This window comes from Gadus chalcogrammus, chromosome 7 (assembly GCF_026213295.1).
Source record: "Gadus chalcogrammus isolate NIFS_2021 chromosome 7, NIFS_Gcha_1.0, whole genome shotgun sequence".
Lineage (NCBI taxonomy): Eukaryota > Metazoa > Chordata > Actinopteri > Gadiformes > Gadidae > Gadus > Gadus chalcogrammus.
Window position 1 is genome coordinate 19736633 of NC_079418.1, and position 60000 is coordinate 19796632.

General features: G+C 45.6%; 3 protein-coding genes and 1 long non-coding RNA gene across 4 annotated transcripts in view; 3 read left to right on the forward strand and 1 right to left on the reverse strand.

The window, feature by feature from the left end:
• Positions 1–1691, forward strand: part of LOC130385828 (vacuole membrane protein 1-like) — a 61643-nt gene extending 59952 nt beyond the window's left edge. Inside the window, exon 13 of the mRNA XM_056594544.1 lies at positions 1–1691. This exon is cut by the window's left edge and continues 142 nt beyond it. Within this exon, the coding sequence (XP_056450519.1) occupies positions 1–2 (2 nt within the window). The 3' untranslated portion in view covers positions 3–1691.
• An 8732-nt stretch (positions 1692–10423) lies between these two features.
• rps6kb1a (ribosomal protein S6 kinase b, polypeptide 1a) lies at positions 10424–22398 on the forward strand. The gene is made up of 15 exons (XM_056595021.1): positions 10424–10854; positions 11435–11475; positions 11613–11733; positions 12154–12222; positions 12890–13037; positions 13674–13731; positions 14303–14403; positions 14519–14609; positions 14738–14828; positions 15118–15225; positions 17066–17128; positions 17541–17618; positions 18050–18157; positions 18841–18953; positions 19375–22398. The coding sequence occupies exons 1-15, from the start codon at positions 10780–10782 to the stop codon at positions 19646–19648; spliced, it is 1539 nt and encodes a 512-aa protein (XP_056450996.1). The 5' UTR covers positions 10424–10779; the 3' UTR covers positions 19649–22398.
• Positions 22399–28975: 6577 nt separating this feature from the next.
• rnft1 (ring finger protein, transmembrane 1) lies at positions 28976–34692 on the reverse strand. Its single transcript, XM_056595365.1, has 9 exons — positions 34519–34692; positions 33614–34065; positions 33444–33520; positions 33248–33348; positions 32776–32929; positions 31990–32148; positions 31791–31856; positions 31558–31659; positions 28976–31155 (listed from the first exon to the last, which is right to left on the reverse strand). The coding sequence occupies exons 1-9, from the start codon at positions 34542–34544 to the stop codon at positions 31021–31023; spliced, it is 1272 nt and encodes a 423-aa protein (XP_056451340.1). The 5' UTR covers positions 34545–34692; the 3' UTR covers positions 28976–31020.
• LOC130386441 (uncharacterized) lies at positions 28987–33351 on the forward strand. Its single transcript, XR_008896124.1, has 2 exons — positions 28987–29462; positions 32722–33351. It is a non-coding gene; the product is annotated as an uncharacterized LOC130386441 (long non-coding RNA).
• Positions 34693–60000: the final 25308 nt, after the last annotated feature.

Below are 60000 nucleotides of genomic sequence, written 5' to 3' on the forward strand. Positions count from 1 at the left end.
GACGGGGGGGAGTCCGGGATGTAGCGGGGGGGCCCCAGACCCCGCCCCTCCTCTCCACCTTCCCCTTCACACGTCACGGAGGGCCTCTCGATCCTCCTCTTCCTCCTCCTCCTCCTCCTCCTCCTCTGCTCTTCCTCTCCGGGGCCTCTGCCACAGAGGGGACCCATCGTTACCCAGAAGCCCCGGTGGTGGTGTCAACGCTCCATGCGGTGGCCTTTGTCTCAATGGTAGCTCGTAGGCTTGTGTGTAACCTGGACTTCCTTTGCTTCTGCTGTCAGGGCTGGCTCTTTTCCTTTATTTTATTTGCTTTCCGCTGAGGTAGGTTGGCTACTTGTTTTGTTGCCTGTTCTCAAGTGTGTGTGTGTGTGTGTGTGTGTGTGTGTGTGTGTGTGTGTGTGTGTGTGTGTGTGTGTGTGTGTGTGTGTGTGTGTGTGTGTGTGTGTGTGTGTGTGTGTGTGAGGGAGTAGGTGTAGGGTGATCTCTGGAGAGAGTACCACATGGTGCTTGGGGCCAACACTGGAGAAGGAATGGGGCCTAATGCTCCTCAGAGAGGCCTTGAGCTTAACACATTAGCAGAGCACCTTTCACTAGCACCCTGCGCCTGATCCCCTTACACGCTGCTTCATTTAGACCTGTTGTCGGCCTAAGCTACGCCGCTCAGGGCCTCTCTCTTTACTCTGTTGTGAACTCGTGAATGTGTTGTTACCGTGACAATGGGGTTGATCATAAGCTTTCTATTTCTGTTTATCTTATCGATTAACGTTTTTTGCTCTATTCCCAGTGTACTTATACAATGTTTAGTTTTAAACGACCCGGCCATTGCTTGTGTGATTGTGCAATGCACCCATTAGAGCCGTCATCATGTGCACGGTAGTGCACGGCACAGTGCACTTGCGCTACTGCTGCCGGTAACCCAAGTATTGGGGTTGGTAAGAGTGTCGTGGTAGGAGTGTAACGTCAGCATGCCTGGCCGTGCGTAGTGATTAGGATATTAAGTGGTGTGGTGAGAAGTAGAGTAGCAGATTTGATAAAGGGGGGGAAATGTGTGACTGACGCACCTCCACCCCTGCTGGTTCCTTTGTCTGCCCCTTATTGTCCTACTTCCAGGAAGAGAGTACATGAGTCAGCCTTAGGGTACTCCACCACCAGATGCAAGCACTGAATCACGTCTTTGACGATGTGTGTGTGTGTGCGTGGTTGTGTGTGTGCGTGTGTGTGTGTGCGTGTGTGTGTGTGTGTGTTCCCGATTGCGTGAGGCAGGGCTGAGAGACAGTCTGGGGGGGAGAGAGAGAGAGAGAGAAGGAAGAGGGAGGTGGGTGAGTGATAGAGATAGTGGGCTGTTAGTGTGGCTGCCACATTTGTTGCTTTCCCTCCCTCTCCGTTTCATCTCTCCGCACGGAGAGATGGTTGTGGCTGGGGCTAATAGTGTAAGATGCTAGTGTGCTAGTCTTTTGTTTGGCAGATAAGAGGTTTTCTCCTTAAAGTAGATACAGTACCGGGGCTTGGCTGTCGGCAGTTTCTTTTTTTTCTTTTTTTTATTGGATGGGATTTTTTTTTTTTCCTTTGTCTTTCTCCCTCCTTTGGGCCTCAACCCGACCGAGTTTGAAGGACCGTACGAAGCCCCTGTTCATCGGCTGATGCCACCACGAGACCCCCGGACGCAGTCCCTTGCTTTTTAATCACATCTTTGTCTTTCCTCTTTTTCGGGGGGTGGTGGTGGTGGTTGGATGGGTGGGTGGGGGTGGCCTCAATTTTTGTTTCTTTTTTATTAATAGCAGCTGGCTTTCGGTGGTCGGTCACTCGGTTCAGCTTTGTCCTCTTTTTTTTATTAGGGATCTTTTTCCGTTTTTTATTTACCGGCTGGATAAAAAAAAGAGTGATGTTCTCCCTTCCCTCCCTCCCTCTCTCTCTCACTCTTTCTCTCCTCCCCGCCGCTGTGCACAGCGCAGCAGGCACGAGTGGTGCGGGCGGGGTGGGTGGGGGCGTGAGTAGAGGGGGGAGAAAGAAAGAAAAAACGAGAGAGAACGAGAGAGCGAGAGCGCAAACGAGTGAGGGAGCGATGAAAAAAAAAAAAAAGCAGCAGCAGCAGCCCAGCGCGCCTGTGCTGTTACCTCGGCTGAACCTGCGAATGAACCCGTTGCACTGCCTCGGCGCAGGAGCCAGGAGACGAATCGGTCGGCTAGATTCAAAACAGAGGGGCAGTGTTGAGCGGATAGCGAGCCTCGCTTGCGCTGCGCTCCCGCTCGCCACTGGTCACGCCATTCAGAATCCACCGCTCCCTTTCCATTCTGTCTGCGTGGTAAGTAAGGATTACTTTTTTTTTTGATGTAAAGATTTTTATTCCGTTTTGGGATTTTTTTTTTTTTTCCGAGAAGAGGAAGTGGGGAGTGGGGGTGGATGGGGGGGGGGGCATGGGCGTGTGTGTGTGCGTCTGTCTGAGTGTGTGTGTGTGTGTGTGTCTCCGTGCGGTGCATTACGTGTATCCATTCGCCCCGGGGGCGCTGTGTCTCTCACTCTCTCGGCCTGTCAGATAGCTTATCAGACTGGTGTTGGCTGTTAGATTGCAAGGCGACAACAGTCTGTAGGCTGTCTGACATTTTGAGCTCTTTCATCTCGAACCAGCATCCTGTTTTGTCCCCGCTCTCTTGCCGTCATGCTGTGATCATTGTGCCGGTGAAGCGTCAGTTCCCATTTGGCCGTGTTTCCGCTGTAATGTCACTTCTCTTCTCTTTTTTTTTCACAAACCGTTACGGTGGAATTAAAGACATCGTTCCCCATTCCTCCCCGCCCATCCCCTCTCCCTCCCTCCCTCCCTCCCTCCCTCCCTCCCTGCCGTTGTCCGTGATAGCGTTCGTTTCCTATTTAATGTGGGGGGGGGGGGGTGGGTGGGTGGACGGTTCTATTTTTCCTACCACTATAATCCGATTCGACGACGGAGGACTCACCATATGCGCTGTTTTGTATGCGATGCACAACGTGCCTCTGTGTGTCGACGGTTCATGCTTTCTCTGTCTGTTTTGTGGTGTGCGTTTGGGGCGTGCGCGCGTGTGTGTGTGTGCGGCCGCAGCAGCAAGACCACACACACACGCGCACACATGGATTTCCATAGAAGCCAGAAATGCACACCTTATTGCAACACATTCCATTGTGACAGAGAGCCCCAGCACTCACAACTCGCCGCTCCACAACTGGGGCCCCCTCCTCGCTTCCCTTTTCTCTTTTTTCATATATTCTTTTTTTTTTTACACACTTCCCTCTTTTTCGTGGTTCCAGAGAACGATGTGTTGTTGCTCAATACGGCGCGGCGCGTTTTTCCTTTTTTTTGCTCTCGGTCTCTTTCGTTTTTTAAAGCCTCGTTTTATTGGAACAAATTCCTCGGGGGAGTGTAGTTCTGTGGGCCACACTTTGCTTATTATGCAAAGCTGAAAGGAATTGTGCCCCGACAGGGAGGTGCTCCAGCTACATGTTTGGGGGGGGGGGGGGGGGGGTAGTGAAGGGGAAAGGGGGTGGTTAATATCGTGTTGTTGATTTTTCTGTATTAGTGGACAACATCGGAATGGCCCCTCTGGCCCGGGGAGTTGGTTTTTCTTGGCAGATTTCGAACGTCCTGTTCCATGAGGGGAGCCCCCTTTTGGCATGCCCAGTCTACGCACATCTGTGTGTGTGTGTGTGTGTGCGAGTGCAAGTCTGGAAACTTTGTTTATGTTTATACGTATAAGTGCCTGTTTGGCACTTTTGTCTTATTTTTTCCTGCTACATAGGTAAACGTTCCGTCTATTTCCCTGACTGATAAATAAAGGTTGTGTTGAAAACAAGTTTGGGTTCTGTTCATTGTGTGACGCGACTTGACCGCACAGAGCCGGCGTTGACCTTCAGGGGCCCCCAAAGAATCTCACATGTCGGCCCCGCTGAGAGACAAGGAGGATATTGAGTCCATCACGCTCCGATTTCCTCCCTAATGTTTCCATCGTAAATGGTTATCACATTACAGATTTATTTATTTAGCTCACCACTGATTTTCTCTCCCGACGTTGGGATCAGCTCCCAATTTTTTATTTCAAGCTAAATACATGCTTAATATTTATCGTAGTGATGTTTGTCATGTCAACACTGGATAATAACAATAAAAGACAGCCTTCTAAATGTTTTTCTTAATAAGTATAATACAATGGGTAATTAAAACATGTTATTATAGGTATGTACAATTAGCAATTGCGTTTGATTTAACAAACAAAAGAAAACCTCCCTTATATCCAAATCCTATTTATTTACTGTTCATTATTCAGGTATTTAGCTCTTCTGTCCCAAGCGACTGCATTTTATTAATATGCAGGTAGGGTAGTTTAGGCATCTTGGATCTGATTAGAATGTAGATACAGCATTGACAATAGTCAAGGTTGCAAACACACACACACACACACACACACACACACACACACACACACACACACACACACACACACACAGGCTATTCAATGAATTGTTTTGAATTTGTGGGCGCTGATTCTTGAAAGATTATCAGTATTGATATCGAATAATGGATCGTACCAACACAGCAGCACACATTAAGGACACTATATTATCCTGTTCAGGAAACATGCAGTGTTCTCCTACACTGATAGGAGTGAAACAACGGTGTCGGGTTCTCCAACAGAACCTTGAGGGGCCGTGTTCTGTAAAGGAGATGGAGGGAGACAGGTCTTTGATGTTTTATGGTCAGTATAGTACCGCTAGTCGCCTGGATACAGGCGCATGCAGCAGGTCCCCCGACAGAGATAGGGGGAGAGAGAGAGGCCGTCTGTTCCCAGAACTGCCACACCCAGACACACAGCCATGAAGAACCCACCGCCACCCTGAAACCCCCGGGGGCACCAGGTGAGAAAACCAACATGCAAATGCTGCCTGTCTAAACAGGCAGAGACGGATATTCAAATGATGAGACACTTTTCTCTCCCCCTCTCTTTCTCTTTAACCACCCCTCTTGCTTTTCCTCTATCTCCCCCTCTCGCACACACGTGCGACGACAGGCCTGCCTGTCTCCCTGATCCCGTGTCGCTAGCCTGTCTCTCTGTCTGCCACCTGCCTGTTTCCCTGTCGGTCTGTCACCCGCCTCTCTATCTGTCTCACTGTTTATCTGTCTGTCTGTCTGTCTGTCTGTCTGTCTGTCTGTCTGTCTGTCTGTCTGTCTGTCTGTCTGTCTGTCTGTCTGCCACCTGCCTGTCTCCCTGCCTGTTTTTCCGTCACCTGCCTTTCTGTCTCACTGTCAGTCTGTCACCTCCCTGTCTCCCTGTCTGTCGTCTGCCTGTCTCCCTGCCTGCCCGTCTTTCTGTTCATCTATATGGGTCTCCAGCAGTGTGTCTGGTTTAATTAGCAGAAGGAGGGGCACACACACACACACACACACACACACACACACACACACACACACACACACACACACTCACACACACACACACACACACACACACACACACACACACACACACACACACACACTTCCAACCCTGTCAGCAGACTAACCACTAGGGAACGCTGAAATATTACTGACTTCATCTCACCTCCCGTATAGCAACCCCCCCCCCCCAACACACACACACAGACACACGGACACACACACACCCACACACACACGCACACGCACACACACACACACAAGCCCACTCCACATTCGGTTTATTCACCAAATCCTTTCTTAAGCTCTGGCTCATTAAATGATGCTGACAATGTGGGCCCTTTATCTGGCCCCCATCCCCACCCTACCCCACAGCACCAACACAAATTCAATTGCTGTTGCTTTCTTTGTTATTATGAATCGTGTTAATTGTTCTTCGGGTTGTATTTAGAGGAAGGCCGGAGGTATTCGTTGAAATACGGTACAAATAGACTCCATTGTAGTACATTAGCACTGAATCCTTACCAACGAATGAAACATCATGACATTTGATCACGACGACCATTTTGTTTTGTTGATTTGTGCCAAGTCAACAAAACAAAAATAAAAAATAATAATGCTGCCCCAAAGGTTATTTCAGATGGTCATACGGAATTTAAAGGACCATATATCTACTGTTTACTGACGTCGTGAGAGGTTTCCATTCAGTTCTACCACTTCACCATCAACATCGTCAGGTGTATTTAAGGAAACCAAGGTATATCTCATTGGTTTATTCATTTTTTGAGTGAACCATGCAATACTGTTCAGTGATTACATATCACGCAAACACACACGCACACGCAAAAACACACAGACACACACTCCAACAAAAACACAGCAGCCTACCACAACACCACAAAACCATTTTTTAAGAATGCCATGGAGAATTCCAATTTGCACATCTATGCACCCTTTCCTCTGTGGTGGCTTTAGAAAGCCATGATCAAACAAGTTTATCAACTTGTGCAGACTCTATGCCCTCATCATACTTCACTCTGTTCCACAGTGTAAATATCACAGGGGCTCATTTACATGAGATCACTGGGATGCCTCTGAAATGTGTTTGGACAGGCGTGCTGCTTCACTCTGTTCCACCGTTTTTGTGTTGCCTAAGTAAATCTATTTAAGCCATGACCGACCGGTGGATTCAACACAGCCACTCCTGATGCTGTATTGACTAAAACGAATTCTGGGTGGGCATTATAACGGCACATGGTCAAGCTGGATCTCAATGAGGGAGGCCAACTTTGGCTCCGCTACGCGCACACAAACACAGGCTTAACGGCCAACGGCTCTTGAGCCATGGCATTGACACTACAACTTGCCCTTTAACGGACGGAATTGTAATTCAGAATGGGTCCCTTTCATTCTTCAGAAAAGCCTCTGAATAATGGAAATTAATCATTATAACTAAAGAGTAGACTTATACACCTATGTTCCGTGCGTGAGTCAAAAACACACTCACACACGCGCGCGCACGCACACACACACACACACACACACACACACACACACACACACACACACACACACACACACACACACACACACACACACACACACACACACACACACACACACACACACACACACACACACACACGCAAACACAAAAGCCTGAAAGTTTTTTTGTGGTTGCATGTCAAAGAAGATATGAGTCATTGTTGGCTTAACTTTTAAACTGGCGTATCACGATCATGCCGCGCTTTCTCTCCTTCTGTTCGTCGTGTTGGCAGCTGTTGGTGAGAATTCACGTCAGCAAGGGCGGGAAGTTTACATTGTTGGGTTTTTTCACCGTCAAATAAAAAACACCTGCGCGTGTACGCCAAATACTCGGCGCGCAAACAGAGATATACTCTGTTTACGCAGAGGCGTTCACATCGGTTTGGTCTGAAATACGTCACTGAGCTTACTTAGGAATGCCTGACGTCCGATTATTTTCAAAACTTAGTACATTCTGGCCCGAGGAGCACCGGTGTGTGTGTGTGTGTGTGTGTGTGTGTGTGTGTATGTGTAGAGTGTGTGTGTGTGTGTGGGGGGGGGGGGGGGGTCTGTGTGTGTGTGTGTGTGTGTGTGTGTGTGTGTGTGTGTGTGTGTGTGTGCATGTGTGTATGTGTGTGTGTGTGTGTGTGTGTGTGTGTCCATGGTGTAAGTGCACGTTGCAGTGTCATTGTTATGATGCTTATCTGTTAACTACCGCGTTTCTTTCTGGACTTCATTCTACCTCATTCTCCAGCATACCACGCGGCATACCTGTGATGGCAAAGAATGGTGAACTCTTCTCTGTAGTGGATGAAGAAATAACATCCCTCAATGGACTAACACTGATCATCGAGTTGATGAGAGCGCACATGCATTGGCATGTTCAACATTCCTTTTACAACTTTCAACCTCAGATAGTTAGTCAGTTTTTTGTAGTGCAATAGTATAGGCCAAAACAAAGACAATACAAATAATTGATGTATTGATTTTTGGTAGTGGCTATTCATACGGCGACCGTAAGAATAGCAATTAGGCTATTCGTACGGCGCGCCGTAAAAATACTGCATTAGTCTATTTTCACGGCAGGTTATGGTTAGGGTTAGGGTTACGGTTAGGGTTAGGGTTAGGGTTATTACTATAATTAATTACTATAATTACGGTCGGCCTGGTTAGGGTTAGGGTTAGGGTTAGCGCCGAGCAGACTGAGAGGTCAAGTGCGGTCACGTGACAAGCTCGGTCGCCGTACGAATAGCCACTGCCTTGATTTTTAGGATGATAGCAAAATTGAAGAAAAGGGAGAAAACTTTAGCGCAATGTTTCTGTGATAAATTTTTCAACCGATGGAACTGTACTACTGTGTTCCAGGAGACCTCAAGCCCATTTCCAAAAATATATAACTTTCCCCAATATTATCGTAGCACTCAACACCAGTGGGGTTATTAAGTGCTGCTAGCCGACTTAATAACAGAACTGGCTTCAGTATGTCTAACTATCTTCTGGACCCATTGTGTGGGGTCTGTTTTGCAGGCCCAGCAGCTCCACAGTACTCTGTGTATGACCGCAAAGAGTAAACAAAGTCAAATTACAACTGTGCCGGGCTTAGGGTTGCCATCCCTACCAGTTTTTTCCTGGATCACTCTGATTTTTGGGTTGTCTCTACGGAAAGTATATCTATGTATTACTTTCGGTAGTGCACTTCTTCTCATAAGTGGGTTTGATATCCAGTCATAGAGAATGTGTATCCATTATACTAGTTGTAGTAAAGGTGGGGAAATAGTCCTCATAGCAGACAACCGCTTTACAGGGCATTCAAACACTTCCTCATTGAATACAGGCTGTACAGTCATAAAGGTGCACCATTACACTCATTTCTTTCCCCCTCTCTTTGTCTGAACACACCTGTGTATTTTTGGCTTGCAATAATACCGTCACATTCTTCAGAAATCTCTTCAGAAACTGTCCCCATGTAGTAGTTTCTGCGTTATTGCACTCATTTAGGTTGTAGACCAGATAAAAAAATTTAAAACATTTCAGGGACTTATCATGAATGACTAGTTACTTGAAACTAATAACAGTTTTAAAAAGTATATTAGTCCATTCAGTTTCTTCCCTCTCCAACCACCATCACCGGGCCACTTCATTTTTGCCACACACACACACACACTGTAGTTACACATACAGTGAATAGCAGGAACTCCTCTTCTAAATATCTCCATTACAAAGCAGTGTTGTGAGACGTCATTCAATACATCTTGAGAAAGAAAAATTGACTCAAAAAATATAACATCCTTTGGAATGCATTGGATTCGGAACTGAAATAAGTACAACTAAAAATATCTGCTCTCTGAGAAATAAATACTACCCAACTGATATCATGTGGTTGACTTTAAATGGACCAGGGCCATCAGAAATCATACGTGTCAAGCCCATCAAGGAAGTTGAAACTTTGCCAACGGTACATTGCAGGGACATGTTTACTGGCCCTGAACATAAAAATTAATCTCCTTTTCTGTGTGTTTTTGTGTGTGTGTGTGTGTGTGTGTGTGTGTGTGTGTGTGTGTGTGTGTGTGTGTGTGTGTGTGTGTGTGTGTGTGTGTGTTTTCACCAGGTCTACACCAACAGGATCCTGATATCTGTGTCAATTGTACAATTTTCTAATCGATAGGCTAATCATTTCAAATAAAAAGGAAGAAAAAAAGTAACCAGACAGAAGTTATCTGCACTGAGAAGTGGGTTGGCAGTCAGCTTGATATGAAAAAACTTCATACTTTCAGCTGTAACTGTTACTTTCTTTAACCAATTGAAAATAAAGTGGGATTGAGTTTGACGGGTCAGACGGTTGGCTTAAATCTCCAGTCTTAAACAAAGCGCTACAGTGAAAAGGTGAACATAGAGTGCAGCTTTGAACCAACAGGCTACCAAACTCAAGCACACGCTGAAGCCACAAGCAGACCTCTGAGACTTTCTAGGAATGTCTGGTTTGTTCTATTGTAAACTTATACAAAGGAAATCTAAACAGGAAAGATACATGACAAAACAAATATTCATATTCTGTTTCCAGAATACATCTGGATGTGGTTGTTGGTCAATAATAAAACAAACTATCAGAAGTTGTTTGGACAGTTACCATAGCAACAGTATGGTCTTCCCCAAACCCTTTCAGACACAGCAATTTTATGCTGGGATGCAAGCCATGGTGCACATGTCAACCATTGCAAGGACATATAGATTGAGGTTTATTAAAACAGCCTCCTTGTGCATTTAATCAATACAGATATGCACTATACCATTGCAATGCAAGGACAAGTGTGATAATAGGCCTATGTTGTTCCATGATTAACCTCTTATGTGCATGTATTATGTATTATGTATTATGTATTATGAGGGAGAAACTTTTTCGAATGCTGAGAGATAAGCTGGTTTAGTAAAAGGTTTCACCCAAATGCCTATCTGCACTTGTTTAAAAGATTTTGGGGAAAAAATAAAAGGAGAAAAATAAAGGGAATTTAGGATGATTATATCAAGATACATTAAGAAATACAACCTCAATATTATTCCAAATGAGGTACACATGGACCATGAGTGTATTAAAAGAACACGTTTTGATGGACATGTCCACAGCATCCTGTCCAAATGCCCATCAAGAAGAGAGCCCTCTTGCACCGGATGCCTCCTTTGTTGATTTTCCGCTCCGGAGTTTTGTTTTGGTGGGATATTATTGGCGCTCTGAGAGCAGCGCATGGCTCCTTTAGCCGGCAGGAACAGCAGCAGCGGTAGTAGCAGCAATAGCAATGGTGATCCCATGAAGTGGTGGAATAGAGCTCTACCTTCTGATTAAAGACTTTGTGAGAGACACCGGTGCCATGGCAGGAGTCTTCGACATTGATTTGGATCAACCGGACGAGTATGCGTCTGACGACGAGCTCCTGGATGAGGAGGTGAGTCGGCTGAACGCTAGGATGCTGTTAGCATTTAGCAAGCGCGCCGTCCCTTAGAAAAGGGCCCGGGTGGCTACGTGCCGAAGCTAGCAGATGCTACACGTATTGTACACCTACTAAGCACTAGTTAAATGGCACCGGTGTGAGTATCCGCTCCCAGAATCCCATCTCCTTTCAATCTCCAGTGTACTGTACCTCTTCATTGTAGTTTGGAAAGCACATTGCATGCTTATCAACTACGTTATGAATAATACGCCATAAAAGTTATAGAGTTGGCCCAATAGTTAGCAGCTTAGGCTACAATTTTGTATATTGGTGTATTGGTTTATGTAGGAACTGCCTGTGATGATATATTGCTTCCTCCTTATCATGACTTTCTACGTGTATACTGTAGTTGACCCTACCCTGATAACCTGAGCTAAATAATGAGCGTATGGACGAGGTTATCTCAGTGTATGTGTGTGGTCATATTCCGCTCAGTCTCCATCCTTTCAATCCAAACGCCGCTCTTGCCTGGATGATGAGTGGCAGCTTTCCAATACAGCCAATGTAATCCGTTTCTTTTCTATTTTATTCTCAGGTTCAGCTCACGGAAGGCATGGAATGTAGTGCCTTTGAATTGTGAGTAGGCTACTTGGTTGCACTAGTTGCACTAGTGACAAATGTTACGGTCGTGTTTGCCCCCCATCGATGTAGCCATGTGTGTACGTTAAGATCAGGTATGGAGTTGATTGGTTTTCGTTTTGTCTTTCTTTCAGTAATATAGATGACTGTGAGAAGTTTGAAATCTCTGAGAACATCGTCAACAAGGGCCCAGAGCCCATCAAGCCAGAATGCTTTGAGTTACTTAGGGTTTTGGGGAAGGGTGGCTACGGAAAGGTAAAAAAATGTACTTTTTTGGTTTTAAATAAATAACTTAATGTTGTTTGTAATATTAATGCATGTGTTACATTTGTGGTTTCTCAATTTATAATTTTTAATAATTATTTTAACTAGCCATCTATGTCATTTCTACTCCATTGGATTGTATTCCATCAAGTGGATAACTTGCCAGCCGTTTAGTTGTTCCGAATTGTTCTTTATTTAACTAGCATAATACTTGTTGAAAGTATTCTTTACATAATGTTGAATCGAGTAAAGAGTGTTGAGTGTCAAGCCGACTGAAATGCTAACACATCACACAATTATAACTCAATGTAGCCTTCAATAATTGTCCAGGTTCAAATCATAGCAGATTATCGTGACTCCAGGGCTGTAGAAGTGGATTTGCTTGAGGAACTAAATGCTTTGTATTTACAGGTCTTCCAAGTTCGGAAGGTGGCAGGTGCTGATTCAGGGAAAATATTTGCCATGAAAGTCTTGAAAAAAGTAAGATGTCTATGGGTTAATAAAGGCCATTGGTCTAAAATGTATTTATTTGGTTGCATATTTAGTTCATTATTAAACAAAGACAACTAAAATGCATTGTCATTGTTACATTGAGAATAATCACAAGGCTCAAAACCATCGCACTTCCAGAGTTGACCTCCAGAGGGGGTGCTCCCTCATTTAACCTCCATTCTCATATTTACACAGCCTTGGTTTCTGTCTTGGTTCTTCAGAATAAAACTAGACGTTGTCGAGCAACAATGTGAAAGGGAATAATCTTTAAGGGTGATAAAAATCTGAACAAAAATGACCATTTGCATCAAATATGTTGGAGTAAACAAATATATTGTGACCATATGCAAATATATCTGTCAGCAGAATGTTTTCATTAGGGAGCCTGTTCATATTCCCAGAAAGGGTATGGTAAAGGTTTAGATAATAACCTTAACGGCCGGGGAATACCGCTTCCTATCCTGCATCTGTAACTGATGTTTGGAAGCACGCCGAAACGCCAGCCAACCGGTGTGACCGCAGAATAGGCTCTGACCTCGTCCCTAGATGTCTCGCAGTTCAATTAAGAATTCAAAAGAGCTTTGTTTGGCATGGAAAATTCCCATTTACATTGGGAAAGTAAAAATCACGAAGTACTTTTTCTTTATTCTGACAGGCCATGATCGTGCGCAATGCAAAGGACACGGCTCACACCAAAGCGGAGAGGAACATTCTGGAAGAGGTCAAGCATCCGTTCATCGTGGACCTCATCTATGCCTTCCAGACCGGCGGCAAGTTGTACCTGATCCTGGAGTACCTCAGCGGTGAGGCTTTGCACACGCTTCCACAGATACACCCACACACAAATGCACACTCAAACTGTTTCTTTCACGAAGGAATTCTATGTCAATGGCTTAAAGTTTCCAATGTTCTTCTTCTGACAAAAGTAAGGGAAGATGGGAGCTCGGGTTTCGCCGATACAGAATCAGGTCAAAGGGTTTACATCTAGTATTTTTAACAAGGCTAGTTTATTTTATACTATCTCTATTAAAATGTAGTCATTTAGCAGCCCATACAGGTCCAAAGCAACTTATGGGGAATACAGAAACAAGGAGGAGCATGAAGAGATTTGACATCTTGCTCAAGGACGCCTACCACCCTAAACCTATAATTTTGAATTAGCCTTATTTCTAATGGCAGCTATACGATACTTTAATACAGTGATTTTTAAAACCCCAAATGTTTCGCGATCCAGTTGGAGGCGCGTCACCGCCTGTCAACACCCGGGACCCTCTCAGAGGAACACCCATTCCAGTGTGCTCAAGAATTTCCTGAGTGTGCGGTCGTGTCTCCCAGACACACTTAAATTGTATTCAGGGTCCGTAGATTGTCTGTAAAGTGTAAGAACCCCTGCTTAATAAAACCTCTCTGACGGTCATTTTCCATGTGGTTTGTTGCAGGCGGGGAGTTGTTCATGCAGCTGGAGCGAGAGGGGATCTTCATGGAAGACACGGCATGGTAGGACACGCTGTGATGTCACGCCAGCGCTCTGCTGGACAGCTGTTGTTAGCGTTTCCACTTCATACCACAGTGTCGTCTTCTCCGCAGACGACCAGAAGATCCTGGAAAAATGTGTTTTGGCGTCCGCCGTTTCCACGCGTGACCCGCTTCGCTTTGGTTCCCTGTGTGTGTGTGTGCCCGCACAGTGTGTTCAGTCCACAGCAGTAACACTCATTGTAGATCTGGCCCTAGATTTGAACTGTCCTCCTCCAAAGTTCCCCTTTTTATAGTCCTGCAGTCTGTACAAAAAACACCTCCTTTGTTTTATCTCAAATAAATCAAAATAGTGGAGGACAGCCTCGTCATACAATCTGGCCTCGATCGTGTCCCAGGTAGACACCAAATGGGCCCTGAACACTGGAGTGTTTTCATCTCTTGAAGTGCTGACACAATGAAACGCATCCAACCAATTCTTCGGTCCACTTGAATCAATTTGTTCTGAGCAAACCCCATTTTGAGTCATGATTTTACAACTCTGCTGAAGACTTCCCTGACCCGAACGTCTATACTTTATCGATCGATCCAACAGCTTCTACTTGGCTGAGATCTCCATGGCTCTCGGCCATCTGCATCAGAAGGGAATCATCTACCGGGACCTCAAGCCGGAGAACATCATGCTCAACAATAAAGGTATCTTACGCCACTGCTCAAATAAATCACAACACTGAATCCTGGAGAAAAGGAGCTTAATTATGAACCCTTCTTATTCAATCCCCCTCGTCGTCTTCCTCTTCCGCCCCTCTAGGCCATGTGAAGTTGACCGACTTTGGCCTGTGCAAAGAGTCCATCCACGACGGCACGGTCACACACACTTTCTGTGGAACGATAGAGTACATGTACGTTTAATTTATTTGTTATTAACTTATTTATTTCCCTTTAATCCCTGCAATGTATCTCACTCGCACACTTGACATCTCATGACCATGGCTCTCTTCCTGGTCCCCTCCTGCTGCTCCCCCCCCAGGGCCCCAGAGATCCTGACTCGCAGCGGCCACAACAGGGCCGTCGACTGGTGGAGCTTGGGGGCCCTCATGTATGACATGCTCACCGGGGCTGTAAGTATACCAGCTGCCATTAGGAAGTTATTAATATTTATAAGATCTTTACATTTTTTCGTTTTTCTTCTTTTCATGTGTCTTTTTTAATTGTATTTATTAATTAACTTCAAATTTATTTGTGAAGTAGCTATTTTTGAAATAGCTATTTATTTATATTGCAGATATTCCACTCTATTCGTAATTTTTAGATTTGTCCGGTTTCAATTTAACTATTCTTTGCTGCTGTTACTTAGTTTATTTTTGAGTAATGTTTGTTGATTGTATACCTTGCATTCTCCCCACTTAGCCACCGTTCACTGGAGAGAACCGAAAGAAGACCATCGACAAGATCTTGAAGTGCAAGCTCAACCTACCCCCGTACCTCACTAAGGAGGCCAGGGAACTGCTGAAAAGGGTAATCAGACCTTTTTTGTTTAACACCAGAATCCATGGCTCAACAATAATAGTCTTATAAAAAAAAAGTAATGAACGCAAAAGTGTTACATCATGCTGTCGTGGCAATTCCTCTATGTCTAAGACAGATATTTAGATGCAAAAAGCACACAATACTCGCAGGCAATTGCTGGTCATATATATTTGTAATTAAAGTACGAACAAAGATACATCACAACGTGCATCAAAAAACAACATAACAGGCATACATTACAATAATCTGAGGCCTCAGATGGGAGTTCTCCCTGCGTCTTATTTCATGCACTTAAGGTACGCTCGGGGGAAGTCCACCGAGTGTTCCAAGTAATGAGTTCTTATTCACTTGGGTTGGGTTCTGGAGGGGGTGTGTCCCCCAATAAACCAAAAGCCTTCTTTTACCAGATCGTAATCTTTACAATTGAAGCTCCCCTGGATGCGATTCAAGGGGGTGGCGTCCGTGCCATGTAACCCTTTTGCTTCCTCGACGCTAGCCAGGGGGTCGAGGAACAGGCCCATACATCAAAGGATTGCATGGAAACAGATTACATCACACAAAAGGAGAGGAAGAGGCAGGAAATAAAAAGCATCACACGAAAGGTTCACACTTTAGATGACCCACAAGGAGAGTAGAAGGCAGGCTATATGCATCACACAAAATAGTAACAAAACTTAAGTTCATAGATTTCCATCACAATGGTCGTCACAGTAATGTGGTCATTCTGAACATTGGTACGGCGAGTCTCCTCCACAAAAATGAATAGCAGCATTAATAAAGGAAAATGCGTTTTTTAATCCATTAAGGTACGGCCACACTGAACGCGTTACGCGCGTTGAAAATCTGCATTTTTGCATAGCGAACCATTGGTTTGGGCGCGTAGATGCGTTACACGCGCTAAAGCAGCGCGTTAGGCGTGTTAGACACGTTTTTACGCACCTAAATAATGCGCCCAACGCACCAACGCGCAGAGTTCAAAAATGTAACCTTTGCCGCGCCTACGCGTGACACTTGGCCGCGATAGCCAATCAGCGTTGAGCTTCACCCGATGTCACTGGCAGAGAGACAGAGGACGTACAGAAGCAGAAAGAACATGGACGACCAAGTCATCGTTTCAGTGTGTCCTGAAACGATTCCTTTTGGCAAGTAGCCGTGTAATAAGCGGGATAATGTAGAGAACGTCGCCGGTCATTATCTAAAATAAGCCCCTTCAGGGCGAAGCAAGACACCACCGCTGGGCGGGCTCATCTAGCTGCGTAGGCGCGTAGGCGCGACCAAACAATGATTTTAAAAAGATGGCTGTAATTAGGAGCGCCAATATCTGTTGAATATCCAATATCTTTCTAACCTAACCAAATATATTATGTGTGGTTGTTTTGATTCCCCACCACAGCAGCAGTATGCTGCTATAAATGTCCCTTTTCAATTTTAAATGTTGGGACGTTCCGGTCGGTAAACTTGTCAAAAGCGGGGGAAATCGGCCTACCCGGGCCAGCCACTGATCGTTGGGGAACAAACCTATTTCAGTCAACAACTCTCATTCTCAAATATATTTCTCTTCTAAAATGGGAGCAAGTGTAAAGTGATCCAATGTCCTCCTCGGGATCAATAAAATATGAGCTGCATAAAGTGTGCAGGCAAAGAACATTTACAAGTTACAAGATACAGTACAATAATTCCCTTTTTAATAGTCCCTCCAGTACAATATAGTAACCAAAGTCTCATTCCTCTGGAACGTTCCGTGTGAAGTCCCATTCAGTCCCATAACGTCTCTCTCTCTCTCTCTCTCTTTCTCTTTTTTTTTTTTTTTTCTCCCCCCCCCCTACAGCTGCTAAAACGCAACGCCTCTGCGCGGCTGGGAGGAGGACCAGGGGACTCCTCGGAGGTCCAGGTGAGAGCCTGGTCTGGGGGGTAAAACCCCCTCTGGAGTCAAATGGATCGATGATATATAACACAAAAGCGCCTTCATCCCCCGCATGTAGTTGCTCCAAACGTCAGATGTATTTGTGTAGTACTTGTTGCACATTTTTTTTGTTTGTTTTTGTGCGGAATGTCATGTAGACATTTTTAAATACTTCCTTAAAAGTGTGCAAGTGCATTTATGTTTTAATATGTCATTGGCGTCAGTGTTACTTTTAAGAAACTGAGACGGCATAAAAAAAACAAAAACGCTGGACCTGCAGAACATGGCAGTTCTCCGACTTGTTTTACCTTGCCCTCGGTTCAAAGAGCATTCCTCAAAGGACGTAAAAAGCCTTCTCATGCCCGTTAAACCCCTCGCTCCTTTGGCTGTCCTCCCCCAGGCACACTCCTTCTTCCGCCACGTCAACTGGGACGAGCTCCTGGCCCGCAACGTAGAGCCCCCCTTCAGACCCTTTCTGGTGAGTCTGGCCCCGTCTGAATAGCTTCCCTGGGAGACATCGAAACATGCCAGGGGAGACGTTCCCCCATCTTATTTACGTTCGATCTTTGGGATAGGGAAAGGGGTGTTTGAGTCCCGGGTGGAAGGCACTTGCTGCGTTGGGTTCGATCTTCAGTTTCCAACGTCTACCGTCCTCCGGAAGAGAAGAAAGGTTGCCGCCACGCCTGCCTGCTCCATAATAACGTGTATCGGACTCCACGTAGATCCTGGTTAGAGAATCTGCTGAATGCCAGTTTCTTGATCTCTGATCTGTCCCTATTCTTCACCATATTCAATTGTTTTTGGTTTAAGCAACCCTTTCCCCAGGGATCATTCTAGAACTCAGTAAGTACTCGGATCAATACAGTTATTTACCAACCGCCCCCACTTCCTCCTCTTCCTCCCCGGCAGCAATCGGCCGATGATTTCAGCCAGTTTGACTCCAAGTTCACCAGCCAGCCCCCGGTGGACAGTCCGGACGACTCCACCCTCAGCGAGAGCGCCAACCAAGTCTTCCTGGTAGCTACCTCCTCCTCCTCCTCCTCCCCACTATTGTTGGCCAAGTTTGTATTTTTTTTTTATTGATTAATGTAATGATAAGAATATTAATTCATTTATCAAGTACAAATAATAAACATTTGCTGCTTAATGTAGCAGTCCAATTCAAATGTATGCATCATAGATCATTTTGAATAGGAATTGTTTATTTTTCATGGTTGCTTGTCAGAGGAAATAAGAACATTTAAGACATAACTTTGGTCTCTGGTAACTTTATTATCAATGACATTTGATAAGACTTGAGTATTAATCAATTAATATAATCATCAGATTAATCGAGTATGAGAATAATCATTAATTGCAGCCCTAGATGGTGTTGATGGACGATGAGGATTCACAAAAGTCCAACATGTGGCATCCTAAGTCAAGTGTCCCCTAGCAAAGCTGAAACGGCCTTGTTTTGATTAGACCTTCGGAAATAAAAAAAAAAATTGAGTGGACTTCTTGTTTCAGCCCACCCCCTTCTTCTTAAGGAGTAGGTTGTTCCGAGAATAGGTTGATGTCTGTTCTGGTCCCTTCCTGGAAGCTCTGCGTTGCATAAGAGGCCCCAGTCAGCATCCCATTGCTCATCATCAGCTGTGGGCTGTTTTTGGAAAGATGCGGGGTTCTAAAGCAGCCGGGTTTGTTTTTCTTTCCCCCCCCAGGGTTTCACGTACGTCGCTCCTTCCGTTCTGGAAAACCTAAAGGAGAAGTTCTCCTTCGAGCCCAAGGTCCGCTCGCCGCGCAAGTTCCTAGGGAGTCCCAGGACACCTGTGAGGTAACGGCCGTGGTCTGGTTTCTCCAGAAGTCTTCCTGACCACTAACGGATTGTTCCAAGGAGAATGCATTTATGAGTTGGTTTAGTTTCCAGGGATGACTTAAAATGATCCAGAAGCACTCAATTTGCCTTTTACCTCTATTTTGTAATTTTACACTTTTTAATTCAAATCCAAATCAACTTGAAGTGAAATCATATTTATGGCATGCATGCCATTAAGAAAGAGCATTTATTTCTGTTTCTGATAGCCCTCTCAAATTGTATTTTTTTTATTTTCAATATGGAAACACATTTGTTCAGTGCTTACTAAAACGTTTATCGTAAGTTTTATGGCTCTCCGCTTCAGTCGTATTTGTATAAACCAACCAAACCCCCTGACTTTGTCCACTCCTGGTCTCTCTCTCTCTCTCTTCCCCCCCAGCCCTGTCAAGTTTGCCAACGGGGACGTCTGGCCCCGGGCCCCTCTGCTGTCGGGCCCCCCGCCCCTGGTGTCGGCCTGCGGTCTGGCGGGGCACCGGCCCGCCGAGGTGTCGGCCGGCGTGGAGCACATGGACGTGGGCGGCCACGGCAGCTCGGAGGTGTCGGCGCCGCTGCCCATCCGCCGGCCCGCCAGCTTCGGCTGCACCACCCCCTTTAAGAAGCAGGCCTACCCCATGAACTCCAAACGGCCCGAGCACCTGCGCTTGAACTTATGACCTTAGCTGAGCCCCCTCGCCCACTGGACCGGAGCACTCTGCTAAAGGCCCCTTCTATAGTGGTTTATTTTGTTTTTTTGTGTTTAATCAAAACGGTCTTATGGGTTGATTGATGGCTTTGGATACGCACCAATCACCAGCTCCTCTTCAGGGAGTTCCCGCCTTCCCACCACACAACACTCCTCCTTATTAGCTGAGCCTGGTTTACTCGGTCTTTGCAGATAACCAATAGAATACTTATTTTATTTTATTTTTTTACGATTGGACCTGTCACAGGGACTTTTTCGCTCTTCTGACAAGCCAACTCATTGGCCGGGTTATCCGCTGTGAGAGCCAATGAGAGTGACTTATTGGTCTCTGGCGTGCTGTGCAGGCTTACTGCTGTCCTATACTGGTGCTATTACTTCAAAACTACAGTGTTGAACCGTGAGTGTATTCTAAGGTCGGTAGTTCATCCGTGGAGGTTGACAGTTCCTAGATGAACACACCATCCATTTTCAGGCCATGACGGGATGCGGCGTTAATCTAGGATGAACTCTCACCGATAGAAAACGTTGACAATTCCTCAACGAATGTAGTACTCCCATGTTTTTCAATCTTCCATCCCTTAATGCCTCAGTGTTGGGGAAATCACATTGCCTTTTTATAATGCCTGTACACTTGAACACACAGCAGGGGACTAGAGGGATGGCTTTGCTGGAAAGCGGCTCTGAATAGACTGAGTGGATATTTGAGCAGAAAGCATCACTCCCATCCCGAGTCAATATGGAAATGTTGCCTTTTTGCACCACTGGTCCAACTCAATGCTGTCCCCAGAAATTCTCAGTGGAAGTTGAACTTGTGGTGAATGTAAACCCACTTTAAAAAGCCTTTTTCTTTTCTTTCTTTTTTTGTGTGCGTGTGTGTGTGTGTCACTTATCTCACCCGCACCTCACTCAAGAGTATTCTTGCAGAAAGACAAAACTAAACAATTATGTTTCTATGTTTTGGATGCTTGCGTCGAGTGGGGAGACCCGTTCCGTTGTGTTTTGCGGTGTTGCCTGTTGGCTCTGCGGATGCCTACTGTGCATTACCTTTAACAGGTGTCTCAGTGGACTGAGGAACCAATCGTGGACTGCGCAGTCTAACCAAACCTGGTTGGAGTGCATGTGTTTATAAAACATACTTTAAAGCTGCTATTTGAGACTATGGGGTCGGGCCCAAACTGCAGATGGTCCAAGATGCAAATAAGGTTACTACAAGGTCACTTTAACTAAGTGAAGCTGTTCAAAACTTTTGTCAGGGTGGGTGGAAAGTAACCTGCTTACATTCTTATTTGTTGCATTCAAATGGCTATTTTGATTGACTGACCAAATGCACTGTAAGGAAAGGCCAATCATTTTTTTTCTTCTTTTTATCCTTAGTAATGTTTCAACTGATACTACTTGCCTCCGGTCAGCAGCCGTGGATGGCTGTGACCATTTGACGTGAATTGCTCACCAGTCTTGATTCTGTCAATCATTCCTTGAATGAAATAGTACATTTGATTGTTTTGGTTTGAGAGAGTCCATTTTTGAAGTGGAAATATGCCTTCAGTTGGAACCTCTAGATTGATCAAGAACCTTCTAAATTGACCTACAGGTTCCACCAACCTAGTTCTTTCCACATAATGATCTTAAAGGTTTGATTATTGTTTTTTGGGGGGTGGTACCTTTTCTCATTTGACACTTTAACTTGTCAAGTAAACTTTCCCATGTCAAGTGAATGAGAAACCACACTACGATTAATTACATCTCATTAACAAGAAATCCATATTAATCTGCTGTTTTCAAGCCATTACTTAGTTCCACTATGCAAACAATGTCGATAGTACGCTATGATAGTACACAGAATGTTTACAAATCTGCTAAAAGGCTCTATTTATGTTCCTTTATATTGTCATACAAATAATTGTATTATTTTTGTCAATGTAATGAAACTTCGAGTGCAGCTTTTTTATTTCCAAATTTTGGACACTGTCTTACTTGTGTTATTATTTAATGTACATTTGAATATCTTTTTAATAAAATCTTTGATTTCAAGTTTCGTTAACAAAATATTTAGTTAAGTTATGGCAGGTTCAAAGAGGTGAATGTGAAACCTCAAGATTATTGAATATAACTTAGAAAGCATAAAAAGTAAGTTATATAAAATGCTTTGAAGATGATATGCTTTTTCAATGTATCTGAATGGCTCAATATTTGAGTTTTTCTTGTATTCGGAGGGCTTTATTGTTTTACACATCGTGTATACACTCGTGTCCAGAAAATGAGTTTGCCAGCACCCTACAATGTATACAGAGAACATGACATTACAAATTGAAGATTGTTACATGGGGTAAATGTTAATTAGCATCATTTACATAGAAAATAATATAAAAGTTAAAACCCTAATCTTCAAACATGAATTGAGCGCTCCCTAGCTGTGGGAAATGTACATGGAAAATGTTGAGGCCTGATTATCATGTCATTGAGGTTAAACAGATTTGAAAACTATAACTTCTTCTGCTAAAATGAACAAAAACTTCTTGAAGTTTATACAGGAAAGTCCACCTGTTCACCAAAATTGCAATACTAATATGGAAAGACCGTCTTGCCTGTGCATTAATACACTGAGTCCTGTCTATAAAGGTAAAAAAAAAGCCCATATAATATACTAATAAAGAAATTCACTGATATAACTTTCTTTGCTTCTTATGTGTCTTAATAGATTGCTGACATCATAAAAGTATCAAACAAGATTTTCTGAAAAAGGCATGTAAAACAAATGCATGGTTAACATCTTTGTATAATGTTTAACTTTTGTCCTAATGTCCATAAACTTCGTGTTTTTTTTTGGTAAGTATCGATGGTTTGGACGAACATTGTTTTGAAACTTTGCTGCCCCCTATTGATCTCTCCACAAAGTCCACAAAGAAGCATGCTCTTTCGGTCTTACATCATTTTGATGGCTTTAGATCTATAATGTGTCCATGGTTTAGATGCTATACAGAGGAAGAGAGGAGAGAAGCATGTGAAAAGCAACTTGAAACTATATTAAAGGGACAATGTGTAGCATGTAAGCAGGTAATGTGTTCGCTAAAATCAATGTCTTCATTCATAAAAATGTCCTCATGACTGTAAAATCACCTCTGTCAATAATTGGACTCATCCTCCTACGAAGTATTTATAATATTTACATTGAACGGGTATGTCCTAAGCAGTCATAGGACTCTTTTCGACCAATGAGATTGCTCGAAATTAAAATTAAATTTCGAAAAATTAGATCTCTCGAAATAAATTAAAATTTTTGACCAACGAGATCGCCCGATATAAATGGACATTTTCGACAAATGAGATCGATCGAAAAAATGAAATAATTCGACCAATGAGATCGCTCGCAATAAATAAATAATTTCAAACAATGAGCGCTCAAAGAATATATATTTTTTTATATATATATTTTTTTCTTGCAAAGTATGCACTTGGAAGGAGCTACCAAACCAAGGCAGTTGGTAAGTGTCACGATCCTACTGTTGGGTAATGTCAAGCTGGTGGGTAACTGGTGGTAATGGTAACTGTGGGAGTGGCTCCCTTGATGGGCCTTGATTATGGTCACCTGAGGGATCCAAGATGGCGACACAGAAGCAAGAGGGTGTCTGGATAGACAGCATGGTGCCCAGTGGTTACACTCCGAAATCATAACGCCAGGATTCCACTGGACGCGTTAAGGCCGCGGAACGGCTGCGACTTCTGCCCTGCGTCCATTTCCACCGCTCGCTGCCTTGCGAGCCAGCCGTATTCACACGAGATCACGCGATAATCCTAAACCTAATATCCTCACCATCCACTCCCAAAACTACTGCAATTAAATGCCACGCTTTGTCCTTCCGGCCATTGTCCTTATAAAAAGGATGATTTGGTACATAAATGACTTCATGTTGCTGAACTTCGACAATGAGTCTCTCATCGTCCATGTTGCCGACCCTCTGAGACCCTTTGATTGATTGACTGCTGACCTGGTGCCACCGGTCATTACGTAATAATGTTGATGTGAAGTTGTGATAGGCTGCATGAGCTGAGTATTGTTTTTTATTTGGAAAATTGACCGGATGCTCTATGGCTTTTACTTTTTCACTTCCTGCCCGGCTCGATCTGCTCTGTTGAAATTGACGCGGTTCAGCAACAGCTCGCGTCAAAAATAGATGTGCTACGGAATGATAGCGCTGCGGCGCGGCGAGCTGCTCCTGGGACGCTGCTGAGATGTTCTGCTGAGATGTTATGAACTGAACGAGACAGCTACCGTTCACCCCAACGCTTGGGCTATCCCCCCTACAAGAGAGAGTAGGACCAGAGCTCGCCAGGAACCCAGGTGAGTCACTACTCACGTGGCCGGAAGCTAGTTGCCTGCCAGCTGTGGTTGGCTACCACTTATGTGTCTCGACTCCTGCCTAGACAGAGAGCCGTTTTCCATATATACCAGTGGGGTTGTGACATAATTGGGTTGCTCGTCCGGGATTTGAATTTGGCTAGCGGGTATTACAGCCAGGCAATCTGTTGGCGAGAGAAGCGATACCGGAGTTGTATTCAGCTCATTAAAAGTTATGTGCTGTTAGCATTTGAGGGGCACATGGCTAAGGGTGGATTAGCCACTCTGTATCAGGTTCTCACGCAAACAGATGCTTGAGTATGTAAAGAACAGTAGTTAGCCAGCTTGGATAGCCAGCTTGGAAAGCTAGGGCTGTGGGGATTTGCAAACTAACTTAAGGATTGTTGGCTACATGTAGTTAAGTTTAGCATTGTAGAGATCACGTGTTGGCATTGTTTGTAGAGTGTTGCTACATAGGAAACTATTGTTTGGTTTTGTCAGGGTAGTCAGTATGGCGTCCGCACAGGTGGATCTCTCTGAAGGGTGCGTGGGTCTGACACGTGACCAGTTCAGGAGGCTAACGATGGAGCAGCTCATCTCCTTGGCTGGAGTTGAGGATATTGAGTTGGCTAAAGATATCAGGAAACCAGCAATAGTGGCATACTTGACTAGAGAGTTAAACCTGTAAAAGATGTGGTTGGAACAACAAGAGCAAGCTACACTCCAGACTGTGAAAAAGGAGTGGTTAGCTACCCTTCAGAGTGAGAGAGCGGAAAGAGAAGCAGCTTATGCACACTCTGAGAGGTTGGTTAGGTTGGAGGTAGAAAATTAGCCTTCACTCCCGGTAGGCATGCTGAAAACAGGGGCTCAGGTTTTGAGTTAGGTAGGGCCCGTATATTCATGCCTGTCTTTAAGGAAGACGCAGTGGATATCTTTTTCGAAATGTTTGAGAAAGTGGCCAAAGAGAGTGAGTGGCCAGAGGAAAAGTTGCCTCTCCTTGTACAGAGTGTAATGACTGGTAAAGCGCAGAGGGCGGTAGCTGCTCTAGACTGTCGGTTGGGTCTGGAGTATGATTCACTCAGGAAGGCTGTGTTGGAGGCCTATGGAAGTGTGCCTGAAGCCTATAGGCTTAGGTTTAGGGAGCTAAGGCGGCAGCCTGGCGAAACCTATCTAGACTTCTGGCGGAACCTGGAAATAGCTATTGATCGCTGGCTTAACTCCTGGGAAGCCTTTGATTATTCAGAGCTAAGGGCCTTAGTCTTGTTGAAACAGTTTAAAGCTAGTGTTTCCAGGGAAGTATAAATTTATCTTAATGAACGGGCAGGGAAATCTCCACGAGAAGCGGCTGAGCTTGCGGATAACTATGAAGTGATTCATGGCAAGAAGTCCACAAGTGAAGTAGGCAGGAGAAGGCCAGTTGACTCATTTAGTGGTGAACAGCAGTCAAGAAGTGCCCAATCTCTTGGTCGAGGCCCTTTGGAAATTCCGTGTTTCCGGTGCAATAAGAAGGGGCATAAGAGGAATCAATGTCCTGGTCTGAGGTCCAGTTTTGAGGGCTCAGGTAGGCCGGTGGCGCTGGTGTCTTCTGGCAGCGGTATTACCAGTGACCTGGAGGGTTATGAAGGGTTCACTTCGGAAGGGACAGTGGCAGCGTCTCAGGAGGGTCTTCAGGTGCCAGTAACAATACTGCGTGACACGGGGGCAGTTCAAACCCTGTTGTGTAAAGGGGTGGTGGATCTTCCATCTGCCTCATTCACGGGCAGATATGTATTGGTGCAGGGTGTAGCTGGTGGCTACGTGCATGCACCTATCTACCCAATGTATCTCAAATCAGAGTTAGTTTCAGCATGTGTTGAGGTCGCTGAGGTGAACAGTCTCCCAGTGAGGGGTATTGATTTGCTGCTGGGAAACGACATAGCAGGGACTAGGGTCAATCCAGAGGTTAGACTGCCCAGTCTACCCGGTTGAAATGAAGGAGATGGAGGCAGAGTTTCCAGAGGTTTTTACCTCATGTTTGGTCACTCGAGCTCAGGCTAGGGAAAAGCTAGCTGTTGGTGCACCAGCTCCCGGTGCCCTGTCATCACCCTTGGTTGATGAGGAGCCCATGGTGGATCTGAGTGACACTGTCTTCCCTCAGTGGTTGACCTCTGGCGTTCTAGAGGGGGTCAGAGAGCCTATCAGTGATATAGCTGCCGAAATAGGGACGTCCCAGAGTTTATGGAGTGCTGAGGTGACAGAGGTGTTGTTGCCTTCGGAGGTCGGTGATGATGGTGTTGCAGAGTCAGATGCCAGAGGGGTTGTTAGCTGTTCTGAGATGTCTAGGGCTCCAGATGTAAGCCAACCCACGTTCGTTCAGGAGCAGAAGGAGGATCCTTCCCTTGAGTATGCAGTTAAAGTGGCAACGTCTGCTAAAGAGAGTGACGACGTGGCAACAGGTTACTTTGTGAGAAAGGGGATTCTGTTTAGGAAATGGAGGCCAGCCAGTAGACCTGCTAGTGAGGACTGGGCTAGTTATGAACAGATTGTGCTACCACAGTCTTACCATGGAGAAGTGCTCCCCCTGGCACATGGCCCTCTATTCGGGGGTCATTTCGGTTTTAAAAAGACCCTAGCCAAGATAAGCAGGCAGTTTTATTGGCTAGGGTTACGCAAGGACGTAAAGGAGTTTTGTCGTCGGTGCCATTCCTGTCAGGTGGTGGGGAAACAGGGCAGTAAGCCGCCAGTTTCTCCTTTACAACCTTTACCCGTGGTAGGGGAGCTCTTCGCTGAGATAATGATTGACTGGGTAGGGCCCTTACCGAAAACCAAGAAGGGAAACGAATACCTGTTGACTATATTGGATACCGCCACAAGGTATCCGGAAGCCATTCCACTACATAAATCGTGGAGCATTTGCTTAAGTTCTTTGCATGGGTTGGTTTGCCACGCTCTATTCAATCTGATAGGGGCTCCAACTTTACAGCCAAACTTTTCCATCAGGTTTTGTCTGAGTTGAATGTGGTGGTCAAGCATTCTTCCCCTTATCACCCACAGTCTCAGGGGGCCATTGAACGGTTTCATGGAACCTTAAAGAACATGATACGTGCCTTTGTTGAGAGTCAACCTAAAGAGTGGGATGAGGCCATCCCGTTTCTGTTGTTCGCAGTTAGGGACGCCCCCACTGAATTCTTGGGTTTTAGACACAAAGTTCGAGGGCCATTACAGCTCTTGCGGGAGAAAATTATTCGGCCAGCAGCCCCCGGTGATGTGCTAGAGTATGTTTCATTAATGCGGGGTAGACTACAGTTGGCGTATGAGGTTGCCTCCAAGAATTTAGGGGCTAAAGCTTGCATGAAGGCCATGTATGACCGCAAGGCAGTGTGCCGCGTTTTTGATCCAGGTGATTTGGTCTTAGTTTTTAGTTAGTGGACTCGTCCCCTGACATGGTTAATACTAGGTTGTACAATACCCAGGCTCGTGCTGAGTTGGAAGGGAAGTTGGGGTACCTTACTGATTCCCAGCGGGGGGATGTAGTGCGTCTGATTGACCATTTCCCTTCACTTGTCAGAGATACTCCTGGTAGCACACATAGGGAGGTACATGATGCGGATACAGGGAATGCTGACCCTGTGAAACAGCATCCATATAGGCTCCCTCCGTGTAAGAAGTTGGTGGTACAGGAGGAGGTAGACTATATGATGCACATCGGGGTAATTGAGCCCTCAGACAGTGCCTGGAGTTCCCCAGTCGTCTTAGTTGCTCAAGAGGGCAGAGCAGGTAGGTTCTGTGTTGACTTCAGACGGGTTAACGTTGTCACAAAAGGGGATGCGTTCCCTCTTCCTCGGTTAGAGGATTGCATTGATCAGGTGGGGCAGAAGAGGTTTGTGACCAAGATCGACCTCCTGAAAGGTTACTTTCAGGTACCATTAACAGAAAGGGCAAAAGGAAGTGTCAGCTTTTGTAACCCCAGATGGGCTGTATCAGTTCAGGGTGATGCCTTTTGGCATGAATAATGCTCCAGCCACCTTCCAAAGGTTGATGAACTCCCTCACCCATGGGCTAGGAAATACTGTCACCTATCTAGATGACGTGCTAGTGTTCAGTGACACCTGGGAAGAGCATGGGGAGCACGTCAAGGCTTTATTTCAGCAGTTGGCTGAGGCAGGGCTCGTAATCAACCTGTCAAAATGTGAGTTTGGTAAAGGTACGGTCACATACCTTGGTCATCAGGTGGGATGTGGGGTGGTGCAGCCTCGGTTGGCTAAGGTTCAGGCCATTGCACTCGGCTGAGAAGGATCTTGGGGATGGGTGGGTTTTATCGCCGTTTTGTCCCTAACTTTGCAGCAGTGACCGACCCTCTTACCAATTTATTGAGGAAGGATGTGAAATGGGACTGGACAGATGGGTTTCAGGCAGCATTGACTCAGGTTAAAACCATTGTGTCTAGTGCCCCTGTTCTCAGAGCACCAGAGTTTGAGAGGCCATTCGCTCTCAGTGTTGATGCCTGTGATGTCGGAGTAGGAGCTGTCCTCCTACAGGCAGGAGAGGATGGTTATGAACGGCCGGTGGCCTACTTCTCAAAGAAACTCAACTCAAATCAAAGAGTGTACTCTACCATAGAGAAGGAAGCTTTGGCCCTAGTCTTAGCAGTTAGGCATTTTGAGGTATATATTGCGGGAGATGAGCAGGCAGTGGTGGTTTATTCCGACCATAATCCCCTAGCTTTCTTAGCCAGGTTCCGTAGTGCTAACACCAGGGTATTTCGCTGGGGTCTCGTATTACAGCCTTACAACCTGGTGGTGAAGCATATTGCTGGCAAGGACAACGTCATTGCTGATGCTCTCTCTAGAGTGTGAGACCTTGTTTACGACTGTTGTCTACCGGATTTGGCAGAGGGTTCTCTTGTTATTTACAAGGTCCTCGTGTTTTCAATGTAATGGTTGAGTTCTAATTTAGGTTAGAAGTTATTTTAAGGAAAATGTGAAAATGAAATATAAGATTAGAAAAAAAAAACACAAAAGGACAGGTGAAAAATAAATAAATAATTGTTGTGTTTTTGTTTTGCTTATGGGGGGAGGAATGTCACGATCCTACTGTTTGGTAATGTTAAGCTGGTGGGTAACTGGTGGTCATGGTAAATGTGGGAGTGGCTCCCTTGATGGGCCTTGATTATGGTCACCTGAGGGATCCAAGATGGCGACACAGAAGCAAGAGGGTGTCTGGATAGACAGCATGGTGCCCAGTGGTTACACTCCGAAATCATAAGACTTTGTAAAGCCCATTCACCCACATAGCAGGACCACATCAGAATTAAGGATTCCTACGGGGAACGTGACCGCCCCTTTGCCGTCTTTGTTTGTCTATGTTATATGTCAAAGCAATAACTGAACGAGATAGCTACCGTTCACCCCAATGCTTTGGCTATCTCCCCTACAAGAGAGAGAAGGACCAGAGCTCGCCAGGAACCCAGGTGAGTCACTACTCACGTGGCCGGAGCTAATTGCCTGCCAGCTGTGGTTGGCTACCACTTATGTGTCTCTATATACCAGTGGGGTCGTGGCAGTAAGCGCGTAACCAGCTTAGAGAAGGAGGAGCTGGTTTCTCCCGAGTCCATGTCGGACTCTGCAGGTTCACGCTACACAGCGAGAGCTGGGCAGAACATTAATCACACTGATTAACATCTCCAGACAGGCAATCTCAATAATTAACCTGTACTTTTAACAAACCGGTCAAATACGTTAAGATAAATGGAAGCCTATTGTACTTGCCAATGTTAATATATATTAAGGGCAAAGATATGGGAAGTACAGGTTTTCTCTCTTGCAACAAGACAGCACTCTGAATCACAATTTGAATAAAATCTTGAATTGCAAGCTTTTTATCGTGTAGTTTGTGGTTGTAAGACAAAAAGTAGGAAAGAGACAGAGTTCGGTATTTTACTGTAATAAAATAGTAGGTGCTCACAATCTTTGGTTTAAGAAATGAAAGGAGGCTATAAATCACATCTATAGAAAAATAGTTTCATGTTTGGATCAAACTAATTTCAATGTCTTGTATTATTTTTTGACATGAGAAAATCAAAGCAAAATTGAAAATATTCAAAACAATAACCAAAGTTATACATAATCTTTCTTGTATTTGGGTGGGTGATCTTAACCGTGCTCATGGTAATCGTATTCCAATCTTATAGTGTGTATATACTATATACAGTGTATATATAATCGATATATTTATAAATTCTACTACATTCTGAATTCCTGCTGCACACATCTGATGTGCCAACAGGTGTGGATGCTCTCCTGCCATGAAGCAAAACAAACAGTAACATGGTTAATTCTGTCATTCGAAAAAAAGATAGATCAATCTCCCCAAATGAAAAAAAAAAAAGATTAAGTAAAAGATTACTTAATCAAAAAAAAATGGTGGGTGGGAGTAAATATAACAAATAATTAAATCAACACACTTTAGAAGATGTCCAACATTATTGACCCTTTACCAAAAAATAATAATAATGGTGAAATGGTAGACATTTCTAAATGGACGTAAGGAAAATCAAAACACAATGTTTGAGAAAACCACATTGACACAGGGGGGGGATTATAAAACTCAAAACCTTATTATTCCTGGCTACAAGTCCCCTCCCCCCCAAGATACACAGTTAAGACGTCAGTTACAGTCGGTGGGTATAGACTCTTGTCAGGGGCGCCGTGACCGATTAACACGGGTGTCGCTCATAACACTGAGCATGGGCCTGCACCATTTTATGTAGCAAGGCACAGGTCATAGACTGAACTAGTAAAGATAAGTCTACCACCACCCTCCATACCCTGAGATATAAAAGTAGCTCACCCTAAATCAGTGTACGGGTGACACCCGTGTTTATCCTACAATGGCGTCTCCGGGGAAAAAGGTCTATTGTCAGCCATAAAAGCTCACGCACCAAACACACATTCAAAACACGCAAACACACATATCGATAACTATGTGGGAGGGGTTAAAAAGCGAGCGTCTCCGCCCTGGGGGAGGAGTCAATAGATTTGCAGGTGAGGGGAGGTCGCGCCGTCCCTCCACTTGTACACCTTCTCTGTGATCACAGTGCGGCACAGCGGGCAGCTCTTCTCCCGGTTGAACCACAGCGCGATGCACTCGTCACAGAACACATGCTGCAACACACGCACACACACAGACAGACACAGACACGCACACACACAGCGTAAGAGAAAAAAAAGTGGTTTTTATTGTCCATAATTGCCTGATTAATTCTGCTAAATCATTTCTTAAATGTATTTTGAGTGTTACTCCAAGAGGGTTAAGCATGGAAATATTACTCATAATGTCATACTCGACTAGTAATGAACATGGTAGTCTTTTTGTAGAGCCAATCTTTCTAACTTTTAAACTGCATTCGGCCGCACACCTAGAAACGTCTGTATGGTCATAATGCATGCTCTCAAAAATAAAAAGGATATATTTAGCTTTAAATTATTAGTGCCAAATTTTTGGCACTATCTTTTGCCAAAATAAAATCAGTTTGGCCATGAACAGGTAATAGTTACACCCCTTACCTGGCAGACCAGTGAGCGAGGGTCCCGGTACTCTCCCTGGCAGATGGGACACACGTCTCCCGCCTCGCTACACTGACTCCTGCTGGCCGGCATCCCCGTATGCTGACGCAACAGAACGGCACAATAAAGAGCATCGTTACAATCCTGCTCGCCTCTGATTGGCTAACTCACATTAATCCCTAGTGAGCGAAGTATATCCATGTTAATAATTCACGGTCTGTTCTTAAATGTACCTCGCCCTTGGAGAATATCCTCACAGTCTTGGTGATGGCCGTCCGCTGGCTGTACAATCCTAAAAGCTGCAAAAACGACAAAACCAAACCACTGTAAATCCATACATGGGGAAACTATGTTCTCAAGCACCAATGAACAGGCAGAAAGCTTCAGGCGGGCTGGTAAAGATCCAACAGCAGTAGCGGCGGTGGGGGTCACCTTCATTATGAGGTAAACCAGGGCCAGCAGGACCCCCAGGGTGAGGCCTGTGTTGCCGTCCACCTCCTGGTAGGTGACCAGGTAGCGGAACCACGGGGGCACCGGGGCCAGGGCCTGGTAAATCTGGCCTAGCTCCTCTGTTAGCATCAGCCAACGGCCCTGGAGGAACACCACGGCAGATTAGCACAACACGGTTAACATGGCGCTAACAGAGAACACAGGGGCTACGTTCCAGAACGACGTCCGATACCCTGCTTTGGGTGGGCTCGTGGACTTGAGCCTGGAGGAGCAGCTAGTATGAGCAGCTAGTGGTTGAGCAGAGGAAAAGAAGCAGTTTGGAATGATCCCGCTGAGCTGCTTTGGTGTTGTTAAAGGCAAGCCTTCCGATGCGCTTTAAAATAATGCATTAATGAATAGCTTAGTCAACATGAACACCTTTAGTAAACATGACTACCTTTAGAAAATGACGACTGAAAGTTAACTGTTCATTTTATCTTAGTAAATACTTAATACTCATTTACTAAATTGAACACCTGTTTCATTAATAAAGCCTTAATGTAAAGTGCTTCAAATGTGTACAGAGTGGCCCCTTACAGGATCAACACCACCACCCTTGTCTTCTGCGTTATGTTTTTCGTAGTTCCATTGTTCATGTCCTTTTTTGTGTTTTAATCATCAGTGACTCATGAGCACTGATCAAATAATAGTCAACTCTTTACTTTGATCAACAAGGTGCCACGTGGATTGTTTGCCTTGATGGTGTGTGGGTTTTGAGCCTGACTCTACCTGGCTCCTGAAGGAAAGCAGCGAGGAGGGTGGCAGCAGAATAAGGCACTTGGTTCCCATCATAAGGAACTTGATGATGAAGTTGGTGACACCGACGGTCCATAGCACCTCCCAGAACCCCAAGGGCTCGATGCTGGGGCCCAGGAAGATGAGGCTGGATGCATGGAGAAATCAATTGGTGTCAATTTGGGATCAGGCTTTCAGAAAACAGGCTTTTCCTGTTTAAACCAACCAACGGCGTCTCATTGTTTTACAATCGAGAAATGCAAAACGACAATGATATATGACCATTCTACTGTACATATAATACGTTTTCCCTTCCTCTATTTTGCTGATTATATTAATCATAATTCAAAGATATGCTGCCAATAAAAGACAAATGGGAAATGAGGAGTTCGCATTCAGCCTAGCTGTGTAAATATAGTCATGTCCGTTTCTCGTCTGGTTGGAGATAAGAAGACAAGCGTCCTACCAGTAGTGAAGGCTCTCTGGGAGGAAGGTGTAGTACAGGAGGGAGGTGGACAAGGTCATGAACAACAGAAGCCATAAGCACTGCAGCTTGGAGTGACGATCCTGCAAAGGACACCAGAGCCACTACAGTGAATGATCCATACACAAGACACAGCTTTTAAAAGTCATGAGGTGTTCTTATGCTATTGGCTACTCACCTGAAGAAAGACCTGGGTTTGAAGGCTTTTATTCACATACAGAAAGGTCATGAAGAGGCCAACGCCTACTGCCAAACCTGTAACACGTAGAGAACCTTTGAGACAACCATCTTTGGTTTTTGAGCGCAGCTTAAGGGATGCAGCTTTTTTTGGGGGGGGTAAGATCTTACCCAGAGCATGTTGTATGATCAACTTGGAACCGAGGATGACGAGAAAAGGAAGACTCTTTTGGATCCAGTGGTAGAGGTAGCGGAGCTCCGAGAAGGAGGAGCTGGTTTCTCCCGAGTCCATGTCGGGCTCCGCAGACTCGGGCTCATGTGTATGCGGGGGGTGCTGGGCCCTGCTGTGTCCATGTGAATGGGAGTGACTGTGGGAGCTGGCTCTGGACCTCCGAGATGAGGCACTCCCTGCACTGGTCTCCCCGGAGTCGCCGGTCATGTGTACCCGCACCTCTCCGCTCTCGGCAAGGGCCGGAGCTCCGGTGGGGGTCTGTGTTTTGGTCAGATGTTCTTGTTGCAGATTTAGGGACAAACCGTTTCCTGCGTGGGCATCTCGCTCGTCGGAATTGGGCTGCATCACCGTCTGGGACTCCTTCAGTTTTGATGCTCTTCTACTTTCACATCTTTGTAGAAAAACATGACAAAGAAGAAAGTGAAACTTAAATCTATAGATGACTGTACATATCTCCTCTGGGTCAGCATTACTTTAGCAGTACGTAGCTTCAGCTAAACATCTGTATAATTTATGTCACCAATATTATTAGGTGAAGGAAATCCTTCACGTCCATTGTTTGTGGTCGGATATCTTTATCAATGCATGTTTTTTGTCAGTGCAACGTATTTAAGCTAAACAATAATATTGTGACACAGGTGACGATGGCGGGTTATTGTTTACAATGCAATATGATTAGCATTAAACACTGTAATAAAAGCCAGACATGCGATCAGTTTATCAGGTCATCAGTAAAAACAGTGAGATCGGCCAGATCTATGCGATTCTGTGCAGGCTTGTTTACTAGTTATGCTAGCTAACCTTACAGCTGTTCAGTATTTTCGTTATAAAATCTTAGCGTTACCCGTCATATTGAACCCGGAGTTTCATTGTAAGCCGGTGATCGCCATCTCATGAACAGTATACATCCAGAAATGAAATAAAAGGAAAATAAAGAAAAAGCAAACGATCTTGATGCTTTCTAAGCCATTGGCTAATCGGACAGTGGGACCGTAACGTAAATACAGGCAAGCAAGAGCCAAAGCGGATGTCGTAAATGTCTTGCTCTTGTGCAGTTCAGTGTTGAGTGTAGCAGCACTGCCCTCTAGTGCATTGTTTCGGAAATGCAAGAAAGCCACTGTCGGGGCAAAGTACAAATTATTGTACAAATGTACAAGACATATTCAGACAGCTCAAATACATTTTTTTTTATAAAATTCTAATGAATACAAATCAACTTCAAGCTCAGTCATGTCTTAAGGAACAGTGGACCCCATAAATAGGGCATGGGGTCTTCTCCACTGTCGCCTCCACTGTCTCCTCCACTGTCTCCTCCACTCTGTCCTCCACTCTGTCCTCCACTCTGTCCTCCACTCTCTCCTCCACTCTCTCCTCCACTCTCTTCTCCACTGTCTCCTCCACTGTCTCCTTCACTCTCTTCTCCACTGTGTCCTCCACTGTGTCCTTCACTGTCTCCTCCACTGTGTCCTCCACTGTGTCCTCCACTGTCTCCTCCACTGTCTCCTCCACTGTCTTCTCAACACTGTCTTATCCTCCTCAACTCTGTGGTTCTGTACGGTATAGGAATATTATGAATGTCTAACCTACTCTACTGGTAAAAATAAGGTTATAATCCGGAACTAATGGTGTCTGCCAGCAATTCGGCGAGAGCTTATCGTGACATTTTTATGGGAAATATGAAATGTTAAAATGTTGATTAGAAAGGCATTAAAAGAGCAGCTACTGCGACAGAAGATATAATTCCCCCTCACATCCTTAATCACATCCTTATTCCCAAAAGCTTGCATATTGCGTTACATTTGACAACTCGAGCCCATACAACCTAATCAACAGTAGCTTATCCGTTTCATTCATCAATAATTGGATCTATTCAAGAAATTCAAATTAAGAAAGTAATGGTAGTCGTGCAACGCAGCGACTTTTTGTGAAAGCATTGCACAGGGAAGGACAGCCGTCAACGGCTTCCCTCATAAGCTCACACCGGGATCCCTGCTACAGCCCTGTAATTAAGTGCTTCGAGAAAGCCTTGTTTTGCTTCACATTAGAAACCATTTTGACCTGAACGAACGCTGTGGCTGCAATCGTTTGACTACGCAATGCTTCTGTTCGGCAATTGCCATGTCTGTCAATGGCACTAGCTTATTTTCCATTAGGAGTAACATTTAACACTGGAATTTACATGTCAAAATCATTCAAAATATACCCATTATACTGTACATTGCAATTTTATTTTATTTTTTTCTTGTATGTAATAATGAAGAAGTCCAAATAGTCACAGCAATCTAATATCAGGTAGGGTTGAATTGTGTTCAATGCACTAGAGAGGTCTACTGGTGAATTATTTTTGGACCAGATGAAGAAGCAGCAGGACACCAACATAAACATAAATACATGCCAATAGGTGGACATGCATGCACACATTCTTAGCAGGGGCTGGATCCAATCCCTAACCTGTGGTTAATGTCATCATTCGAGCTAGCCAGCACCACTATGAGTGCCTCTATTTGGTTGGAACGGGAACGTGAGAGGAGAGGAGTTTCTCCACGCAATATTGATAGGCGAAACATAGCTGTTAGGTTAGATGATGATGATGATTATGAGGATGATGATGATGAGGATGATGATGATGATGATGATGATGATTTCCATAGGTTGTGGTGGGGTTGCAAGGTAGGATTGCTCATGTTGTGTTAGTTTAATGTCATCTTTTGTTGCACCCAATTAACACTCTCTAAAGTCTATCATTGCTCTCCAATAAACCCATTTTTTTTTTATAATGCAGAGTGGTCAAGACATGGTAATCACTCAGTTGAAATAAACTGTGATAGGATCATTATTTCTTTCCAGACTTTCTCATTCCCTAGTTGAAAGTGAGTTTTACAGCTTCTCATTTGTTTAATCTGAACTGACCTGCACTACTTATGACTCAACTCTCCTTTATTGCATTTAATCTCCATTTAATCTCCTTTTGATCTGCTGGGCGTTAAGAGCTTCTTGAAGCCTTGGTCCACTGATAGTATAAAATAGAGTTAATGCTACACACTGATAGTATAATAGTATAATGGATGTTTTGATTGGTTTATTGTGCAGCTATCATTTCACCAAAAACTAAAACATTTGGAAATCAGTAGATCCTAATTCGCAAATGGAACTATTACTCTGAAAAAATGTAACCTTTGGCTCTAAAAAGAATACTGTTACTGGCAATAGACATGTTCTTCCATGTTCTTTCATTAAGAAAGTTACTATAATTATGTCTGTGAAGGGGATTCATGTGGCCTCAATCCATCATATCAAATTAGAAATAATTGCAGCCTGAGTCACCAGCACACTTTTGAAATCCTATATAATTGTCTCCCATCAGATTGAGACCTTGATGATCAAACTACGTTCGCAGCTGGCAAAAACGCATTCCAATGAACACTGGGCATTCTTGTGTTTTCATATTTCATAACCACTCCAATCACAGCTTTTCCGAGCTTTCTTCTGAACCACATGGAGATGGGTGAAATAATGAGCCTACAAAAGAAGTTCTCCACTCCTGCCTGCGGCGACCCAGGTCACAGAGCAGTTCCTTTTTGTTCTCTTCAGTCAGTTCTCTTCAGTGGCTATCAAACACCTACATGATAGGAGTCTGGGAAGGATCCCAACACGAGTCAGGGAACTGTTACTGCATATAAGAAGAACACACAAACACACAAAACCCTCTATACAAACACACAAAACCCTCTATTAATCCTCTCCACCAAACTAAAACAGCCCAGGGCATATGGGCCGAATGGCTGTGGGGGGTTTGAGGCGTCCACGGAGGTCCCTACTTCCTAACAAGGTAAACGGAAGCTAATAGTGAATGTCATTACAAATAGAGGACCATTAAACCCAAATTGAAGAAACAACATTTGGGCCAATTTGAAAAACCTGTTACCATACTGTGCCTTTCTATTAGCATTTATCCGATTTCTGTGTTGGAAATACTAGCGAAAGGAATGAATAACGAGGGAGGTAGAGGCAACTAAATCAATCAGCGATGCACATAATTTGGTATGAATTCCAATTATGTGGCTCAAGAGAAAATAGTTATAATTCCTGCTCACTTGCTGTGAAATAACCATGAACTGATAGTCTACCCTTGGCTTTAAAGTAACGTGCAAAATGCTGAAGTTAATTTCAACATATAAATAACATTGGTACCGTGTTCGCATAGTTTACGTCCCCAGGCCTGTTCAAATAGGCCTAGGCCTATGTGATTCATCACTTTCAAATTGTATAAATATTCTCCCTCTTCATCCCACGAGCTATTGCTGCTGGAAATCTACTTCTGTTCTCCCCCCTTTTTTATATATATATACAATTGTATTCAATTACAGTCAACGTATCGAGCTTAAAGCGACTGTGATTGTAATCGCGTTGTGTTTATTTTCCTCCAGGAGGAAGGCCAACCTGATCACACATGTAGCACCTGCTCGTTCATTCCGCTGGTGTATGCTCCCGCTGTAACGCGGCTCACTGCCAGGCAGCGCAGCCGCTCTGCCTGCTCGCCAGCCTGCGCTCGCTGCTCCAGGTTACCGCAGATATCATACCTCCCGCTGTTTAATAAATAGAGACAACCACAGCGGACAAAGTTTAACTGCCACGTCCGATCTTCCTCTAGTTCTCCCCTCGTAATGGACGAGGCGTACGACTGTGTTTGCACTCTGCTGGGCCCCGTTCTTTTATCCTATTTGTGGAAGCGTTGGAATTATAGCCTGTTAAGGAAGCTCAAGAAGTAAAAATGGTGTGTGTGTGTGTGTGTGTGTGTGTGTGTGTGTGTGTGTGTGTGTGTGTGTGTGTGTGTGTGTGTGTGTGTGTGTGTGTGTGTGTGTGTGTGTGTGTGTGTGTGTGTGTGTGTGTGTGTGTGGCAAACTAATGTTGTTACTGGACTGCATTCAGAAGTCAGGACCATGGGTATAAGGCCAGGACCCAATAGCGTAACAAATGATGTTGTAAGACACCAAAAACAATGTCAATCCTGTCTTGGTCATTTCTGTTGCATTCAAACGCTTTACTTGTACATCCATTGAGCACAGGGAAACATTGACCTCATATTGTTACTCTTATGTTTAAACTCGCTTTCATATACATGTCATTAAGGAGCAGGGAGGGGGGGTATCTTGCTCGACAGAGGCCTGCAGGTACACAGGCTGCAGACATTGGGGGATCCAACCTAGTGCTATCCGAGCCAGCCACTTGATTACACTGCCCTCCTCCGACAGTGATGGTAGCATATAACCGCTGAAACAGCCTGATTCCCTCACCACCACCCTGAGCGCCCTTGGAAACGGTCAGAATAGGAATAGGAAGCCCTGTGACTTCTCCCTTCTCAAAGAGGTTCGGGCCTTCCCGGTGAAAGCAGGTTAATTTACTGTTGTAGCCGCCCGTTCCCGTCCGTTCCCTCCCGTTCCCTCCCGTTCCCTCCCGTTCCTGCCTGTTCCCGCCCGTTCCCGCCCCCCCCACTATGGCTGGTAATTATGTCATTACACTATAGAATTGTCAGTGGAGTCATTTTGGAGCCGCTTATGCTCCAGTCAAGGTATCCTGAGTGGCGTCCTGCAGGGTAGGGGAGGGGGCAGGAGGGACGGAGGTTAACTTGAAAGAAAAACTTGCAATCTGTCAGAGAAGAGTATTATATGAGGGCAGACAACGGGAGCTGTGACCTGACATGCTCCCTCTCATCGTTTCGCTCTCTCCCATCCCGGCAGCCTCACCTCACTCTTGGAAGCATGGCTGGCAGATCCTCTGGATGCTTTCTACAGTTCGCTGGACCTCTATGGGGGTTAGGGGGGGAGGGGGGGGAGGGGTCTGTGTTGTGGATTTTTTGTATGTGTGAGTGTAGCATTTTTTGGCCAATCCGTTACTTAAAACCATTTCCAAATGTTTACATTCAGTATATCATTGGTTCTGCTACTTCACTAGAAGTACGCTGTGCTATATTAACAATTGCATATATTTGCGTCTCTACATATATATATCTATTTAGAGTGAGTGTACGATTAGGGAGCCTGAACCCTGAGAATGGCCCACTCTGAATCGCATTACAGTTAATAGCATCTCAAAATATCCCAGCGAAACGCATGAATAAATCAAATCCAAAGAAATGGATAGAAAAAAAAAGTGTAAGCACATCATATGTTCATAAGTGTTCATTAGCTCAAGTAGAGACCAGCTCCTTCTTAATCATGCGTGGGGCTAATTGCACCCCACCTGCATCCAATTAGATCTTAATTGGATTAGAGCTTAATCCCTTGTTTGGGTTCTGCTGAGCAGCGCATTACATAGAAAACAGTACAACCTTGAGGAATATTCTCAAGAATAAACCAGCAGACCGAAACAGATCAAGTAAACGGATAAAGAAGATACATTATAACGCCTATACTTCAATGAAGGCGCAGGGTAGCAGCATCAATCCTTGCATTTTATGGGCAAAATACCAAGCAATAAAAAACTGAAAAGGGCCTAAATCAAAGGCCATATATTCATAATCATTTAGCTATTATGGTCTCGTCACTGCATAAACCGCTTACACTTTACAAATATGCTACATTAATGAACCATTCATGAGCATTTGCTAATGCTGTAATAAGCATTTTTACATCCTTATTATCTAACTCTAATGAGACCATTAGTTAACTTTTTATTATTTGTTAGTTATTTGTTAGTTCAATCCTATTACTGCCTTTACTAACGGTAATTAATTTGGCCTCATTGTCAAGGGTTACAGATTAAACTTTACCCCTTCCCACTAAGTTTTTCATCTCAGTTTCGGCTCTGTGTTTTTAAGTGTGGGGGAATTCCTTAACATGTTGGAGTTGTGTATGTTTCTCTCTCTCTCCTTTGCAGTATTTCTGTGTCTTGCTTCCCCAGAACGCCTTGTTCCTTCGGTTTGTGCTGACCTTGGTCTGGCTTAGAGATAAATCAAGGTGCTTTCCATTGTGGATTCATAAACATGGATACAGACTGTAGTTTGACGTATTTTGATCAGATAATAATCCAGAATAATTTCCTTATCCAGTTGTTTAAAACGCTTATTTTGTAATATAACTCTTCCAAAAATATTAACCTGTTACAGGGGTAGGCCTGGATGCACTCCATTAGTTCCCATTTCTTCCAGCAGGTGTCATGTAAGGACTTAAAATGAGAAGAAGCAATAAACATAGACGATGTTAATTGAAAGGACAATAGATGCGAGTTTTAACAACAATAAATTAACGATGAAATACGAACATTAAGGGGATAATCCCCCCGAAAAACACAGTTTAAATCCAACTGATCGATATAGGATTAGCAGCTTTAATCAGGCGATGCCAAGTCAAAACATCAGGCCTGAAAAGCACACCAGATTCACGGCTATTTGCAACAGCAGTTGTTCTGTGTCCTCTTGTCCTCACCACCAAGTTGATAAGGAAGTGGTAGACAGGGACCTCTAACGTCAGTGATTATTTGGCGCCCTACTCCCCGGCCAATTTGTCACAATGCCGACAGCGTGGCCCTTCTGATTTGTGTTCCTTTTTACTTAATGGATGAGCCTCCTCCTCTTCTTAGGGGCCTAGGGAAATAAACTGCCTCACTGGCGACCCCCCACTCGTCAGAGAGAGAGAGAGAGAGAGAGAGAGAGAGAGAGAGAGAGAGAGAGAGAGAGAGAGAGAGAGAGAGAGAGAGAGAGAGAGAGAGAGAGAGAGAGAGAGAGAGAGAGAGAGAGAGAGAGAGAGAGAGAGAGAGAGAGAGAGAGAGAGAGAGAGTGTGTCTCTCTCTCTCTACTGGTGACACTGATGCAAAGTAGGGGCCACATATGTGATATTATTCGATCAATTTTAATCTGTTCAAGTACATATGTATTTGTTTTGTTGTTTGCCTACCACAAGAATAGATCATCTTGGCTGTCATTACTTCTACTGAAACACCCCATTATGAAGCGATATCGGCACAGGCCCATGCGTCATTTCATGATGTATGGGACAAGATTATACCTTGAGGCTGTTATCGCCTGAATGTGAAGATACTTCAACAACCTCCTTTAGCAGCCAACACACTCTTTCCTCACTCTGATGGATGGCCTACATCATTCTGATCCTATCTTGTCACCGATATGATGTACTTGTTTTGTTTCGCCGCTCCGATCGGGGCCAGTAAAAACGTCCATTGTAGTGTTTAGCTGCTTGGCCTGAAGCCCGTTCTGCAGAGCAGCCCAGGCGGCAGAGTAAATGATTCAGAAGCAGGCCAGGAGATCCCACGCGTGGCTCAGTGAGTCAGGAAGCCCACCGCTGATGGAACTTATAACACAATCTGAAATCACATGACTGCCTTTACACCGAATCCCTATTGCCATGGTAGACCTGCCTGTCAAAGTCCTGCGGTGTTTTGTTAAAATAAAGGTGGATGATTGAAGGAATTATGGTAACAGTCTCTTGATTGATTTTTTTGATTTATTCACTGCTAGAATCATGTCAGAGAGGCAGGGGCCTGCACAGCCTCCCGGTGCCAATCCTAATAAATCCTCATCATAGAGCAGCGAATACAGCTCCGGCCACTGCTCCAGGCTACTGCCACAGCTAAAGCTACTGCAAAATCCCCTGCTCAGCCTGCACTGCATGATTCCTGAGCAGGCAGCGCTTTCCTGTGATGTGCCCTAGAGATGGAGTAACAGTCGGCCTGGCCTGCCGTTGGCCTGCTGCTACTGGGGGTGCTGATGGTGTGTGTGTGTGTGTGTGTGTGTGGGGTGTCCCTGGATACCCAAGGGCGATGTCTTTATAGAACTGGGAATGTTGGAATTCAAAACACTACTGAGTGATTCGCTGTGTGTGTGTGTGTGTGTGTGTGTGTGTGTGTGTGTGTGTGTGTGTGTGTGTGTGTGTGTGTGTGTGTGTGTGTGTGTGTGTGTGTGTGTGTGTGTGTGTGTGTGTGTTTCTGTCTTTGTGCCAGCGAGAGGGATTTATACAAAGTACCGCTGGAGAAAACAACGAAAAAAAAGAAGCACTGCTTCAATGTAAAGCACTTTCGGTTCCACATAAGCATAACTAGCTCTCCATGTCTCCATGAGTACAGCGTTTTGACCAGCGCTGCACAGAGTTACCGACTGACGGCCTGTTGTGTTGTGAGTGTTGCGGTGCGCGTCTCCACCACACCAGAGGTCATCTCCAACATGAGTGGACATGAGTCGACCTCCCTGGCCCCTCTCTGCGTCAAGCTGGGCGCCGGCTCGACATTGATTTCTGCACGAGGGCCTCTAACGAGCGAGACACCTTCCTGTGTGTGTGTGTGTGTGTGTGTGTGTGTGTGTGTGTGTGTGTGTGTGTGTGTGTGTGTGTGTGTGTGTGTGTGTGTGTGTGTGTGTGTGTGTGTGTTGGTACAGGCGGTTGTACAGGCGACCTTTGTCTAGTGTGTGGCGGTGTTCAGTTACAGCAGCGGATGAATGTTTTAGTGTGTGTGTGTGTGTGTGTGTAGAATACATGACGTCAGGCCAGGAACACTGTGGCGGTCCTATATTTCAGCGGCGGGTGGGGGGTTGACCGGATGGGAGGGGGGTCAGGTGTTGCGGGAGGCTGTGCAGAATCACAGTACTGGTGAACCAATTCAGCTGAGTCTATATGTGTGTGTTTCTACTAAGCGGAACAGACCCTGTGGAGGGAAAAACGCACACCGTGTCCAGTGATTTTCCTTTATATTCTGATGAATGGCATCATGTCATCCGGGGCCATGTGATTGTTATCCAGTCAGCCAAGCAGAGGGGACGACAAAAAATTGTGTGAATTAAAGCTGTGAAGTTATTGATTGTGTTTGTGTTGCGTTGGCCCATTTGCATCAGATGTCAAATTGCATTTTGCATTGCAAATGAAAGAAGGCACGCACGGAGGAAGATAATGGCTTTATCGTCTGTCTGTCTGTCTCCCCTCTCTGTGTTTGAGTGTGGCAGGGCTTGGCTCAGATGTCAATGCACCTTGCATAACTTGAGGAGGGGCAGAGTGGGTTTATCAAATATTTACACTTAGTCAATTAATTCCCACGAACATCATGAATAACACTCAGACGGTAGACATAGACACACACAATGAATGCTCGCTGTCTCTCGACCCTCCTTTTGTCTCTCTCGCCTTCCCTTCTGCTCCTTCACGTCAGTGAATACATCTCGCTGTATGCCCTGATAGTCCCTGTTCATACTGAGGAGCGCACTTTACTTATATCAAATACAAAGATGATGGAAACTCAACAAAGAACCCTAAAAGATCAGAAAATGGGAATGGACTTTAGGGATAATGTAGACCTGGGAATATTAGCGACGTCCCTTTAAGGGCTCCATGATTATTCATCAGTTGAGTAGGAAGCTATGTTGGACACCTCCTTGTTGGCACGGTGATGCGCTTGTTTGGGTGTACTGTCGGTCAGAGTTCAATGCAAATAAGGCATTATACACTCGCCTTCTCTCTTCCCTCTATCCCTATTCTTTTTTTGTATCTGCCTCTCAAAGTACACTATATCTGTTCCAAGCTTTCACTTTTTCTTCCTCAGTTTTATTTTTTCTACTATCAATCGTACATAATCTAATTCCTCTCTCTCTCTCTCTCTCTCTCTCTCTCTCTCTCTCTCTCTCTCTCTCTCTCTCTCTCTCTCTCTCTCTCTCTCTCTCTCTCTCTCTCTCTCTCTCTCTCTCTCTCTCTCTCTCTCTCTCTCTCTCTCTCTCTCTCTCTCTCCCCCCCCACCCACACCTGTTTTTCTTTATTCACCTGTCTCTCCTCAAGACACACCATCACTATCCACCACCGCTGTGTCGTCAACGGCGACATAACAAGGGAGCGGTTTGCGCCGCATTAATAGCGCACACAGCCAGAACGGGAGACCTTTTTTTTATTACACAGCTAGAACGCAGGGTGGAGCGATCATTCAGACGGATGTGTTCCAGGCATTCACTGCCGCTCTCTGGCTTTGATTATGCAGTTAATTTGCAGTCATATTTTTTTCATTTCTTTCTTCACACTGCACGCAGGGTCAGCTGTTGCTGAGCGCCTCAAGGAAGTCGAATAAAGCAGTAAAAAAAAAAAAAGGGGGGAAGATGTTGTAATTCCTCCATCCTTTTTATGCAGACCGGACTATTAGCACCAGATTCATGGCAGTAGACACTTGGCTTGCTCTGCACTCTGGGTCACAAAGACCTGAGATCCTGGTGTGTGTGTGTGTGTGTGTGTGTGTGTCTTTGTGTCCGTGTATCAGAGAGAGGTAGGCCATCACTAAGTCCTCCTCGCTACCATCGTTATTATCTGTTGTTCCGAGAAAGAAAATATATTAAACTCTGGGGGATTGTTTACGCCTCATTAATACAATCCTCTGATTATTTGTTCCTGAGTCTCTTATCTACAGCAGGCCTAACCTCCACCCCAATCTCATTAGCCACCAAGTAGCTTTATGCTAATTTAAAGTGCAACGGGTGCTCTCTTTTAGCAATGCCTCATTGCCGTCGTTGCTAATGCGGCTGCGCTAGTACGATGGATCCTTTTTGTTTTTCCCCTTGCTCAATAAGGCTGATAATCTTGCTTAGTTGATTGCCAGAGTGCTAATTACAATAGCTGGTGCTGGAGTTTAAAAGGTTGTGTGTAGGAAGGGGGTCGCGTGCCATATAGCATGGTATGGCTTTAAGTAACCAACTCTAGACATTCCACCAGAGAAAGGGAAATAAAACATGTTTTTTGTCCCTTTCGCTTTAAGTCATGATCGACGGAGCGTGAACGGCCGTTCCTGCTCTGTTCTTTTACTTCAATAAACCCACTCTTTGTTTCCTGGGAGGCAAACCAAACAGAACAGCACTAAAGCGGCAGAATATGATTAACTATTTATGAGCTGGGCTACACTGTACCGCTCGCTTCAATGGGGGGAGACCCACAGTAGATGGAACGTACAGTAGACGGAAGATTACCGGCGGCCATTCAGAATGTGTGGCATGCGTTATGAAGGAGACCTAATGTCCGGGACAGCAGGTGTTTCATGTTTCAGCCGGAGCTGCCTGCTTCTTAAGATCTCCTTCAGGCCGGCCGTAGACTCCATAGTCTGAGATCGTTTCAGGACATCTTCCTGCTGGAGGCTGTTTACAGGGGGATACTTATTGCACTCACTGGGCAATGTGTGTGTGTGTGTGTGTGTGTGTGTGTGTGTGTGTGTGTGTGTGTGTGTGTGTGTGTGTGTGTGTGTGTGTGTGTGTGTGTGTGTGTGTGTGTGTGTGTGTGTGTGTGCGAGCACCCTTTCCCCTGCCTCTGCACCATTTTCCTGGTATCATAACGATCCCTCTAAGATTAAAAGCAGTATCCCAGCTCATCTGGGAGGAAAAAACAAACAAACAAACAACATGGAGGTCCAAATGTTGACAACAGCAGCAGGACAGAGGCAGTGTCCCCCACTAGCACAGTCTCCTACCAGGCTCCACAGAGCGCCTCCCGGTGCGTTCGTACCCTGTGATTAACGCCACACACAGCCTGGGCACTCGGAGGCGGCAGAGGAAATGGTTTGAGGCTGACACCGGCAGAGGCTGGAGCCTCGGTGGCTGTCGTGATGTTCTCCTGCTGCAGATGTGTAAGAAGCTGTCTATGGAGAATTGCACGCTGTACAACCTCTCAACGCCCGTCTGTGTGTGTGTGTGTGTGTGTGTGTGTGTGTGTGTGTGTGTGTGTGTGTGTGTGTGTGTGTGTGTGTGTGTGTGTGTGTGTGTGTGTGTGTGTGTGTGTGTGTGTGTGTGTGCAAATTACTGATTTTGTGTGTGCACTTCCGACGGAGGTGGCGCGTAGGAGGAATTTTTGAACATGGTGCGCTAGTGTTAATGCATGTGTGTGTTTGTGTATTTGTGTGTGCGTGTGTGTGTGTGTATTTGAGTGTGGGTGTGTGCGTTTGTCATAAACTGGTAGAATTTTGCCTAAGCTGCGCCTTTCCAAACGTGGGGTTTTCACCTCGACTGCTGTGTGTGTGTGTGTGTGTGTGTGTGTGTGTGTGTGTGTGTGTGTGTGTGTGTGTGTGTGTGTGTGTGTGTGTGTGTGTGTGTGTGTGTGTGTGTGTGTGTGTGTGTGTGTGTGTGGTATATACGGTACACACACTCCACATCATCTCCAGGCGACACAACACTTATTAATGCAATCACAGGCTGTAATTTACATTCATTATCATATATCTCACATGGTAAGGCTGCTAACAAGGTCACCATGGTGAGCGACCGGACCGCAACGCAGGAGAAACAAGTGTTACAGCTGTTAGTGTTACACCTGTTAACACGCAGACGACTGCTCCTCTGAAGGGGCAGGTGACAGACGTTTTTTCTCTGCGGCATACATTTCTTTCCTTTCTTGCGCTCCCGCTCTCCTTTCCTCCGTCTTCTAGCTGTCCCTCCTTCTACATTCCCATTCCTCTCCCCCTCTTTCTTAATCCTCGCTCCCCCTTCCCTCTTCCTCCCTCGCCCTTTAACCTTCTCCCTCTAGCGTTCTTCCCCCTTGCCCTTTTCTCCCTCCTCTCCTTTCTCTCTGCACCCCTCCCACCCTCTCCCTCCCTCCCTCCCTCCCTCCCTCCCTCCCTCCCTCCTTCCCTCCCTTCCCCTCCTTCCCTCCCTTCCCCTCCCTCCCTCCCTACCCCTCCCTCCCTCCTTCTCTTTCCCTCCCTCCCTTCCCCTCCCTCCCTCCCTCCTTCTCTTTCCCTCCCTCCCTCCCCTCCCCTCCCTCCCTCCTTCTCTTTCCCTCCCTCCCTCCCTCCCTCCCTCCCTCCCTCCCTCCCTCCCTCCCTCCCTCCCTCCCTCCCTTCCCCTCCCTCCCTCCTTCTCTTCCCCTCCCTCCCTCCCTTCCCCTCCCTCCCTCCCTCCTTCTCTTTCCCTCCCTCCCTCCCTCCCATCCCCTCCCTCTCTCTCCCCCCCCCTTCCCTCCCTCCCTCCTTCCTTTGGTTCTTATTCTTCTAGTAGACACCTGAGAGTGCACAGGTCTCATTAGGGGCCCTAATTGCAGGTTATGCCAGAGAGGAGGTGGCCCTTTAAGCCCTCTCTCCCCTGTCTGGCCTCAGACACTATGACAATGGAGCAGCCTGTTTAACCCCCCCCCCCTCCTCCCCTCACCTCCCCCTCCCACAGGCAGGTGACATGCCTGGGAGCCGGAGCCGCGGGAGGGGTGGCCTGGATGAGACGCAGACCGTGGTAGGGGCCCTTGAGAAGTGGACGGTTGATGTGGAGGTTTTCCTGTATGAAACGATGTCTAGCCGTCCCCTTTATAACCAACCTGGCTTGTTGGCTTGTTCAGGGCAGTTGGGGAGGGGGGGCGATCCTTGAAGGATTCCCCTCCAAGAAAGGAGGTGTGACTTCAAACTGCAATCTGAACATTAGAAACGTTGACAAGCTGATAAGATGTGTCGATCATTGAAATATGGAGTTGATTTGTCGATGAATATAAACATGGTGGAGGCTCTGGCGGAGGCACTACTATAGGACTGAACGGAGTGGGTTGGCACCTACAGACAGACAGACAGACAGACAGACAGACTGTAAATGGGATTGAAATCATGTTCTACCGTACAACGTGCAAATTCTCACGTTTTCACTCATACATGTGTGTGCGTGTGTGTGTGTGTGCGTGTGTGTTGACGCATGCAGGTGTTTTTCTTCTTGTGTCACCTCGATGCCTGAAACACTGCCTCCCCTTCACTTCACTGAGATCACCCGACTCAACCTATCCCCCCAACCCCCCTGAGAGCTACAGCTGTCACCGTGTTCCTCCGCTCTCTCCATACATAATGTACGAGCGCTGCCTCACACACACATACAGCCACCCAACAACACACCCACCCACACACACACACACACACACACACAACATGTCAGCCACTTACACCGCCAGCTCCTGTTAAATAATCAGAACTGACAGTACTGGGGGGGGGGGGGGTGCATCCAACTGAGGAGCCCCATGCAATGCTCATGTAGGCAATCGTACCTCCACCACCACACACGCGCGCACACGCACACACGCAGACACACACACACACACACACACACACACACACACACACACACACACACACACACACACACACACACACACACACACACACACACACACACACACACACACACACACAGACCCTGTTACTACCTACTGCTAGCATCTTTCTCAACTCTTCCCCCCTCAGACTGAAACCCAACCTCAGGAAAGTAGATAACGACATGACTAATGAGCGATGTGATTGTTAGGTAACGAGCGGTCTCGGACGGTCTCATAATTTTTAAGGGCATCAAAAATAAGTCTTTCGATTTGGGCTGTGATCGGGTGATGGTGTGGTTGACATGCAATGTTAGGGTCCAGTGTAATAGCAACATCTTTTTGGATTTGCGGTGTAGAAATATTGGTTACACTTTATGATAAGGGTACATTAATCAACGATGGATGAACATTAGTTCATGAAATAATAATAAGCATAATTTAAAGTGAATTCACTGAACTAATCTCTGTAAACATATCTAAACGCATATGCATATGAATGAATGATCTGTGGGCAACGGGACAAGATTTTGACATCGGACACGTTCTGGTTTCGGATTGTAGTCTGGTTGCAGTCCAAGTTGTGATTACCAGTCACGACTGAGTGGGCTTTGGTTGCGTGCTGGTAAATAATCTACGGTATGTGGAGAGCAACAATCTCGGAAACCCATCGGCTATCGTCTGACGATGATTAGGCTTTTTATAAGCTTATCAGTTTATAGAGATTAAAACACCTAATAAAGTACAGAAACTATGACCAGCACATAGAAGAGGAATGATATGTGCTATCCGTTATCATGCCACACAGGATTCCCAGAAATACTGCCCCGTTTTCCACAGAAGTAAACCGTCATCAGACGATAGCAGATGGTTTCCTAGATTGACAGTAAACTATTGGTCTAGTAATCATTTACTAATTGTCAAGTTTACCGATGGTATTCGTGTTGGCAAAGGCAACAGTGTTGATGTCAACTACGGTATTCATTTAGACATAATTTAATAGAAGCTATATAATAATGCATGTTACTGCATTAACTGTTAATTAATGTACCCTTTTCGTAGAGTGTTGTGTTCTGAAGGCTCTCTCCACTACACCATGTGAATTCCTTCTCTGTTAATGACATCGCCATGCACCTCCCTGCCTGCAGAGCGTGAGGGGAGAGAGGAGGAGGAGGAGGAGTTGCTCTCTGTCTCTCTGTGTCTTCTCTTCGTGTCTTGTTGCTGGCTGCTCGAGGTGGAAGGAATCAACCCTCCCCCCCCCCCCTCTTACCAAGCCCCCTATACCCAACCCACTTGTCACCTCCCCCCCACTGTGGGCTGAATAATTAAGCAACACGTTTGAATTTTACTAATATTTCTTCCAGGTTTATTTATCACACCCGGGCACCTTGTCGTGGTAGATTTGCATGTTTTGTTGTGTGTGTGTGTGTGTGTGTGTGTGTGTGTGTGTGTGTGTGTGTGTGTGTGCGTAGGCGCGCGTGTGTGAGTGCAGCATAATTGAGTGAGAATTTACCTTCCCTTGACAAAAATAAGCATTACAAAGCTAGCGTTTGAAACGTGCCTTATGGGCCCACACGTAGCTGTCTCTCGCCGTCTCCAGAGTGCGTCTGAACTCTGTGATCAAACGCATCAGGAACGTAATTCCTGGTGCTGTCTGGAGATCGGCGTCTCTCTCTCGCCGGCGAGGAGGAGGTCGGGAGCTAGGAGAAGATGGTGCTGATGATAATAATAATAACGAGACATCTTTTAATCACGACCCCAACACCCTAGCCTCCTCCTACTTCGTACGCTTCCGACGGCGGGCGTGCGTGCGACTACCCTCTGGGGAACCAGGACTGGCGTCAACGTGAACCGACGCAGAGCCTGTGATGAGATAAAACTAGGCCCCTTGAAATCTCAGGGTGCACACATCAGAAGTCACTGTGAGAGATCTGTTTGTTGTTTGTTGTGCGCTTGTGTGTTTGTGTTATTGGCGAGACGTTGAGCTCTGCTTGTCATTTGCCGACGTGCGTCGTGCCTTCATGTCCGTTGAACGCACTCAACGTTAACGTCTCGATTTTAGGGCCGTCTCTGCCAGCAGGGCCTGGCTGGGGACTTAGACCAGGCGCAGGGAGAAAGGTCAGTAGCGTTGTGTTCTGTGTGGATAAAAGCTAAGAGAATAAGTAATATAAAGGATCATAACTTCCGGATATCGTTGTGCTTGTCTCACAGTCCCGGGGATCGTATTATTATAATGAGGGGCGCTGGGAGAGAAGGCTCGGGTTATTCTCACTCTCTATTTATTTTTATTGTTTGTTTTAGTCACTTGGAATGCTGCTACCTATCACACCGCAAGGATCTCAGTTTTTCAGTCTCTCTATCGCTTTTTTAATCTCACTTTTTATCTATCCCAAGCTCTCTCCTGCTATGACTTAAATGTTCCCGGCTTTTGAGGGACCCACACATAGAGCTTTGTGTTTGTGTGTGTGTGTGTGTGTGTGTGTGATCTTTATGCTACATTTACCCAAAGTATAGCAATAAGTAAGGATGAGGATTTTTTTTTTTTTTTCATACATTTGAAATGAATCAGTAGCTGTGGAGACGGGGGACCCCAGCCGCCCCACCTGTGACTCAGCCGTCGTGATCGTCATGACGACGATGAGGGATTGTGATTCAGCACGGTGAGCCAGCGGTCCTGGACCTGTGCCAATCCTACGCTGGGACAAAACTCAGAAGCACAGCCATTTAAAAAGAGACCTCACGTGAGTGGAGGCATATGTGTGTCGTTCTTTGCTCATGGGTACATAGCAGTAGCTTTGTGAGACCATTCTGGGATTCATGTTTGCATTAAGTGACGAATATCAGTCTGGCCTTGGCTGGGAAGCAATTTATTTCCAAATATGTCCATACGATGTACATCGCTCTTTGATTCCTACACTTTCTTGTGCGCTGCCATTTTTCTTTTGTTATTTTCGGCACACTGTGAAACTCCTTGTTCGTGATGGACTGAACCCCCCCCCCCCCCCCCCCCCCCCCCCTCACGCTTTTCAATGTATGGAAAAAGGATTTCAATGGGATCAAGGCCGGACTGATCTTCGAAAAGGAACAGAATGTGAAGTCACGAGATGGCGATGGTCTTACAAGGCTACCGTTGGATGGTTTTCCTGTAAACAAATGACTCAATAAAAAAAACGTCAAACAAACGCATGAAGCAATCTGTTTGGTGGAGTCGTGAGTGGACCGGCTAGCACGGCACGTCCGGTGATTAAGACAAACAGATTGTGTGTGGCATGTTGCGCGCTGAACAGACGGCAAATATATGCAGAGCATCAGCCAATCCTCCCCCTTAGTGGTTTAATGGAAAGCCTCTTTACACATTGCTCCACCGCCATTGTACCGTGTGCCGCATGAGTGGGATTACGTGTGTGTGTGTGTGTGTGTGTGTGTGTGTGTGTGTGTGTGTGTGTGTGTGTGTGTGTGTGTGTGTGTGTGTGTGTGTGTGTGTGTGTGTGTGTGTGTGTGTGTGTGTGTGTGTGTGTGTGTGTGTGAGATGAAGCTGTGAGTAAGGCGGGATACTGGATTAGAGGTCAGGCAGCATATTCCATCTGGGACATGTTGTCAATACACGGACACACACTCTCATTCGGAGCCTCATTGGATGATAATTCTTTCCTCTGTGTATTGTTTGTGCCTGATGATTTCCCTGTGTTTTCATTAGCACTTCGCACAGTCTTCTCCTTAGCTGCCTCAAAGAAAATAAAAAGGGCATCTCCTGAATGTGCATGTGTGTTTGCACACATTTCTGTAGATCCATGGCTGTGCATGTGTGCACGTGTGTGTGTGTGTGTGTGTGCCCGTGTGTGTGTAAATTACATTCAGAGTTCATTGAGGGTCCATACGACTATGTGTGAGAACAGAACACGGCACTTCTACACACACACACACACACACACACACACACACACACACACACACACACACACACACACACACACACACACACACACACACACACACACACACACACACACACACACACACACACACACACACACACACATTTTGAACCCTGTGAGCTAGTGTTCCATAGACATCTGAGGTGCATGTCTGTATATATATGCATTCGTGCGTGTGTGCGCGTGTGTCTCTGGTGAGTAATCAGGTAATTGATCATAGAGACAGGTAATTATTTGTGTGCCAAGCATACTGGCAATGGAAAAATCTAGTGCAAAGCATCCGTCTGGCCCATCGCTGCTCAGTGTTCTGGTGGACGGCAGAGGAGGAGAAGCAGAGAGAATAGATGGCCAACTAAAAGCCCTTATATCAAAGGAGCTTTTCCCGCTCCTTGGCGTATTACTCAGATGTGCGCACCAGATGTTCCCCTGCAGTGGCTGGCGAACAGAGGAGAGAAAGCGTTCTGTCTTCAAAAAGTCATTCATTGTTTTTTCATACCTTTTGATATTTCTGTGGTAATGTTACTTGTATATGTAGGACAGCAGCGGCCTGTGATGAAACCATCGTGTCTCTCCTGGCTTCACTTCAACATCCGTTTCCAATGTAATTTGGCAAAATCCCTGCCACAATAGCATTTAGCGTGCGTACATCTGCCACAGACGTAAACAACGGCAGCAGAGGAACTTCATCCCATTTTCTTCGTCAAGATATTTCCTGAAGTGATGTTCTCCACAAACTCCGTACTTACTGACGCACATTCCTTCTAATGATATTGGTAATGGTAACGGATGCTTTGGTGAGGGCGGTAGCACCTCTGATGATGGTTCGATCCGTCAGACTGCTATCCTAGAAGTTATTTATATTGACGAGCATTTCCCCCACACGTTTTTACCTGAATCATTCCAGAACGAATGGTCATACCCTTTTTAAAGTGCGTTGTTTTGAGAAGTGTCTTGATGAGTGAGTACTCTGACTTAGCCCCCCCCCCCCCCCCCCCAACACTCGGTTCCTTCCTTACTCGGTGCAGATTGGCTGCTTTATTGGTGTCATTTGGGTTTGTTCTGGGGCAGTGAGTAAACCAATCTTCTTGCATACAACCCTGTCTGCAGTTTGCCTTGATTTATGTACAGGGAATAACTGGGTCCGACTTGAGGATCGTTTGTCAGCTGTCATTAAGATGTACTGGTAAGGGGTTTCCCTGCTCAAGGTAACACAGGGGCCACTCCCGGTTGGCCATTGCATTGGAGAGTGAGGAGAGAAGGAGATGGGAGAGGGGCGGGGAGTGAAGAGCAGAGGAGAGGTGAGGACAGAGGACAGGAGGAGAGAGAAAAGGAGCAGAGACGATGGGCGGGATGAGGGGAATAGAGGGGAGGGGAGGTGAGAGGAGAGGAAGGGAGAGAAAAGCAGAGGAGGGATGGGATGAGGTGAAATATAGGGGAGGGGAGAGGGGAGGGGAGGTGGGGAGGTGAGGTGAGCAGAGAAAGGGAGAGATACAGAGAGGGGAAGAGAGGAGAGGTGAGGGGAGAGAACAGGAGAGGGGAGGAAAGAAGGGGTGGGATGAGGTGAAATATGGGGAGTAGAGTAGAGGGGAGGTGAGGTGAGCAGAGAAAGGGAGAGAAAAGGGGAGGGGAGGGTAGGTGAGCATAGAGGTGGGTAGAGAACAGGGGAAGAGAGGAGAGGGGGGGAAATAGAGAGCCCGTTTTTCTGCTTTGCTGGGTTCGAGGAGCTCCTACAAAGAGCACTACGTGTTTCACTCTTTATCATTTCTCATTCCCCTGAACTAGAAGCTCAACGTCGCCTCTGAGTTCACAATGCCCTCTTACTCCCCTGTGTAACTGAAAGAGACATGCACTTCCTAATCTGCACTGGAACTAGGTGTGTGTGTGTGTGTGTGTGTGTGTGTGTGTGTGTGTGTGTGTGTGTGTGTGTGTGTGTGTGTGTGTGTGTGTGTGTGTGTGTGTGTGTGTGTGTGTGTGTGTGTGTACGGACGAGTTGAACTGCAAATACATAAAAAATGTATGTCTAATGTATGCATGCATACACTAATATCTGTTAAAGGAAATTGCCGCGACACAAATTACAAAGCGGCGGCTTCAATACGTGCCACTGTCCTGGTCAGGTGATGACACATTGATGTCAACGCGGACATCGTCAACAACAACAAAAAGCAAACCATTAAAAAAATAGAACTCAAACACGAGCACACACTTGAGTGCTGTTCTTTTCCACGCAGTTTTGAAAATGGGACAGGACCTAGACTTGGCGTAAGATAAGGTGGTGGGAAGATGGAAAAGATTACTGGAGAGAGAGAGACAGAGAGAGAGCGAGAGAGAGAGTGCCGGTAGCACATTGGAGGCCGATCTGTAGATTCATCATTAAATATGCATTCCTCAGCTCGGGATTCTTCCAAACCCATCCCCTGACATGCCATCGGTCGTCTCCCTCTGAGCTAGGGGAGAGAAACGTATAGGGAAATGAGGGACGGAGACACACAAGAGCAGAAGATGTAGCAGTTCAGCGAGAGGGTAAAGGGTACATTTTTACCATACGAGAAGCTGTTAAATATTCAGAAACATAATTAATGTAAATTCTTAACAGGCTGTAACTTCTACAAGCACTCAATAATGCTGTTAAATGTCTGGGTAAAATACACTCTGATTGTGGTGCAGATTACAGGGATGATACTCGTTAATATCTCGGCTTGATTATAGTATTGTAAGCGGGGCATCTGAACGGCTGCATTGTATTGACTTGACGCGTAGTCGAAGGAGCCATTGTGGTTAAGTGTCGATGGCGCGCGCTGACAACCTCTGCTTTAACTTGTCGTGTTCTCCTGAATGCAGGGGGCTCGTAGCGGAGAGCTTATGACTACACAACTTCAAGTGGCTTTTATACCATTTCACACACTCCAATTGCACTTTCTTTGTGTTATGTGTGACACACACACACACACACACACACACACACACACACACACACACACACACACACACACACACACACACACACACACACACACACCTGATCTGTCTGTATAGTATTCACACAAAGTTACATGCACAATTGTCGCCCGAAATTGCTCAGCAATTTAGTTATTTAGAAATGTTTCACATCTGTTTGATGCTTTCAGGGTGTATTGAGCTGTTGGCAGAAGGACAAACTAGCATTGCATGGGCAGAGCGCGCAGAGCGCTGCGTGGCTGGGTGATTTCTTTTGGTGTTTTCCCCGGCGTTGGAATTTACCATCGTGAAAAGACGGATAAAATGTGCAAATATGCAGACTGTCAAAGCTGCTATTAAATCACGTTATATGGTTTTTACGAGCTTCATTCACGGAGATCAGCACAAAAAGGAAAAAACTGCCCCAGCAGCATAACCTTGATGTGATAGACACTGAACATGGTCCAGTGCCGGGGGGGGTGCTCTTATCAAAGCGGACCGAGAGGTGGACGTTTTGTGTCACCGGCCCATGGACCAAATAGAGCCGTGAACGTTAACCCAACCAGAACCACGTGCACTGATTCAGTGTTGTTGATAGCTCAACACACCTTGTTGAGCTATCATATCCTGGGGGAATTTATAAAGCACTTAGAAATATCAAACATATATATATACACTAAAGGTTTATTTGATTCTGAATGGCTGCTGTCAGAGCAGCTGGTTGACTTCTTTTGTTGGTATTCCAATTTTGGCTTTTATTGTTCTCTGCCTTGAGTGTACTTGGATAAAAGCGTCTGCTGAACGACTTTGACTTTATGTTTAAAGATAGGAGGTGAACCCAAAGAAGGGATCATACTGCCAAAGGAGGGGGGGGGGGGGGAAGGCAGACATAAACAAACATTCAGCCAACAAGGAACCGAAAAACTGGGGCAGTAAATAGCTAAACGCATGGAACACGGGTGAACAGAATTGCTAATCAACACAGGTGACAAACATTTCACTAACGACACAGAGGACCATCAGGCAGTGAGTGGGGTTCGGGGAGGATCGCTACAGCATATGGAAAGTTCCTAAGTGGCCTAGTGGGGAAAATGGAGGAAGCATGGAGGACTCATTAAGACGCACATCTGAGGATGGCTGGAAAAATATAATATAATATGTGCCCAAAGAGCAGACATGAAACGGTGCTTAATTTATCTCCACAGACTCACAGCCTATAACGTCACAAAGCCCTACACACACACACACACACACACACACACACACACACACACACACACACACACACACACACACACACACACACACACACACACACACACCCTACAAACACACAATTGCCAAGCAGCACTTTAAGGGAGCAGAAGTCTAAAAATGCAAAAACGTCCCTGTAGAAAACTGAAAACATCCACTTTTTCTCCGGCCTTAATTAAAGCCCACACAAAAGATCCCCATGCCAGACATAAGAAGGATAATTCCTCTAATGATCCCTGGGGGTGGATGTTGGGGCAGGTGGGTGGTGGCGTGTGGGAGGAGCTTGCGTCACCTGCGGTGGATGTGCTTCGCTGCGGGCGTGCAGCGGTGCGTGCGGCGCGGCTAACTCCATTTGTTCAAATGTTTGAACTTGGCGATCCCCCGTCGGCCTTATGCTCTTCGAAGTAAAGATACCTCTGTTATAGTCTTTAAGGAGGTGGGGAGCGGGACTACAACCGAAAGCCCCCACCACTGATATCTCCGTCCCTTGTCCCGTCCGGAGAGCTGGCAGGCGGGGAGGGTGAGACCTCCACCGGCTTTCCTCCTCTCACATCGTCAAGACGCGGAGGAGAGGAGGGGTAGAGCCACGATCCGGGCAAACATGTATATTAAGAGGGTGGAAGACCGTCGCCCCCCCCGTCGAAAGTGTAACTGTTATTTTAATACTCTGAGTCTATTGACGCCCAGCGTGAGGCCCCTGCTATGGCGGATCCCCGCTAGCTTTGCACGCCCTAGCAACGCAGAGCTACACCTGCTGTGTGTAAACACGGAGAGAAACCAACAATCGTTTGTTTTGTTATTTTTTGCCTGGGTTTCTATGCGCTCCACCTTGAGACCCCTGGGTCGACGACGGATTAAGGTGCAGTACAGCATTCTCTATCCCTGGCAAGAAGAGTGTGTGCGTCATGAAAAAAGAAACTAACGCACATTCATCGGCGGAAATAATGTTATTGATGCCTCCGGGGGAGGTAGATTACCCAGGGGGCCTCGACTCGCCGTCATTATTCAGGATGAGGAAGGTCCTTCCAGGTGTAATTATGCAGACAAGATGCAGAGATGGGGCCGTGATGACGGCAGTGTTAAAAGGCCACAGAGTGACAGAGGACCCACCCTCCCTTCATCTCTCCCTCCCTCCCCCGTCATATTCCTCCAGGGGCAAAGTCTGACTCATCAGGAGCCCCATGGTTGTGAATCAGACAGAAAAGGGCACAGTCAACGGTGAATGGAATGGGTGCGTGTGCTGTGTGGGATGGAGTACACACACAGACACACACACACACACACACACACACACACACACACACACACACACACACACACACGTTCACTTTTGTGCGTGTGTGTGAGTACGCGCGAGTATAGGCCTGTATGACATCAGGAAAACATTTTAATATCCGCTTGAAACCAAACCACAGATGCTTTGCTTACGATACAGAGCTTATGATGAAAAACAACGCAGTTAGTTTATCAGTGACTCCATAAAATAAATATTGCCTCTATCCCCGCATACAGTATGAGGATAAATGCTAGTATGCAAAAACAGATAAAAAATCGGTTAGATGTTTTATATGAAGAATAAACAGGACCCATTCAAGAGCACCGGTATGAAAATAAAATAACCAGGGCTATGCTCCCGCACACACAATTTATAAGGGGGATCATAAAAGCACTCAAACACGTGGAGGCAGGTGAGATCTACTAAAATGCAAAGCGTGCTCCAGTGGCGTGTTTTCAAGAATATACGATCACTAAATTATATAGGTCGATTACTATGTGACTTTATTTTATTTTTGGAAAATCCAACCAGCTGTCTTTAAAATCATTGGAACTCATTTGGTGTATATTTTCCGGCATTATATTAAACGTTTTTAAGAAAATTTAGTGAATTTCACTCCAATTTTCCTTTTGGTTTGTGACAACATGATCCAACCTTCGTACCGATCCATTAGTGAGGCAGTTAATGTCTTTCTTGGAGATGGAGGCTGGTGGTGGCTGATCACAGTAGACGTTATCGCACCATAACGTAACGGCCATATTGCAGCTCCGATTCAAACACTCCATGCCATAAATAAAATGCATGCAGATGCAGAACCATGCATAATGCATGAGAAAAAAAACGCAAAGGAAATCAAGAAAATGCGCTAGCAGCTTATAGGATAGTATTTATAGAACCCAGCCATGTGAGATGGGAAAATGACCGGGAAACATATTTACTCACCAATATTGTTGAGGAGCAATGCAGACACACACACGCACACGCACACGCACACAGACACAGAAAAGACGTACTACTTGCTTGGCTTGCACCAAGCAAGTAATGACTTGCGCAACAATAATATTGGTCTCATTTAGGGAAATATAACATTTAGGGTGATATTCATGAGACCACTGGGAGTAATGCAATTTTAATTCCATACGGTTTGAAGGTAATGGGAAACACACACGCACACACACACAGACACACACATTTCTGCCAACTGCGTGTTTTTCCGGACGGGATGAAAGAAAATGACCAAAACAACCGCTCTGTGGTTTTGGTCATGTGGACCTTGGACATTGCAGCTGGTAATCTTATTGACCAGCACCTAATTGGTTCCAATAAACCCCACTCATAAATATTGATCACCGGCCTGTTAGATATTGACATTTGTGATGGGGCGTACGTGTATCCTTGTTTTTTTTTCTTATCACTTGTCTCTCTACACATCCCCCCAATAGGGTTGCATGAGGAAATAGATGTGTGTGTGTGTGTGTGTGTGTGTGTGTGTGTGTGTGTGTGTGTGTGTGTGTGTGTGTGTGTGTGTGTGTGTGTGTGTGTGTGTGTGTGTGTGTGTGTGTGTGCGCGCGCGTTTGGAGACTACAAGCATATGGATCCATGAGGTTTGGCCTTGAATGAAGGCAGCAGAAAACTGACTGAATAAATCTCGGGTGCCCGGGGGAGGGAGAGAGGGAGGGAGAGAGAGCAAGAGAGAGACTTTCCACAACCTAAAGAAATGAAGGTCTGTCTGGATCGCCATTCACAGAATACTAAGGAAAAAAATAGACTACTTTATTCTGTAAATTATGCCATTAATCCATCAACCGTCAAATCAATACAGCCTTAATGACATTTGATAGGCTGTTACAGCCTTAATTACTTTTGATAGGCTAATATCCTCCTCACATGACCTGCGCTACATTAAGACA

Excerpts from the sequence above, each read along its gene's own strand:
- rps6kb1a (XM_056595021.1), top strand. The coding sequence starts at position 10,780 with ATGGCAGGAGTCTTCGACATTGATTTGGATCAACCGGACGAGTATGCG. Across the intron at positions 10,855-11,434 it reads ACGAGCTCCTGGATGAGGAG|GTTCAGCTCACGGAAGGCAT; the intron begins GTGAGTCGGCTG and ends TTTTATTCTCAG. Across the intron at positions 18,158-18,840 it reads GCGCCAACCAAGTCTTCCTG|GGTTTCACGTACGTCGCTCC; the intron begins GTAGCTACCTCC and ends TTCCCCCCCCAG.
- rnft1 (XM_056595365.1), bottom strand. The coding sequence starts at position 34,544 with ATGAAACTCCGGGTTCAATATGACGG. Across the intron at positions 33,521-33,613 it reads GATCATACAACATGCTCTGG|GTTTGGCAGTAGGCGTTGGC; the intron begins GTAAGATCTTAC and ends TACGTGTTACAG. Across the intron at positions 31,660-31,790 it reads GGATATTCTCCAAGGGCGAG|CATACGGGGATGCCGGCCAG; the intron begins GTACATTTAAGA and ends CTGTTGCGTCAG.